The 72,089-nt window shown below is 32.1% G+C and overlaps 1 protein-coding gene across 1 annotated transcript; it reads right to left on the bottom strand.

Moving 5' to 3' along the window:
• Positions 1-26,757: 26,757 nt before the first annotated feature.
• LOC133193229 (receptor-type tyrosine-protein phosphatase alpha-like) lies at positions 26,758-61,520 on the bottom strand. The gene is made up of 25 exons (XM_061329190.1): positions 61,304-61,520; positions 50,286-50,525; positions 50,077-50,211; positions 49,854-49,994; positions 49,201-49,341; positions 48,890-49,030; positions 48,273-48,410; positions 48,071-48,191; positions 47,823-47,914; positions 46,420-46,613; positions 46,179-46,266; positions 46,026-46,099; positions 45,618-45,654; positions 44,170-44,267; positions 43,760-43,885; positions 33,562-33,710; positions 32,837-32,972; positions 31,192-31,350; positions 30,676-30,769; positions 30,401-30,471; positions 29,740-29,874; positions 29,415-29,534; positions 27,726-27,874; positions 27,151-27,286; positions 26,758-26,986 (listed from the first exon to the last, which is right to left on the bottom strand). Exons 1-25 carry the CDS (start codon positions 61,455-61,457, stop codon positions 26,915-26,917), a joined length of 3,141 nt encoding a protein of 1,046 aa, XP_061185174.1. The 5' UTR covers positions 61,458-61,520; the 3' UTR covers positions 26,758-26,914.
• Between the last annotated feature and the right edge of the window lie 10,569 nt (positions 61,521-72,089).

Raw genomic sequence — 72,089 nt, 5'->3', positions numbered from 1 at the left:
TTATAACTTGTTGGAAATACTCGCACTTCGTCTTCGATGTGACGAAACTTTCACACTTGCACAGTGTCGAATGATTTTGATTGACAGGACAAGCACGTGGACTTCGTGTGAACTTGAAGCAGGAAAAATAAAAACGAGTATGACTGTCAAACAAATGGATATGATTTGTTGATAAAAAAAAAAGTTACTTTCACTGTCTGATATATTTAGAAAAAAAAATTCAGAGTTTTTGTTTGATATAGGTACAAACATTTGGTGAAGCCTGAAAGGAGGGGGGGCTAAAACTGAATATTACTCTCTCTCTCTCTCTCTCTCTCTCTCTCTCTCTCTCATTTGTCTGTTTAATAAAAACTATAACACCATATTACTTAAATATCAAGTTTTGAAAATTGAATTTATAACAAATAATATGAATATGTATCTTTGTATCATCTTGTCCGAGTATAATCACGGCCATCTGGAGATACATGTAGACGTCTGCTCAATAAATCATAATGAAAAATAGAAATGACACATAATATATTATTGTATTAAAAATTTAAAATACGAGGGTATAAATGTAATTTTTTTTTTCATTACTTTACTCGAAATCGCCTTGACACGGAGATATATATATATACGAATATAAGTTACAACCGCTTTAATTCATTCTATAAATCATAAGTTTTCTCTGATTTGTTATCAACTAAGAATAAACATTTTTATTTTCCAACTAAAAACAATATCTTTTATACTTCAGCGTTCGGCAACAATTGCAATGTTTTAATGCGATAAAAATCGTGTGATTAAAAACTTAATGTGCATGCATCGTCTTTCTTAGGACAATTTTGGAGAATTTATTTTATTGACTTATTTATTCATTCATTTATTTGTTTACTTATTTATTATTTGGTTTTTTTTTTTTTTTTTTTTGATACCTGACATTATAATACAATAAAATAGTTTCAATGCAAGGAAAAGATCAGAGGCATTCCGAATATATCGTTCATCTTGCGTTCACCGTTCGTTCACCGTTCACTTTGCGTTCGCGTTTGCGCTCCGTTCGCGTTCTGCGTTCGCTCACCGTTCAGCGTTCACACATCGTTCACCAAGTTGCGTTCAGCGTTCACACATCGTTCACTCATCGTTCGCTCTGCGTTCGTTCAGCGTTCGTTCACCGTTCGTTCACCGTTCGCTCACCGTTCAAGTGGGAAAGTAGAACGTTTCAGGGACTGTACGATTCTTTTACATTGGATTTTTAAATACTACAATAGTGAACTCCTCACATGAGTAACCAATCAAATAATAGAATTTACCCATGCATGAATACATGCTTTAAGAGACACCGTGACGGATAAAGGGGAAAATTGACAAAAGAAGAATTTTTGCATGACACATGCAAATTTTGTTCAATTCTTGAAGATATTAGGTTTCAGAAAACTACAGGTTTCAGAACCTAAAAAATCTACTTTTATGGAGAAATATAAATGCAAAAATAATTTTTGTTTGTCCCAGCACAAAAATATTGCTTCACTTCTTTTTCTCTATTGTACGCATGCGCAGAAAAGTTGAAGAATTTACGATGGTTTCAATTCCATGGATATGAATGTCGGATGACGGAGAATTTTGATACAATCTTCAAAAAGAATGATCAGAACTTATTCCTCACTTTTACTTGCTCCAATTCAATGTTGTTTACAAGTTTCACGCTAAGAATAAAAGTCGCGTGACCTTGACATTGTTGACATTGACGGTAACAACTAAGCGATAGATACAACGTTTGTTTTTCCGGCACTTACATTCTGCAGTTCTTTTGTTGCTTTACAGTCAAAATCCGCTTTATTCATATTTCACATTAATCTTTTATTTCATGATACAATTATCTTAAAAGAAACGCATGAATTTGACTCATTATGTAACTTTAATTTAAGGTTTTACCAAAGGTCAACATGCCCAAAAATTTATTTTTACAACAGCTCCAAAACTATGTGAGTTATAAAGTTAAAACTTTTACAGTTTGTAAATATATCATTGATTAACAGATAGAAAGTATCACTTAAAAACAAATATTTAAAAAAATATATTTTTTGAGAAAAAACAATTTCAAAAAATTTGCAAATTTTAAAAAAATGCACCTGCTTAATTATGTACTTTTAGTGAAAACCATCATTGAAGAAATAATATATGTTTATCAATGAAGGGCAAGTTGGACGTGAATGGTCTCTGAGAGGCTGTTATTGAAAGCATGACATGTATAAAGACAAGGCCCCTATAAAATCCGCCATTTGCAATGTACTTTCGGTTTCAAATCTTAACATTTGGACAAAATAAACAGGGAAAACAACTTTCCAGAGGCTATCGAAGTCCAACTTGCCTTTCATTGATTAACATATATTGTTTCTGCAATGATAGCTTTCACTAAAAGTACCGAAATAATTAGGTGTGTTTTTTAAAAATATATGCATTTTTTAAAAAGAATTTTTCTCAATAAATACTTTTTTTAAGTATTTGTTATCAAGTGATACTTTCTATCTGTTAATCAACATTAAAACATTGCTGTGACGTCATGCCTTTGTTCTTGCACTCTAGAAATTTACCTGTAGCCGTCCGATAATAATAATTAGCAGTCCAATAATATATTATCGGACGGCAGTGATAACAAAATCGGACAGTAGTTAAAAAAACAACAACTAGAGTGAAATCAAGGTTTAATATGTCCAGAAACCAAAAAAAAGTTAGGGAGAAAAAATCCAGGGAAAGCGAAAGCGAGGAAATTAAGTTGTTAAAAATAGCAAATCCAAGAAGAAACTGGAGTTTTAACCTTCCTCAAAAGTAACACTTTCCATTCGGTTTTTGCAAAGCGTTTTCGATACAGCACTGTGAATAAGCCAATTTAAATCCATTTCTGATAAAGAACCAGTCTGCGAATCTCTTCATTTAACGAGGTTAGTTCGCCAATGACCGCACCTTTAAAACCCAAGATTTTCATTATATCATCCAATCAAAATTTTAGATAAAAATCCGTTTTTTTACTTTAGATGCATTTTGAGGATATCATCCAACACTGTATCTGTATCAATGTCAAACACACTTAATAAAAAAAAAATTCCGAATATAAAAAAATCCTTCATCACCTGACCACTGTCCATAGTTCCTGCTAAGCCAAAGGACTTCCATTGAATGAATGAACCAAAAGAGTTTACTCACTGATTTTACTTTCTAAAGAAAAAAAAAAACTTTCTCTTTTCTTTTGTCTACTTATTAGATGGTTTCAGGTAGAAAACTATTGATGCCTGAACTCCTATTGTGTAATTATCGGACTCCTCCAGGTAACTTTTAGACATTTAAATAGCAATGTTTTAAGTAAGATATATGCCTCATACAATTCTATATGTAAAATTATCAGACTGTTTTCGGCCCTAACGGGCCTCAAACAGTCTGATAATTTTACATATAGAACAGTATTCGGCATATATCCATTACATATATTTATAAACTGTAAAAGTTTGAACTTTATAAACCATATAGTTTTGGAGCTATTGTAAAAATTAATTTTTGGACTCGTGACCTTTGGCAAAACCTTAATCGTAAAACACTTCGAAAAAGTCTTAGTGTAAAATTATGTACAATCGTTCAATATCAAAACTAAGCATGGGAAAATATTACGGACAAAATAAATTAAAACAAAAAGTCGATTTGTTTTTATAAAATTAATAATAATTTTTTTTAGACACACGTGGTCACATGAACTCCGTCCGAATTAACGTATGCCTCAAACTTTATATCTCATTTTCTAAAATATCAAAATGGTTACACTTAACAAGAGAAATAGCATATTTATAGATTGTACTTTTTGTAATCTTGTAAAAAATGTTCTTCAAAATATTGTGCATCTAGTCTTCTTGTGAACGTTACACTGAATTGTAGATAAATCTAGCAGGAATGACATCTTAAATATCATCAAAGCATCCCCTGTTGACGGGGAACACCCACCATGAGCCCTATTTATTGATCAGGTATACAGAGTACTCCGTACTCAAAAGTAGTATAAAAGCAATAACCTTACAAATGGTATCAAAAATACGATCCAACGCTTGGTTGCTTTTACAAACAAGGTCATAATAACGACCGTAGAATTTGCAAAAGTCTTACTTTAAACGGGATTATTGATATCCTTGTGATCATCAACTTATCTGTTAGTGGCTTGGCTTGGTTTAAAAATCAATCGTACCTAGAGCATGGTTTTGTATCTAATACGTTGGAGACATAAAGACATAAAGATACGTTGAAGTCTAAAACTTAAAAAATTAAAACGTCAAGATAAATTTTTGATAGAGTTAAATTGAATTTCATTAAATTTCTATGAATGATTGTTGTAGTTATAATTCAATCCCCCTATTGAGTAAAATATTTTTTAGCTCATATGACATGTCACTGGTTGTCGGTGAAAGGATTGAAATTTAGACCTTTTCTCTGTATCGCGATCATTTAGCAGTGCAGAGGTTCTATAGCCAACTCCAACGTCCTGCAAGTGAATGAAAATAAATAATCGACAAAATCTGCCCACTCACCTCGACAAAGAATCCAATGGTCGTTTACTTATAAGTAAAATAATTTTCATCTTATTCATTTTTAGACAGAAGTCCTACAGAATGGCATTACGCAGTCAGCATATGGCAACAAAAAATCCTAAAAGAAAACTCGATCCTGGAAATGTCGAAGATTCTGCATCAGGAGGAAATATCAAGTACTGGATGCTTCAATTTTAATGAGTTACCTGAGTCATACATGTGACCTATTCTTATCTGTTTTTGTCTGTGGTCGTGCGTCATTCGTAAACAGGAGCATTTTCAGCTTCTCCTCATAAACCAATTAACAATTTTCAACCAATATTGGCATAAAATATGGAGATAAGAACCAGTAATCAAGGTAAAAAGTCCAAAGAAAAAAATATAAATCAGGAGCATAGCAAACACGAGTTCTAAAACCATCAGAGGAGGGATCAGGTGCCATTGAGGAGTAAGCATCCCCTGCCGACCCGCCTATATGATCAATGGGTAAAGGAGACAAAAATTGTGAATATCATGGTCCCTGTCCCTTTGGTCGTGATGGGAGTGACTAAAACCAAAATAATATTATTGTTTTCTTTAAAAATCTTCTTCTTTGCTACTGGATTCAAGCAATCAAACTGTTGGCATGATTGTAATACGCATTGAGCCAACTAGCCAAATTGTGAAATTCATTGCCTCATTGTCAGGGGCTTTGAAATAAGAACAGGACTCAAATGATCGTATAGTGAACATGCAAATAATCCTCTCCCTCTATTTATTTTGCAGATAAACTAGGTGCTTGGTGAACCTCTTCCAAAATTGTGAAATTTGTACCTGAAGGGTTGTTAGGGGTTTTGCTTATGGGAAGGTGGCTCTGTTGATTAATATCTAGTGAAAATACATTATTTCTTTCAAGATATACTGTACGTGTACATAAATTGGCGTATTCAAAATTTAGCGCAATCACTGGGTATGGAGTTGTTGGCGTAATCATGAATTAGCGCCACACATGTCCGTGCTGTGCATTGTATTTATAAATGATTTCTTAACGGTATTCATAAATTAGAGCATCGGTGTCCGCGCCAAATCCTCTAAAATATAAAGCCCGCTTTTCTAAGTACACATACAGTAGTCTCTTCCCCTGGGTATTAAGCAAACAAACTAAGTGCAATATTAAAATGAGTAAGGGTGTCTCTATCAAATTTGTGTTTTTAACAGATCATGCAGAGGTTCTGCTGTTTTGATGGGGCTCTTTTGATTCCATATGTATATAGAGAAAATACATTAATTCTTTGAAAATCGTATTCTCTGCTCCTCTGTTTTGTATTAAGCGAACTAATTCCATTGCTATGATGAACAAGGGTACATCTTTCAAAATTGTGAGCTTCATGGTCTGTGGGGAGGGGCTTCTGGTGTTAGGATGGTGCATTATTTCATTATAAAGTACTATGTGACAATGTTCCTGTATTTATTTTACTAATCATGGATTTGCTGTTCTTGATCAGAAAAAGATTTTTAAACATTTCCTATAAATTCATATAAAAGAATGAATGCTCATCTTGGATCCACCATACCCCCTGAGGTTATGATATGAACAACCTGAATCTACAAATTTGAATTTACACTATGTAAAGAAACTTTCACGTAAGTTTCATTATTTTTTGGCCAAGTTGTTATTGAGAGATCTTTTAATTAAAACTTGACATTTAATTTTCTCTAATTCTTAATTATCTCCCCTTGAAAGTGGATGTAGTGCTTCATTGAACAAATTGAATCCCCTTCAGCTATTCTTTGTGGTATGTTTGGTTTGGTTGATATTGGCCTAGTGATTCCTGAGAAGAAGATGAAAATTTAAAAGTTGACTACACTGACGCCATCAACGACAATTACAAAACAGACAAATTTTGATCAGGAAAGTTTACTTAAGCCTTCGGCTCAGGTGAGCTAAAACTTTAAAGGTGGGATCAAGTGCCATGGAGGAGTATGCATGCCCTGAGGAATGGTCACCGCCGTATGTTTCTTGACAATCAAAGTGACAAAGCTATTGCTGTTTCTTAATTTCGCCATTTCTGTTTCATTGCACTTGGAAAAGGGTCTTGCGCTTAATTGTTACAATTTAAATACATATACATGTAAAGTAATCCACGCTTGAAACGAACACGCTTATAATGAAATGAATTGACACTTGCAAAGAAATGATTTTCATTCACTGTGGCTTTAAGATATATTGTGAACTAAAGATATAACGAATTACGTTCAAAACGAAACAAAATCATATGCCCCTGTCACTTCATTATAAACGTTTGTTTACTGTAATCTAAAACCTAGAATGTTTTTGATAATTTTGATTGAAACTGACAAAATGGTTCTTGAAAATATGTCTTACAGATGAACTGATATATAGAGAAAGACTAGCGCTTAAGACAGGCGTTAAAAAAATAGAGCTTATAGCATTGATGAGCATATCGTGAAACCTCAACCATTTTTTATTCATTTTTCAGAGAAAGAAAACCAATTGCTTATTTGTGTTTCAAACTACTTCTCGTGTCCTTTGTTTTTGGTCCACCGGAGTTAAACCGACTTTCCTATGTAATAAAACGATTACAGCATTTGTTGACTTTCACAAAGAGCAACAATCCTGGAAGTCTTGATCTCGCAAATAGGATTTTACTTTGTCATCATTCAAGTCTTCAAACTAAGGATGTCTGTCTTCTCATTTTTGATTCCATGCCGTCTGAAGAAGAGAATACAGGTATATAATGGCTCTGCAAGATGGCTGGAAAACTTTTTTCTTTATTCTCTGTGATTGGTTGTATATAGTTCATAGATTAAAAAAATTCCACACTAAACATTCAAGGTCAAAACTCATTTCAAACATTTACCAGTATATAAAAAATAATACAGTGGCGCGACAAGCTGGGTATCTCCGCACGAGACCATTTCATTCACACAATACATTATTTACAATGTATTTCTCAGTTTAAAGATGTATTATAAAATGCCCATAGGTCTTGATCACCTTTCATAAGCTTAATACGACAAAGTTAGCCACATCTTAACTTTCGGGTTACCTGACATCAATTTTAAAGTTTGGTAGGTACTCTGCTGCAATGCCACTTCCTTGTTCATGGTGATTAGGTGATCAATATATTTTTAAAGATGAAGTCAATTTTATTAATTCATTATTCAGATAACTTTGAATTCCCATAAAAAACAACCCTACCCTTTTATGGTCCATTCTACCCTTTGGGTCATTATTTGAACAGCAATTAAATCTTCATTGTAAGTAAACTTTCATGCTTTTGTTTTCTATCATGGAGATTCCTGCAATGATTTTTAAACCTTCGATCCTGGTCAAAATCTATCCATGTGGGTCATGTTTTTTTTTTTTTTTTTTTTTTTTTTTTTTTTTTTTTTTTTTTTTTTTTAATAGAAATGTACACTATGTAAAGAAGCTTTTATTTGTTTCATTTTTAGCCCATTGACTCTTGAAAAATAAAAATAGATTTTTAAATGCCATCTTTTGCCTTTTATTGGATAATTCTTGGAATATGGCCCCTTGTTTTATCAAGTTTGAATTCCTTTACCAAAGGATGCCCAGGTTTGATTTTATTTGGTCCAGTGGATCGATAGAAGTTAAAGTGTATACGTTTTGTAGACAGACGCCAGACAACAGAAGACAAAATATTTATGCAAAGCTTTAAATATCCTGCAGATTTTTCACGTACTGATCATGATACCATGGATATATATCATGTAATGATGCAATCTATTTCTGCAGATAATGGACATAACTATAATTGTAAAATGAAAAAATTGTTTCATCAGCAGCTGCACCAGATTCATAAAAATTCTTACCAATTTTCCTCCTTTGTAATAATCCGGAAACTTTTATCGAGTACTTTAACCATTACACACTCCCACTTTAGGGAGCACTTCTTTTATGATCTTTTTGTAAAATCATATATAAATTTATCTGTTTAAAAATTACCCCGCCCCCCCCCCAAAAAAAAAACAAATAGAAAAAAAGGCATTATCAGTTATTAATACATATCATAAATAAACTGTTGTCCTTTAACGATTGTTTAATGAACTTGGCTGAACTCCCCATTTTAGATATATCTGAAGTTGAAGACACAGTGGTAGTCTGCTATGTTGATGAGAAGCTAGTGAAAGAAAAGGTTAACATTTTTTGAGTGCATTTCCTAATTGTTGGAATTATTTTGTCTAACCGAATGTGCATGTTGTTTTGTATATCGATTATCCAGATAAAAGTAAGCGCTGAGCGTCCGAAACAATCAAAGTGATAGTACTTAAGCACCCTTAAAAATTTGTCTTAACCCTTTAATTTTCGATGTATAGCATATTGTAATACAAAGGAATCTCACATGGACTTGGAAAACACTACAAGGGAGAAATAATACGGTTGATGCGTCCCTAACAAAAAAATACCATAGTTAACTATAGTTTACTATAGTTAACTATAGTGATAACTTTGACACTATGAAAACTTTTATAGTTAACTATAGTGATTATTTGAACATTTGATTTGTTATAGTGATAACTATGAAAACTTCGATTTACCATAGTGTTAACTTTGACACTATGAAAACTTTGATTTACTTAAGTGATCACTATGAAAAGCTTTGATTTAATGTAGTGATCACTATGAAAACTTTTGATTTACTATTGTGATCACTTTGACACTATGAAAACTCTGAAATTCCTATGAAAACTTTGATATATTCAAGTTATCAATCAAATATACTTTATATCATTGTATTTAAGATGGTAACTCTATAGATCTTGTTTATATACTTGATAACATTAAATTGCGTTATTTACTATGCATATTGAAATAAAAGCCAAACAATATTCATTTTAAAAATGTTATCCAGTAGAAGTCTTTGGAAACAATAATTTTTTTTTTCAAAAAGTATTAAATTAAAAAATAACATTGAATGCATAAAAGGAATTGCATGCAACGTGCATTGAATTATTTTAAAAAGAGGACATCAATAGATATCTTTTGTAAATTGAGATAATCGGCAAAACTGGATAATGCCAATGTTGTGAAATTAATCAACTTCTACATGTATCACTGAAAATTAAACTTTAATAATACGTTTTTTACTTTCAAATTTCTAGAGGCTTCATGTCGAAAACCTTTATAAAATATAATGCTGACTTTGAAACTTTGATTTAAAATAGTGTAAACGTTGACACTTTGATTTACCATAGTGATCACTATAAAAACTTTGTTTTACTATAGTGATAACTTTGGAAACTTTGATTTACTATAGTGTTAACTTTGACACTTTGAAAAGTTTGATTTACTATAATGATCGCTATGAAACTTTGATTTAAAAATCAGAATTTCAAAGTTTGATTAACTATAGTTTAATAATTAACTATAGTTTATTTACCATAGTATTTCTTGCTAGGGGTGGTAGGAATTATAGTCTGTTAAGGGGACAAAACGCATTTCTTCATGATGGATAGTTGAAAAGTTGTATAAATAATACATGTTTCTAAACTTGACCTAATCTTAAAATCTTAACTTGTAATTCAAAAAAGCATGCATATTCTGAAAGATTCCATCATTGGCTTTTTTATTTCGAATGATTTTTTTGATTTCAAATAAATGTTTATTCATTTGTAGGGAACAAGAGAATTCATGCAACAATTGATCTCACGCACTTGTAAGCAAAATGTCTTTTTCATTTATAATCTACCTGGATACATGGCTTTGGAAAATGTTCTAAGAAACTGGAAAATCCACGTCGATGCAAACCATCTCATTCCCCACTGTGTGAAGAAATCCAGAATCTTTAAACGAATGTACCATATATTAGACGGAATACTCCATTCTGTGTTGGCAGCTTTGAGAGAGCTACCAGAAGGAACTACGAAGGAAAATGCATTGAGAAAGTTTGCCTGCATTGAAAGAAAATTGAGGGACAGTAACGATTTTACTGTACTTTCTAAAGATTGCAAAGAATGGTTACAAAGGTATTGCCATATACTTATTAGGGTAGAGCAATTCATTACATGTGTCTTCCGTGAAGTTGCATTGTTATAATATACATACAAGCAACTTGGATAATTCCTTCATAAACAAGTAAATCCCCGGGGTTTTCTTAGTTTTCTTTGTGATTTTCATATTCCAATTTATTCTCTGCAATATCAAACTAATAGCTATATATTTGAACTGCTTAAAAAAAAACGACATTTTGTGCAATATCTCATTGATATCAACCTAATTCAAAATTCCTTTTCAGTCTGGTTAAACACGGATATAAATATATATTTGGAGTAAGAAAAGTTGTCAAAAATCGATATAATACAAAAACTTTAAATTTCTGAAAACACATTAAAAAAGTAAAATGCTTTTAAATAAAAAAAAATTGATTTGTACAAATCTTTATTGTAACATTCTGTTTCTGGAATTTGTATACCATGATAAAATAAACACTTCTTTTACAAGAAGCCTTTTGTATTTGTCAAACACCTAAGTTGTTTTCAAATCAAGAGAATTGTCAAAACTGTTCCAACTAAGATTAGACCCTTAGTGATATGAACTTAAGAAATTGATTGTGACTTCATGTTTATGATCAACCTGGATGGATATTGTGCCTTTGATGATTAGGGTTAAAATACAATTATTTGTTAATGTAAATGTGATAACTTAGCCCATGGACGGGATCTCTGTCTTGCGACTAACAATTAAAATATAATATACAGTCCAAAACTTGATGTCATAATGAAAACAGTTTTCTTTCTAAACGCCCAAACATAACGAATATTTCATAAGGGTTCACTGAATTACTGTTTTCATATGTGACTCGGTAGAGACAATAGTCCTCTTGTAGGACAAAAGTTCCTACCGAATGCCTGAGAAATAACTACCTCCCGGAAATAACTCATCATACATAAACAGTCTTGATCTACGTTTATCGAAAATTGGAAGAGGATAATTGTTAACACTTTATGTACTAATCAATAGTAAAAACTACATAGAGAAAAAAGCACCTCTTTGAATTTATATCCATATTAAATTCATAAACAAAATGTTTTTCACAGTAAGAATCATTATTTTGCTTTCAAAACAGAGGTAAAAGATTTCTAGATTCAATCGTTGCATTATTATTCTTTTCGTTATTCATAATTAATTTTACAGAAAAGATGAAATGCAAAAAAACCCTTTTGGAATCAAACGCTCTTGCTTTCAGGGAAAACCAATGTTGTATATTGTGCAGGTCAAGCATTCTTCTATTGCATAACTTCCGGAAAATCATTCTGACCTGAAACCTAATTATCATTACCAAGAACTGTGAACGATAGTATTGTTCTCCCGCTTACCTCGAAGTCAATTTTCAAAAGTTAACACATTTGAATGATTTTTCATAATCATATAGATATTTATATAAATTTTCATAAAACATTACTTATTTAGGAAAACAAAGAGAGATAAGTCTATAATTTTAGTTAAACTTGTTATTTTTCACTATAGAAATCAATGGAAAGCGGAAGAATATTTTTAAAACATCTTTACCCCCCCCCCCCTCAATGAAACAAAAACTCCTTTTTCCAGGTAATATGGATTGTTATTTCACAAATTCATACCAAAGCTTTTGGTGTTTCACTGGGGGGGGGGGGATATGTTTACAGACAAAAATGCTCATTTTATTCACCAATTTCGAAGGGGTTTACAACATAAACAATATATTTCATCAATTACATATGCTTATTTTTATATGCGTAAAACATAAGAAAAGATTTAAGGAACATTTATCCATATCCAATAATATTTTAAAATATGCTGATGCTTTCAAGTCCGATTCCAATGGAAAACATCGTCTACCTCCTTTATAAAAGGAGCTGGAATTAAGAGTATTTAATTATTTTACACTGGTATTAAAATTATTAATCAATTACCATTGAACTCTTCCTTGCATTCAGCAAAGATTTTATGGCCAAATTGCCATACCGGTAAGTATTGAATTAAATGGGTGTAAAATGTAGGCGGGAATCGAGAGTTAGCGTGCGTAGTTCTTTAGTAGCTTTCTTATTTCGGCGATCTTTTTTCGCGATGATATTTTTCCCACAAAATATTTTCTATTCTTTTTATTTTCTATCTATCAGAAACTATTTGATCATTTTGTTCTAAGTAATAAGATGAAAGACTAGAAAAAGAAAAAAAAAAGTATCATAATTTTCAGATTTAATATTTAAATATTTCAGTGGACAAAACTTCGGTATTATTGCCTATAGGACGGACGTCGAAAGTTTAACAGTGTACACAAACCAACCTGAAACAAGAATACTGAATGCAAAATTGAAAGAATTAAAAAAAATATGTTCACCCTTGTCCTTGCGACACTTTAGGGTACAAACACCAATTTACAGAACACATCATTTCGTTGCTGGGTCTAAACTCGAAAACACGAAATCTAACATTTTGGGAACACTTGGTACATTTGCTAAGAAAGTCAAAGAAAATGACGAAAAGGATGTTGCCATTACTTCTCCCCACGTCATCTGGAAAGGATGTACTGCAAAAAGTGAAATAAATGGCAAAGAAATTGAAATAGGAACATGTACATGGCCACCACAACCAATTGATCACTTGGGAGCAAGGATGAAGGATATGGCTCTTGTCGAGTTAAACCCCGAAGTAACGGGAAAAATTTCTACATCAGAAAATATCTGTCTTTACGTTGACTCAAAAGAGGATCTAGACTGTCGACATGTCTATAAATGCGGATGGAAAACTGGCAGAAGTGACGGGGAAATAGAAAACCCACAGTTCAGCCTGTATGGAAATAAAGTGATGATCATCACGCGTGCAAATGAAGAAAAATTTTCCGAACCCGGGGATAGTGGGGCGCTTGTGCTAACCAAACAAGGTACCAAACTGTTTGCTCTTGGTTTAATATTTGGCAGTGACTTAAATCTTAGAGAAAGCGATGACGAGTTTCCGGAAAACGCTTCAATTGCCATATATTTGGATGAAGCCATTCAGAGTTTTGAGGAAGAATCTGAAAATGAAAGGATAAAACTTTACCAATTCTAATTATAGCTGCTCTCTGGAATACAGGGACGAGCTTCAAATCCATCCACTGAAAACAACACGAAATATACGGCAACTTTTTTTGGCAAGCTACCAATTTTTCTTTTGCAGTATAATCACTCTACTGAATTAATCACAGTATACGATGTAATATCATTTCACTTCTATCTTGCAACCACATAAACCTTTCATTCGCGATTGATAAGTAACATAAAGTAAACACCAAGTAGATTTATGCCCCTTTGCTGTAACGGAGATACTGGATGAAATGGGACAATTATTATCCGTTGAAAGATAAATGAAGTAACACGTTAAGTAACAAAGTAATATCAATATTTATTTATATCCCAGAAAGTTATGCTTTTGCAAAACATAAATACATTGATTTCTCAAATTGCATGCGAACTTTGCAACGGGTGACTAGTGTATTGTTTCTGGAAAATGAATAACACGGGCAAAATTAATTCAGTTACCATGTTTAAGACATTTTGAATAAGTTTTTATTGCAAAACCATATGAGAGGACATAAAATAGGATAATTTTCTGATAAAGGAATATCAGCCTTTAACACGTGAGAAGGTTGATATGCAAAAGATTTGAAATAAAATTGGCAATGGATCTGATGCAATACCTTTCAGTACGACTATAGATCCATCTTTGATCTGGACTTTTTAAACCAGTAAAATTCTAAATTACCATGTTGCAAACTGTAATAGCTCGAAGGCAGTAGATAAAACGATTTGTTCGTTTTGAAGTTGCTTGCACAAAAATTCATCATATAATTGATACACTAGAAAAAAGATAAAAAGTGATAGGGAATCATTAGTCAATTGAAAAAATGTAGACATGAATATGTGCTTTCATTTCATTTCCTCAATTAAGGTTGTTGAAAAATTTATCTTTATAAGGTATTGTAACAGCTTGTATATTTATCTATCACGCGAAACTTAAGGGGGAAGAATTTCAAAAAAAGAGTGACATCATGCTAATAATTTTTTTACATTTTCAAAAATTTCGTATGTGTATATCTTACACGAGTCGGAAGTGTCTGTATAAATATAGTGCCGGTGTCATAAAGTAAACTTTCCCCACTTTCCCCCATAGTAAAATATCCCACGGAAGATCTACTACATAGTCAACCATCCCCTATGGTTCAAGATTTACTACAATTCTTCCGCTTAGTAAACCTTCAATCATAACCGTCAGCCGTTCGGATTTTACGTATTCTATGGGAAATATATGCTTTTACAATACATTTCGATCCATATATTTAATTTACATTAAGAATTCCATCTTAATGAAATTCTGATGTGTTACATGTAAAGTCCAAAGAAAAAAAAACGCATGTCTTCTAATTTTTGAGAAACTGTCTTTTCTACAATACTATCCTATTCTTTTCAAGACCACATTTCCTTACTAAAAAAATAATAACGATTTTTTTTTTCTGAATGAACCCAAAGCATTATCGTATTGGCTCCAGATATTTTATGACGATGGCCCATTTCAAGTACCGACCAGATACAACGGGTAATTTAAGATAAGCAGGTCAAAAGTAAACTGAGTCTAGTAATAATTATTATTTTGAGGGGGAAGCTGTGCTATATAGTAAACTTTCCCTGGGAAGGTTTGCTATGCGGAAGGTTTACTGTATGACACGGGTATTTATTTGAAGTGGTGTAATTTTTTTTTTTTATTATTTTAAAAATGTAGAGATGAAATATTTCACACATTTAGTCCATATTTTCTTGTCTTGCCGTGGTTTCTAATGTAGTATTCTCCTGCCCTCCAGTAATGCAGTAAATGTTTGGTAGATTAAAGTAAGCACCTGAGCTTGCCTTCTTCATACAGAGAAAATCACTTGATTTTTTTAGAATACCAAAAGAATGTTGAATCTTTAAAGCTAGACTCTCTCAAACTTTCAGCCAAAGAATTTAGTTTGTCTTTTTTGGGGATATTATTTCTAAAATTCTATTCGTAATATATTCCTTTTTAATTTTTATTTTTTGAATCTATTTATTTCTTTTAATTCTCTGTTCAATTTCACCGTTAAGAAATTACAGAAATTTGGATTTTAATTTTTAAAAATAACATTTTCTAGTTATTAAAGTTTTCAAAAATGGAGAATCACAATAACATACCAAAGTGCCATTTCATAGGAAAAAATAACTGTAGTTTTGCAGGAAAACTGCGCAGTTTTACTTTTCTTTAGTAACATGTTATTTTTAGCATTTTAAAATTTCAGTGGACAACCTTAAAAAGTTGGTCAAGTTATGGGTCTACAAATGTTAATTTCCATGTCTTTATCTTTTCCATGGTCCATAGTTTTATTTAAGCAGAGCGACTAATATCAGGCGGAAAATCGAAAGAGGAGAGATTAGGGATCGCCTAGCCCCCCCCCCCCCCCCCCCAAACACACACAGTTTGAGAAATTATTCATTTTGTCTACTAGTTTAAGGTTTAAGTTTGTAGAAACGGGCAATACAAGCTAGCAAAGCACTATGGCGTTTGTATTATAATAATGGAAAACTGATGTTGGACTGTAATGTCCAACGTTGCAATTTTCGATATTTTCCAATTGTATTGTATAATTTTCCATTTGTATTGTAAAATGTTCCATTTGTTTTCTAAAATTTCTCATTTGCATTGTAATTTTTTTTTATTTGTATTCTATATGTTTTTCATTTGCATTGTAATTTTTTTAAATTTATTTTCAATAATTCTCCATTTGTATTGTATAATTTTTTTATTTGTATCGTATAATTCTTATTTGTATTGGATAATTTTTATTTGAATTTTATAATTTTCCATTTGCATTGTATTGGGCTTTTGTATTGTATAATTTTCCATTTGTACGAGGGGTGATCAAAAAGTTCACGAATTTTCTCTATATTTACAAAACCACAATTCAGATCAGAATGAAATTTGGCAAACTTATAATCATACACATATTCTATAAATAGCAGGTGTTCTATAATGTTTTGTGCCGTGTTTGTGACGTCACAATGTGAAAATGACGTCAATATGTAGGTGATTTGTCACAAAAAATGGTAGACTCAGTCATACGCCAGCGACGAATGGCTGTAAAGGAGATAGGTGAACATGACGAGCGATTAGCCTATAGTGTGACAAACATGAAGATGAAAAATTAAATTTCAATTATATCAAAATTTTCCTTGATATTTCGTCTAACATTGAAATTTAGTTTATGTAAAATTTCTACAATTTGCAAAAATCCCTCAAAGATTGAAATTATTTGTGAAATGTGAAATATTAGACACACACTAAAGCGGGCAAAAAGAGTTATTTTCTCATACTATAACACCATTTTTCGATATGAGTGGGTCTTCGCCCCACCTTTTTGTAAGTTAATCCTCAAACTTTGCATAAAAATATATATTTTTTGGTTAGCAATGACCCACTATACCTTAAAAATATACTTTAATGACATAACATCTTTTCGAGAAATACTTTAAGTCCATTTAGTCAAGGGTCATATCACAAACTTGATTTCAATGCCACTGTTCGTCAGGACTTGTGTAGTCTAATGGTTAGCGTGCTAGTCTCGAAAGAAAATGATACTCAGGATTTTTAATTGCTAGGGTTCGAACCCCACGAATTCCACATTAATTTTTTAAATAAAAGAATAAATTTTGCCCAGAAAATTTTCCTCAGAAAAGTTTTGTTTATCACAATTTCTTAAATTTCAATAATGAGAACTTTACTCTAAATATTAAATTCACAAAATGAACAGGATTTTTATATTTCTGAAGCTATAGGCTTTATGCACGCTATGTTCGCCCATCTCCTTTAACGTATATCTTGGAGATGCCTTTGCAGTAGAATATGATAATTTGTACAAGGTTTATGAAGACAAAAGACTTACCAGAAGTTCAATCATTAATTGGATTGCTTGTTTTAGTGAAGGCAGGGAGATGGAAAAAAATGATGTTTGTTCTGATGCCCAGCGAAAGCAAGCCGGGGAAAAGATGTGTTCTTAGTTGAGCCATTTGTTATGAAAGATCGCCAAGTTACAAACAGAAAAATAGTTGAATATCTTAACAATAATATAATTATTAAATCCCTAAAATATCGTTTACTTTAGACTTTAAACATATGAGATATGATAAAAAGAGTTCGTCCATACTTTATCCACATTGGATAAACGACGTTCCCGAGACAGAGGACTCGGGTTTTGATGATCCCCATGCTAATTCTGGGAAGAGATGTCCTTATCCAACCATCCTATTACCGCGATTTGGCCATTTCTGACAGATGGACTGTTCTTGCAATAAAAAAAAATAGCATGGTAAGATATATAAGACTCGGAAAAATCTTTCAGCTTCTGTAGACAGAACGCAATGGAGCATGTCACGTGACCGCCTGCATCACGTGAATTGCGCATGAGCAGAACAATTGCAGATGTGCATTATATAATCGGAGAGAACCACTTTAAAAAATAATGAGCACTGAAACCTCAGTTTATATCTCTTAAGGAAGTAATTCAATTAGTTCGCGAACTTTTTGATCACCCCTCGTATTGTATTTGTATAATTTTCAATTTGTATTGTATAATTTTCATTTGTATACTTTTCCATTTGTATTGTAAAATTATACAATGCAAAGAAGAAGGTACGGTTTGGGCCTTATTGTGCCCTAAAAATTTAATATTTTCAAAAAGTTATGGAATTAGTTTAAATGTGTGCTGAGTATATGAATGTGATGAAAGAATACGGCATGAAGGTGGGCCATTTTGTTATATGACGTCATTAATTTGGTACATTTCTAAGTTTTTAACAGAAAAAGCCTCAAAATGACTCATTTCAGGGTTATTTTCCTTAAGGAAATAGTGTCCATAGCCGTCGCCCACTGCAAACTTTGGATATGTTGTGTAAAATCCTTAGAGAAATCGTATTTCTGAAAATTGTTGTGGGCGATGCATGTGCTCTTTTTTATCTAAAAGAAAATTCCACTGAAAAATAATGTCTTCTGCAACTTTTAAAGAAAATATTGGAAAATGCACAAATTTATGACGTCCCAGTTAGCCTTTAGGCAGTTATATGAGAAAAAAATAGAGTTTGTATGTTCTTAACTTCTTACTGCATGGAATTTCAACTGGTGATGGGAATTGGTAAGAATTTCTTAATCGATGAACGGGCTACTGTAACTAACTAATTATCAATTATAATCGGACATTTACAAAATCTGTCAATTAAATTTATTAAATGGTAAGAATGGGTGAATAACTACATGTATTTTCTGTGTTGTCCAGCTGAAGTTAGAATAATCTAACTGTGTCTCGGGACAAGCCCTAGTCCTTAGGACAATATCATTTCAACGATAGAACCTTCTATCTAGTCCGGCTGGTTCTTCGTTCATTTTGTAGAATCCAGAGTACGTCCATACCCGGGAATGAGCGTTGTTACTCGGGTATGAATACAAGGTCTGTTCGTCTGCACATTACGATACACAAATAAGTAAATAGATAAGTCGCGGCTGGAATATTCGGCTTAAAAACTATTACGCTTGTAAAATATAATAAATAACCCGATTAATCAGAATAAAAATTTTGTAATCGAGCACTTAGATTATGCCAGCAATCGACTGATTTTCGATTATAATCGATGATTGGAACACCACTAATATCAACCACTCAGAAAGCATGTGTTTTTATTTCTTACATCACTTTTATATTTTTAAAAAAATACTGGGCAAGATTCGAATTGAAACCGTACCTTGTTCTTAAGGAATTATGGAGAATGTTATACATTGTACTGGTATAACCTGGGTCGGAACAGTTAATGCTTTTTTTTTTATAAACGCTTCGCGGTTAATAAAGCGTTAACTGCCCCAATTTGGTTAGCTATTAAATTCATTCCTTATAATTGAATTTTCCATCATTCAGTGTAGAAAAAGAGATAATTTCTCCTTTAAAAAAATGATTCAAATTGCACATATTTTGAATGTAACGTCAAGCGGAATGATATGTTTTTGACGTAAGTCATTGTGACTTATGCAGCACAGGTTATTTGTTTTAAACTAAATTTTTCATCCAATCAAATGACGCGTTACAATCAAAGTTAAATTCATAAAAAATAACTACTGTAAACCAACTATCATCTGCGTCATCTTTTATTCACGATTCGTCAGAATGAAATCAATACACGACGATTAATTTTCGCGACCGATCTGCGAAGAAACAGTCTCTACAAATAAAAAGCAAAATGAATGGGTCGCGGCGATTAATATTCGCGAGCTCAAGTAGGTCGCCAAACTCGCGGATATTTCTCGCACGCGAATTCAAGTTGGTTTATAGTATTATGGACTTCAGTGAACGGTCAATATGTGGTTATAAGGATCAACGTCAGGTTATATTAACCTCAGACAGAGAAAATGAAAGCGACCTCGCAAGCTCGGTAGCTATCACTCTCTGTGTCTTCGGCAAGTATCATTTGCCATGTGTCCTTATAACCACATATCGACCTACTCTGAAGTCCATAAATATATAAAGATGTACACCAAACTCGTAAGGGTTGACAGCTCTGTTAATCAGTGAAAACAAGTGCAATTTTCGAAGAGCCAAATAATATTTGTACTCAACAGAAAATGCGGGTCAAATATAAGTAAAATAAATGCAAATAATGATTGCAAATCGGGGAAAAAATTCATACGTGAAATATAATATACAATTTTTTTTCTATTTTTTTTAATAAGAAAATAGTGATCATATATCTTTATAACCTGTTTCTCTAAAGGTGCGGTCACACGATGCGATTTTTCATTCGATTTTCCATCCTGTTTTTTCCAATTGATTTGCTTTCGACTAAAATCGTACCGTGTGACCACTCAAGTCGAAAGCACATTCTAAAAGTTGATCGGAAATCGGATGGCGTCCGATTTTCTATCGACTTTGCCGTGAGAATGGTGACGTCACAATGACATTTAACGCAACACGAAATGAATAGGTCGCTTTTGTCATCTATAATGAATGTATAAATAAAATTGACAAAATAAAAGGATGCTCAGTAAACAGCAATTATTGTGTACAAATGACTAATTATAAATTAGATAAAGCATACATATGCTGTTCTATTATTTTACCATAGATTGTGAGCAATGCCATTTATGAAATCTTAAAATCAGTTTTAATTGTGTAGAGCTCAAATTTTTAAGTACTGAATGAAGTGGTCGATTAGATTAGGTTTTCTAAAGCTGATATTTTTACTCCTACGATAGCCTCTGTTAACGCCAATACTCTTATTTCTTATAGTTTTTATATGTGGAACTACTAATGTCAACCAAAAACGAACAGAAAAAAGACTGAAAAAAGTATTTATCTGTATTAGGAATAACTATAATGCTGTCCTTTCTCCTTGAATTATCTTCCTTATATGTTTTAACTTCGATAAATTGTAGCATTGTATATGAACCTCTATCTACTGAAAATAATGTATGTATTCACAGGGACCGGTAAAATACTCTATTTGATTTAAGTAATAACTATATATACAAAAAGGAATATACATGTGATCACGTAAAATCAAGCAAAGTATGTTACTGGTTTATGTGTATTTATGTTATTAATTTTGCATGTCATATATCAATACTTTGGATTTAGTAAATAAATTGAAATTAGTGTGGGGTTTTGATGCCTATCTTACATCCTCCTAAAAAGATTAATAATTTAATTATTTAAAAAAAATAAATGATGATTTGTTTACATAACATTCGGAAAGTTTTAAAGTCTAATTAAAATAAAAAATTTTTTTAAGGAAGGTAACATTATTTACTTACCTACCAAAAGTCACCTTTGTTCCAATTTTAATTAACTTTTAAAATTATAGGAGCATCTGATGAAGATATGATTTACTGTGTACCAAGTCACGCAATACACATATACAGAGTTATCAATTTGCTCTTAATAATTCACCTACAGTAATTCTTGAAAATAAAAATGCAATATTTTAAATGTATTCATTAATATTGTTTCGTCAAATGCTGGTCAACTGACAAAGTTTAACTTTTTCGACGTAAGCGAAAGTCTAGAACAGGTTCTTTTTTAAAGTATTTTTATGCCGAATAGAAAAAAAAACACATGCGTTGTCCTGTATTAATTAGTCAGTTAAAAAAAAAAACAGGAAACGTCAGATACTTCGAACAGGACAAGTCCTTTGCATGCTGTATGTTTTCTCATCAAGTAAAATGATCACAGACATAACCTGTAGATTACATCAACACTAACGTCATAATAGGGTAAATGAAGTAATATTAAACTGAATAAATGGGGAAAAAATCATTTACATAATAATGCTTTATTAGGTTTATTAATCAGAACTACTGTAAAAGCAGAAATATTCGTTGTAGATTAAATTTCATTCATTTCGTTGTTACATTGTAACATCAAAGAAATAAAATCCCTCACGAAATTTTTATATGACTATATATTGAGTAGAGTTACTTTTGAAACAAGGAAAATTAATGCCAATGAAATCTTTTTAGATGACAAATCTACGAAATTTTATCCCCACATTAATTTGTGCTTCTACAGTACTTCAAACTGAAAAAAAAACAAGTACCTGTTCATTTCTTGTCAAAATCGTTTGTAAATCAAATGTAAAATCGCATTGTGTTGCTGACCTATCAAGCGACTCCAATCGACTTACCTGAGCAAGTCGAATGAAAATCGAATGAAAAATCGCATCGTGTGATCGCACCTTAAGATGTGCTTAATAACCATTGTTATATATTCATGTACATTGTTCAAAATATTACTATGTTCTATTGCTTCTGTTCTAACGGCACAAGCTATTTGTTTTTTTTTTTTTGTTTTTTTTTTAAGACACTAAAGGATTAGCTTAAAGACAGAAATAAATACTGGTAATTAAATTTAACAATCTCAATACTGAATTTTGATGGTCACTGCTTTAAAGCTTTAAAAGCCTAAATAATTCAAATAGAAACATTACGTAATGATATTTTTATTCAATACTATACAAGGATTCAAAGTTATTAAAAACTCATAATTCGTGTATATTTGAATGTTTTAAAATGTACAAGTGAGGTTTTTGGATCGAAGTTTCCCGGTTGCGTTGTCTTTGACGTGAACTTTCCCCAATTTCAACTTTTTCTTTAAAACCATTTGGCTAATTTCAATCCATCCCGCCACAAAGCATTCTTTGGTAAAGGAAATCAAATTTGTTTAACTGAAGGGCCACATCCTCCTTTAAGCGGAGATAATTAAGGATTTCTGCACCAAAGGCACCTTGTCCTTCGTCCAATTTACAGGCAAAAATTTCTATACTAATCAAAATGGCATAATTACTCATTGATGTTCAAGCATCCTCAGATGGTTATGACTCAAGTTTGCTCAAATCAGAGTCACTTGAATTAGGTTTAGGCGACAAGAGGGGATCAGGATTTTACAATGAACTTTTAAGGAAGAAAATCTTTTTAAATATGATAAGGCCACACAATCTAAATCCCAGGATGCTTCGACATAAATTTCAGCTTTTGTGGACCAGAGGTTTTTTTTAGCATTTTTTTCTATAAATTTCAATGTAAAACTTTGATTCAATAATGTGGCCCCATCCTACCCCCGGGGGTCATAAATTGAACAATTTTGAATTTACATTACGCCAGTATGCATCCAATTAAGTTTCAGCATTTCTTGCCCAGATTTTTACAGATTTTTTTCATATATATTTCAATGTATAAATTGGGTTCCCTATTGTTGCCCCGCCTTACCCCGGGGGTCGTGATTTGAACAATTTTAAATCTACCATACCCCAGGATGCTTCGACATAAGTTTCAGCTTTTCAGGCCCAGTGGTTCTTCAGAAGAATTTTTTTTCTATATATTTCAATGTAAAAAATGGATTCCCTATTGTGGCCCCGCCCTACCCCCGGGAGTCCTGAATTGAACAATTTAGAATGTACAGGATGCTTCTAAATAAGTTTCAGCATTTTCTTGCTCAGTGGTTCTTGAGGAGAATATTTTAAAAGATTTTTTCCTTTATATTTTAATGTAAATATTCGATTCCCTATTGTGGTTCCGTCCTACCTCCGGGGGTCATGATTTGAACAATTTAGAATCTATATTACCCAAGGATGCTTCCGCATGAGTTTCAGCTTTTTTGGCGCAGTGGTTCTTAAGAAGAAGATTTTTAAAGATTTTTTCCTATATATTTCAATGTAAAAATCGATTCTTTATTGTGACCCTCCCTACCCATGGATGTAATGAATTGAACAATATAGAATCTACACTATCCCAGGATGCTTTCATATAAGTTTCAGCATTTCTGGCGCAGTGGTTCTTAAGAAGATTTTAAAATTTAGTTTCTATATATTTCAATGTAAAACTTTGATTACCTATTGTGGCCGCGCCCTATCTACGGGGTCATGATTTGAAAAATTTAGAATCTACACTATCCTAGGATGCATCCATATAAGTTTAAGCTTTTCTGGCCCAGTGGTTCTTGAGGAGACGATTTTTTAATTACCCCACCCTGTTCTTGTCTTTTGTTGATTATCTTCCCTTGTAAGAGGCCTTCATTTTAACAATTTAAACTTCTCTTTACCCGAGGATGCCTTGTACATGTACCAGCTTTGGTTAAAATTGGCTAAGTGGTTCTTGAGAAGAACTTGAAAATGTGAAAAGTTTACAGACAGACGACGGAAAATGGGTGATCAGAAAACTCACTTGAGCTTTCAGCTCAGGTGAGCTAAAAATACGTGTATTGGTATACATACACTATCATTTTGTTTGTTTGTTTGTTTGTTTGTTGTTTAACGTCCCTCTCGAGAATTTTTCACTCATATGGAGACGCCACCACTTGCCGGGCTGCAAATTTTGTCCTATACTCGGCACTTACGGCCATTGAGCAGTGAGAGATCTTTTTCGTGCCAGCACCTACTGCGACACGGGACCTCCATTTATACAGTCTCATCCGAAGGACCGGTTCTCCACGTCCCACAGTGGGATTCGAACCCGCAACGAAAGGATGAACTCCTTACTTCGCGACTCTAGAGCAGACGCTCTAACCACTGCGCCACGCGGGCGACCTATCATTTTGTAGTTGTTAAGATGCATGTTTATATCCAGGATACTTAATATTATAGCAAAATCTGTTCGTAGGGATAAATTTTATATATATATATAAATATCTTCCTACAGAAATTATCTTTATAAAATATCAAAGAATAATGAGGAAAATGACTGTAGTTATAAATGAGGGGTTATTAAGAGAACATAAATTGGGAATTCCACTGAATTTAAACTGCGTTGCATGAAACAAATATACATCTAAGAATAACATTTTTTTCATTTCACTGTTTAAATATTCTATACAGTAAAGAAACTCATGACTCGATCTACATCTTTCAAATATGAATGGAAAATGAACAGATATTATTCATTAAAATTAATATACCTATCATAACCAAATGTTTTTGTAATTCGCAATGACATTGTCAGTAGCTTGATCATTTTATTGACCAGGTTATCCTTATTTCTTACAGTCGACCAGGACTAGGAAGTAAAACATATATTTACTTATAGTGGGTCATTTGGCAATATATATAATAAACAACAAGGTTGTAAACAAATCCGGCCCTGTTTTTTTTTCTCTAAAATATGGAATTAATACAAAAAATTAAAACGCATACTTTCTGAATCATTGAAATTCCATGTAGTAAAAACATACAAATCATTTTTCACATATGACCTCCTAAATGCTAATTGTGACCCCAGGAACTTGTGCATTTTCCCGTATTTTGAAAAAGCAACATATCCGAATACATGTATTGAAGTGAGCGACGGCTCGGGACACAGTATTCTTAAGGGAAATAACCCCTGGAATGAGTCATTTTGAAGCTTTTTCTGTTTAAAATTTTAAAATGTTTCAAATTAATGACGTCATCTTTTCAGAATGGCCCTCGTTCATACCATATTCTTTTATGATTTATCACATTCAAATACTCAACTCATATTTAATCTAATTTCATAACCTCTTGAAACCATCAAATTTTAAAGGTCCATTAAATTCCAAACCGTACCTTCTTGAATTTGATTTTTGTTTTCTTTATAAGTCCTTTCCCTTGTTATCCGATTTCTCTCTAAAGTCGTCTAACGATGACATTTACTCCTCCACTATTCAAACTTCCAGCCATAGATGACACAGAATCTTGAATGTGACGTCCACACAAAGCTTATGACCTACCACGGAATCCCATCTCAGAAAAGACAAGTCATCTTGTTTCAGACGATCCCGTCACCTCATACAGGCAGGTAACAGAAAAAAGAGACACACAGTCTCTCCACATGACCAAGGAGCAATCTGATTACTGCATCTCAGGCCTTCTTGATCATACCTCCCACCCGAGAACACATTTACATGCAGTTATCATCCAGCCCTGATTTCTAGTGCAGTGTGGTAGAGGTTCCTCCTAGAATACTTACTAAGCTACCCAACCTTCTGGAATACTTGTGGGTATCATCTAGAAGAGGTCTGCCAAGAATACCTTCCATTTCCACCAGGGGCATGCAAAAAGAGTTTTGGGGATTTTGTAAAGTTATTTTATTTTAGTTATTTTATTTTTTCATGGTGCATTACAGAGTAATGTAAGCAAATCAATAATATGAATTTTAAATCCCAAACAATTATCAAAATCTTTTCCACTGTTATACAAATAAATCAAAAACTTTTGTACTTTTAAATAAATATAACTAAGCCCTGTATCTTTGCTATAACCCTCCATCATGTAATATATCTAACATATATATCCAATATTGAGAAAAAAAGTAATACATGTCATTCATCGATTATCTAAGTTAAAAGAATTAAAGTTTAATAAAGACAGATTTGTCTTTATACAAAGCATTTTACTTGTATTAAAGTAAAGGGAGTCAGGATTGTGATTGTTTCGATAAGACACATATAATTCAAAGAGTAAATAGAGTGAAGTAGTGTCCACCATATTAAACATTTAAAATATGCAGTAAACTTATATTAAAATCATTAGTACTTGCATGATTAATAACAATAAGATTTAATAAAAATACACTTTAGTCAAGAAAAGCTAATAAATTATTCTGTAAGATGAAGACGTTTGGATGTACTAGTAAAATCAAATAACATTTTATCAAATAAGTGATGCCTGATTGTCTTCGGTATGTGAATCCACTAAATTATTATTGATTTCACAATTTTGTATTTAAAAAATCGAGCTTATCAAAATGTCACAAAGTTTATAATCCATTCTTTTCCTTTAAAGAAAACAAAAGTTAGCTTTGTTGAGAGTTTTCTTTCTTGTTCTAGTTAGCAATTCGCATACACGCAGTCGTTTTGAATGTATTCTACAACAGCATCATAACAAAGCTGGTATTCGTCCTGAAAAATAGAAAATGTATACAACATATTAATTAAATTAGCATAAAAAGTAAATATTTTGTTATCAGCATGAATATTCTGTTCTATGCAATGACGAGATTGTAGATGGTGTTAATTCGCTGCTAGCTTTCATTATGCAGAAGGACAAATAAAGATGTACATACCAAAGTTGACACAAACTCCGGTCTACGGATCTGAAGTTGACGTGTGATGGTGAAGATGTCTACTTCCTGATCCATTGAGAGTTGTTCCAGAGCGTTAAAAACCACACAGAATGCTCCACAACGTGCGGCTCCATCACTATAAAGTAATAGCATTAAAACAATATGATTAAATTTTTGCAAGAAAAAAACCTTTAAGCTCAAAAACATAGTAATAGATGCTTTTTATCATAAAGATTTTGAACTCAATGTTGAAAAGCTCTATAGGAGAGCCTGAGTCAAAAAATTTAGAAGTGGCCTATTGTTGAAAATCCTAAGCTTCACAAAAAGCTCCATACAGTTAGGAGCCATCACTGTAAAGATATTAACATCACAATATTTTTTGTACTTTTGCCGATAATCTTTTATTTCAAAGATATGAAAGTCATGAATTTGTTTGTTAGTTTTTTTTTTTTTTTTTTTTTATTTTGATTATATGTTAAATTCATATTTATTACTTTCATAGAAAAAAGCCTTAATAAATATTCTGAGCACACTGCTGAAGGTCCTGAGTACTTACTAATACAGTATGGTATTACCTTGACAAAATCAGAAGTTTTCCCTCGTGTTTGACCTTTTCTGATTTTGCTTCTTTAACTACATCCAGCAAAGCTCTTTTGTCCATTGTCTTTTTACCCTCTTTCCATGTCTTGCATTCTAGTACACTTATCTTTGTGTCACTGTAACCCTGCAGCAAACAAACTTTTTAAAATGAAAATGACACATGTAAAATATCAACAAAATTGAATAATAGGTAAGAGGCTAAGCTAGGGACCGACCTCAAAGCTAAGCTAAGTCAACCTATGTTTTTTTTCTTGACAAATGAATTTGTACATGTAGAAAAGGGAAAGTCCTTATTTGGGGTCACCATATTTCCCAGCCTTAAGTACATGTAAAGTATATCAAGGCTTAATCCCAACTTCATAAGTCCTTGACTTTTATGTGAATACTATATAATAATAATAATAAATAATATAACAATCTGAAATTCATAGTAGAAATACTTTGAGTTACTATAGTAAACACTTTGATACTATAGAAAACTAGAGTTAACTATAGTATTTTTAGGGTGCTAGTATATTAAAATTAGACCCTCAATTGTGGCCCCAACCTAGCCCTCTGAAATCGCTGAAAGAGGACGACTGCTCATCAATATGACCAAGAATGACTCTGCTTTCTTTAGAAAAAGATATTTTCCTAAACATTGTCATGTAAATCTTTGAACGCCTATTCCGACCCAATCCTACCCAAAGGAGCATCTGATCCTAAACTACTTCATTACAATGCATTAATCTGAAATTGGCTTCCAAAAATTTTTGTCCCTCCGATTTTAAATAAAAAAAAATTAAAAGATTTTTCTCCCTTATTGTAAAAGAATTCATCCCTCAAGTTTGGACTCATCCCAACCCTATAGAAAAAATATTTGTAACACAAACTAATCCATCCTAACGTTAAATGCTTCCACATAGCATGGCTAATTGTGGCGATTTAAATGTAAGAGGATTTTAAAACAGAAAAAAATTATATCGGTTTCCTGTATATCTTTTCATGAAACTACAATCCTCATTTCTTGTCCCACTCATGTTCCCACTATCAGGAAATGATTTGATTAAATTGGTTCTTTATTCAAACAAATCTTATTTATTACAGATGTAGCCCTATTCCTCTTCGACTTATTTTCAAAATATTTCCCCCCAATTATTACTGTTATAAAATTTGAATCTTAGTTGTGACCCGTGCTTTCCACAGGCTAGGGAATTAAAACAAACTTTAGTCAACAATATCTTAGAATTATTCTATATCAATATGTCTGACTGTAATTTTTTGAAGATAGATTCTCATAAAGTCAATTCTATATGTACCCCAGTAATTCTTTGACTCTATTATTGCCCCCTTACTCAAAAGTCATAGTTTGAACAAATTGATATACGCTTTATAAAGCTTTCATTGACATTTTTTCCTTTGGGACCAATGGTTCGAAATGATCCTCGACATACATGTAACTGCTCTTTCGTAATTATTTTCCATTTAAAGACAATTAAGCCCTGCATTTGAACACTCCCGTATTTCCGTTACTTCGTGGGAAATGCAGTTTAGCTTTTTCCAGAAACTCTTGAAAAGACATGAACAATTTTAAAAGTTTACAGACAATATACAATTTTAGGTTAGAAAAGCTCTCCTGATGAGTTAAAACGGATGTGTGTATGAACTTTTCAAATATACATTACCTGTGGCTGAAGGGCGATGCTTCTGGTAGACAAATTTGCTGAATTTGTTGACGACGATAGTTTTATTGTAAAGTTTCCAACAGTCTTATGATCATTTTTTGACGGTACCCAAAGAGTAGACTTAAAATATGCAATAAAAATATTTCAGAAAATTAAAATTAATGTAAAATGTGATGATTGATTTGGTATGGAACATGTTGAAACTCCAATAAATAATCATTTATTTATATTTTTCTATTAACTCATATCTGTCAAATTATTAAACACCAAACTGAACTTGAACAGAGACACTATTATCGTAGTCTTAAATAGCATCATCTCTTACAGATTTCAATTCTTTCAACGGACACAGAAAAACAACCACACCGACATCAAAATCCCTGATGAGTCTGAGGAAGTCCTCAGTGTAGTCAGGAAGTGGATATTGAGCGCTGATGAGACAGTCGTTTTCCGTGAAAGACTGGAAGAAAAATTAATTTTATATGTATAAATTATTATTAGAAGTATCAGTGATCAATCTCTTAAGCCAAGACTGGATAAGTGCCAAACGACGGGTATCATCAGGCACAGATTGAAACTGTCCACAAGCAGAAGCAGAGATTACTTGTTCATGTTTGACGTTTACAATGAAAATGTGAAGAAAAGGAACTGTGATCATTATCATAATCAATGTTGAATAAATTAAAAAAAAAAAAATATTATAATGTTTTTCTGTTGTACACATTTTATCACTTATATGAACATCACACACGTATAAATATATAATGTTAAATATAATACTATAGCACTAAATACACATTTATAATTGCGTAGTGTTAAGTCTGTTATAATTTTTCAATTGAGCATTACCTTGTACTTTTCATGTTCAACTGCATTTAAGATATATATCTCATCAACATCTTTTAGCTTTCTGGTTACTAATAAGGAAATGATTTAAAGTTTCTAAGATTAATACGCATAATACGATTTGTGAAGAAAAAAGGAACCTGAAGAAGAACAGCATTATAGTAGGTGTTTCTTCCCTTTGAATATGACAAGCGACACAGATATTCGTCAACTGGAAAAATAGAGTGTGAAATGAGATTTAAATTGATCTTTGTAATTTAAAAAAAAACATGAAGAATAAGATGAATAAAAAAATATATTACAAAAAATAAATATTGTTTTATGTGATTGTATTGATGACAAATATTTAATTTATTCTCTGAGTAGGGTTTTGATAAGCAGGAGAAAAATTGGATAAGAAGAATTTGAGATGTACGTGGCAATACGCTTGATGAATAGTTTGCAGATTTATTGCTACGTCCAGCTTCATAATCTTTCTGTTCATATTCTTTCCGAAGAGACAGCAACTCCTACAAAGGAGAAACATCAAGCGAAAGTTTCATGAAAGAAGAAATTAAAAAAAAAAAAAAAAAAAAAAAAAAAAGCATGGCCTTTACAAACTTTGTCGACGTTTGGAGCGGTTGGAACAAATTTCTCATTTTTTTATAGCAATCCACACTTTTTTTTAAAACTATATCTTAGATAAGTGTCTACAATGATTCTGAATACGATCAGAAGTATTTTGAAATCTCAGAATATTTGGTTTTTTCTTCGTTCAATGTAAGACTACATTAACGGAGGATGCAAATTTTCGAATGAAATATAAACAAGATCAGCAAAGTATTTATTTTCTTGCAAATGCTGAACTTAATCATTATTTTATTTTATTTTTCTTTGAAATAATGAACATTAAAATTTAAAAATTAATTGGTTGTCAGTATCATAAGATCACCTGGAGTTCGGAAGACAAGGACGATTTTGTTGCTACTTCCCCACAGTTGGTATAACAAGATTGTTCTTGTTGTTGTCGTATAAAAGACTCTGTTGTTAAACAACGTGATTTTCCATTGAAGGATTCACAAAGGGCAAGGTAAACTGTTTTATATTGATCCTGAAAAAAAGATCCGGAATTAATTGATAACACACAAATTGAAAACAAAAATCAAAAATGGAGAATACCACACTCATTACAAATGAAGAGAATACTGCACCAATAATCTTATTTCATGCAATTGCTCTTCATTCATGGAATGGTTTGCATTTATTTGAAAATTTTAATTTCTGTATGGTTAGTAATGTTACAAAAAATTGTAAAGTAATGAAAAGCACGTTAACATTAATTATTATTTCTTCTGGTCGGTTGGTATTGTTGTCTTACATCACATTTATCATACATTTTTGGTAGTTATTTCCAAAGAATACACATATACACTAAATTTTTGGGAGTGTTTTGTCTGGCTATACCTTGTAAATTGTCTCTAAGAATGATATCTTAGTGTAATTAAAATTCAAGACACAGATATACATCAGATTAGGAAAGATACAAGGAAAAATAACATCATGGTATTTGAGTACTGTGCAAAATTCATTATGACCTTTGGTATTCCATTGCACAAACCATTCCTGTTGAATAACTAAGTTTGCCCTCCACGCAGTAAATTTATCACACAGATTTGTTTCCTTTTCTCATCTTTTTAAATCTGTATAATTCACATATTGAGATAAAAGTTTATCCAATGTCATTATAAGGAAATTATGTGAAGGGTTTTCTTTTATAATACATAAGTACCTTATTCTCAAGGATATCATTTGCTACAAATTTGTCCTTATCAAAAACAAAAAAATTACATAATTCGTACAATACACAAAAGCATGTTTGTTGTTGGACAAAATTAAACTATTGGGAAAGAATTAAACAAAAATATGTTTGTTTTCTTAAATTGAGGAAAGATTTTTTAAGGAAATATTCACTCAGGGAAATTTCTTTAGATTGGACTATCAAATTTATTTTGAAAGACTTGACAAACATCTCCATGCAGTCAATTTAACACAGAAAGTATTATGTCCATAAAATAGCCTATTTGTTAGCTTAAGGGTGTTGAATTATTTAAGGAAAAAATTTAAAAAAATGTAACCATTGGGATTTTTGATTTGTCATAGTGGTCATTTTCTTTTCAATTCTAGAGATGTTAAATTGTCATTGCAATTAGTTAGTTAGAGCTCTTCTAGAAAAACAAATAGACATATGCTTATTAATTATATCAATGTGGCAACACTGTTTTTATTCCTTTTTTCCTTTGTAAACTTATTGGGGGGATTATTTGTCTGCAGTGTCTTATGGCTTGTTTGTGGGCAGAGATATATCGTGAGAATCATCCACCATGGTTGCATTAGGTTTGAAATTAATTTGCTGTTTCTTAATTTCATCGAACATTATGATGAAATGTATATTGAGACCGCTAGATACGTTTACTTCTGTGTAAATTGGCTACGAATCTTAGAAGGATAAATAAATGTGATCAGGAAAGTGCTTTCAAATGACTAAATATTAAATAAAAATTAATTTCCTGGACAAAGGTTCTGATAAGCATATTTACATCGCCTTGTATCATGTTCATTCTGTCTTTTCTCATGGTCCTGACGTACATCGGTACATTAACTTTACCATTTCTCTCCCCTTCCCGATAGAGGGCGTCTAATGCAATGTATGTTCCGGTTCTACCAATACCAGCACTGGAAATATCAGCAAATCAAAACCAACCTCAACAACAAATTGTATTCTTTAATAAAGATATCTCAATTTGAGGTTTATATAATTGTAGTTTTCAATATTCATTTGAGTCATCGGCATGTGTATTTTAAAAAAATACATGTAAGTGTACCAAATACTGCGATTCATTTCAAAAGTAAAGTATTTCTTAGCACACCTCCAAAAAGAATGTTTACGCTAGATCAAGAACTCATAAATCTAAAAGGAGACTGCATATATTTGAACACTTTAAAACATATTTCTTTTGTTTTCAAATAATCAGAATGTATCAGAATAATCATTACTCTAACCAGATATTGAAAATGTTAATCACTAAAGACATATAAGACATATATCCTTAGCCGCCCATGCTCAATAAATCATATAACATTAGTTAGTGATACTGGTCTCTAATTTGAAACTACACAGAATTTATTCACAACTGCATTAAAAATTCTTTTTCCAAATATTAAGACAGGATTCAAATAATTTTGATTTGCTTGTGTTAAGAATGGTCATTCAACCAGAGAGAAATAGAGTAATTTTTGTAAAGAGGAAATATTTTGATACAACCTGCAGTGCACAACAGTGTATTTGCCATGGTACTGTGATGACACTCTCGTCACGTGACGGTGGAACACAACAAGACTTAGTGGATCAGGGACCCCATGATCTGGCCATCTTGTGTAGTGAAACATCAACACTTCCCTTGTTGCTTTTTCCTATAATGACATAATACAATACTTAAATACATGTAAGCTTTTTGTTAAGAGATGGAATAAAGAACATGAGTAATGTTTAATATATGGCTTGTCTAATACAAGCGAAAGAAGTAAATTTGATTTAAAGAAATTTATGTTTCTATCGTTGATATAATTCTTGGAATTTGCTTACGCAATAACATCGAGAAAGTGTTTAGAACGTGGTCATTGGACCAACGCTAAAAAATTGTTTGGTTACCCTCTCCCGACCGACTGGATAAAAATGGCCCGCTCAAAACTTTTTTTAATCTCCAGGAAGCAATATTTTTATGCATTCCGGAAAATAAATTTTGAAAATTCAGCTTGAAATTGAAATTTTCTGGAAAACATTTTCACACCTACCTACTGACCCATTTTTTTCATCTCAAGTCGAGAGAGAGGGCAAGCAAACATTATTTTTAAGTTGGCCTTAATTTTTTGTTATTTAATAAACTATGTTTTCATTTTAACTTTTAACAATCCAAACGTATTATATTTTGAACTACTGAATAGAAATCGGAGGTCCCGAGCATAGGTTGTTCATTTTTTGTAATATATATATATATATATATATATATATATATATATATATATATATATATATATATATATATATATATATATATATATATATATATATGATCTCCCATGATTTGTAGTTGGATATGATTTTTATCCAACGAGTTGTGTGTTTTTTTTATAAAAGTCATATCCAACTACAAATCATGGGATTCTTTTTATCCCATGTGTAATACTTCACAACTAATGTTTTACACTGTTTTATACAGGACTCCACTTTATTATACTTCATCACTCTAGCGCAAAAACCATTGTGACGTCACAACTGCACTTAACTGTTTAATATGAAAAAAAATTATCCAATGAGTCATATCCACGGGGTAAACATGGTAAACATGGGATATATATATATATATATATATATATATATATATATATATATATATATATATATATATATATATATATATATATATATATATATATATATATATATATATATATATATATACAAGGGTAGTTGGATATGTAATGTGCATCGTATGGTATCTCAAAAGCATTTGACTCAAATAGTGGTATGAACATTACATCCCTTCAAAATGTTCTTCTCGGTTTGAAATATATTATTTTGATCTCTGAAAACGTTTCTGAAATGCGTCACGGTACGCTGATTTAGGTAGACCTCTGAGGCACTGACTGATGGCTGAGCCAAGGGCTTTTCGGGACTTGTAACTACGCCCAGATAAGACCTTATTAGGTTTTGGAAAAAAGGAATACGTCGTACGGGGCTGGATATTATGATGGGTTTGACAAGACTGTAACCTTCTCCGACTTCATAAATTGCTTCACAAGCTCAGATGTATGGGATGGAGTTTTATTATGAAGTAGATGAACATACCTAGATCCTGACATAGGGTGTCGTTTATGATAATATTTCTTGAGCTTTTTTAGTATAACATCTCGGTAATAACGACCCGTAACATTTTTGCCCTTCGGCAGCGGAATTTGTACGTCTATACAATTACATGAGAAGAATTTGCAATAAAGATTCTTTTTTGCGCTAATGGTTCTTTTGGCAACTGTAGGCCTTCTACTGTGTTTAGTTAGCTATATTTTCTTTCCAATTTTTCTTACTGGTTCGAAATATTGAATCCATGTTTGGTCACCAGTAACAATGTTTGCAAATTGTTTTTGATTGAATTTGGGAAACATTTTGGGCAATTGCTTCTCAGTTTGTACTCGTATTCGTTTTTGGTCATCTGTCAATATAAGCAGTATCCATTTGGCAGAAATCTCTGGTGATTTCAAAATACCCTTCAAAATGAAACGTACCCGCGATAGCGATATGTCAATAGCTTTGGCAATATCGCGAATCGTTTATCTCACAGCCAGGTTAAGAATTCCCATATCTACGTCAGCCTATGCAGAGGTTCGGGAAAGCTATGATGACGTCACATTAAAACAATTCAAATGAATCTCGATGAATAAATACTATATGTACTTTTTAAAACACAATAAAATACTTTCGTTTCTCATAAATATTACAAAGATAAATTGATGTGAAACTTATCTTGCCAAAATAGCACTTTGAGTTTGTAGAATGAAAGCCAGTTTGATCTCGCTGTACTTACTGGGATGACGTCATTTCCAAGTTTGACACGCAATTTCTCTGTACTTAGGGCGTGGATCAAGCTATTATCGTAGCTTGTAAAAATGAAAATAAATACGAAACAAGCTTAATTGGACCAAATTAAATACATATTCTAAAATATATTAATTCACATTTTATTGTCAAACTAAAGTGATAATGTGTAGACCTAATATATAGCCGTAGGGAGCACATTTGTACAGTAATGTATCGGAATGAGGGGTCCAGCCTCTCGAAAATATCAAAACTTCCAAGATATCCGCTTCACTATAAATTCTGAATTTTTAAACACGTGTAGCTATTATTCCTAATACTCTGAAACGTGTTGGGAGTTGGCTGTGCATTGTTTATTTTCCGTAATGTAACATTATTCCAGTGCGTATTACATCTATTTCTGGAGTTTATAGAAAGACGGCTAAATTTTACACAATTTCGAAGCATGAGGAAGTTGCTCCCAGCACTTTTCATGTTAAGAAATTTGTCTTAAACAAAAAAGAATAAACTTAATAGCGGAAAGATACCCTTATATCGTTGAACTTTTACGATATTTGTAGTAGTAGTACACATGTTTTAATTTTAAACCTGTCACTTGACAAACAACTGATGTAAGCAATGTCGCTTTGGCCGAACTCAGCAGAGACCAGATATATAGTCCAAACACCACAATGCACATTCATCAAAACTAATGCTGTTAAAAAAAATAAAATTGTATTCATTTTCTCTGAATATATTAAGGCGTATATTTCGTGGGCGTCCTTAACATAGCTGCGCTGCCATCACTTTCAATTATTTCCCTGAATTTGAGACATTTGCCTCGCATGTTACAATCACAGTTCTGCCAGATTTCGCTGCATCTTTGACAGACTCTGTACCAGTCAGAGATTTCTTTCTCCACCTTCAAACTGTCTCATAAGATCCATATCAGACCCATAAACCCAATTCAATAAAAATCTGCATTACCAAATGACCGAGTTTTGAGCTAACTTTTATACATGTGTATAAGCTCTTATTTCTTCAATATTCTCAACCCCTTTCCCAACCATTTTTACAACAGTGGTCAAGAACTGGCTCTATTAAAATGACTATAAATTTAAAACTGCAGTGGAGCTAAAGGCTCTTGTTTTTACCGTTGGAAATGTATTAAAACAGAGTCATAAAAGAGCATCAACCGCGAAATCGTGCAAAGCGTTATCGCCCTACGATACTATCGAATACTCTCGTATCTTAGTCTTGAATGACAAGTTTTATGTGTAGAGGTATGTTAGGTCTGCTAAGTAGATGTTTTGGAAATGAATCATCATAAGCTAACCAGAAATAAATTTTTAATGATATGTATACTTTTTTTGCATATTATGGGTAGGAGTTTTTTTTTTTTTTGGGGGGGGGGGGGAATCTACAATTTTTATCTAACAAAATAACCAATAAACAATCTTTGTATTATCTAGTTAATTACGAGAGCAGCAGCAAAATTGATAACGCAGCACAGTTAAGGCTGCAGTAAGGAGGCGGGGCCTAATTTATACTTGAAATGCTTACTATAACATCACACAAAAATACAAGTTCTTCAAATTATCACAAAATGAAATGATTTGCTACTTTAAACTGTTGAATAGCTTTAAACTACATCAATACTAACTAGTGCATGCATTATTGTCGTTGGTTAAATCCCACACAGCAATATAAAAACAATTCACTGATCGCAATGCACTTGTCAATGTGACGTCATATCGTAAAATTTGACGCAGTTTTTATGCAGTGAGAGGCGGATCAAGTTATATTTATACAATGAAAAATGTATTTTGTAATTAAATAAATATGAATTGTAGATATATAAGAGGCCATTTACTTGGATGTGATGTCTATTTTATTATTTTATTCATATACTTCTCGTACATTTCCTAGACAAGCGATACTGTCTTATATTTGCATGCAGTTTCATTGAAGGGTAATAGAAGGGTTGTAATAAATCGACATATTGCAAGGGCATACCCTCAATGAATTATGACAAGCTTTTACACATAAACCCAAGAAGTATGAAGATATTTGAAAAGTGCTGCGAACCTGTTGAAATCTTGCAATTGAATTAATTATATCTATATTTAATGTATTTGACCAGCAAAATATTCAACATACGCTCTAACAAATGTAATTTTAGCAATTAGATAGTAGAATCTATATAGGTTCGCAGAACTTTTCACAAACTACAAAGAGTGTTGAAAATGATTGTATGTTAAACTTAGATTTTTAACTTGGTTATGCACTTGCAATATTAGAATTTATAGATGACCTCAATACTTCAGTTATATTTGCTAAAATCACGTGACAGCTACATCACGTGACAAGTCTAAATAAGAAATCTAATCGTCCCTAACATGTTGTTTTCATCCACATTGCTTTTGTCCGATAATAGTAAAGTCCTAAAAAGAAACGCTCATCCTTGTAAAGTATGTATTTTCTATCTAAAAAATTCGCTGATATTTCCATTTGGCACCTTAACTGTACTGCGAATTAATAAAGTATTAAGGAATAGTAACAAAGGCCACAAACCATTTGACATCAAAGGTTTTTTTTTAATAATACGTAAATACTAATTTATTGAGTGCAAGTACACGTTTTATGCAATAAAGCTTAAGTCTGAAAGTCACACTTTGATTTCAAACGATTATTATGAATATTATCCATGCTTATTTTTAGAGATCTTAAATCATTTTAGAAAGACCATTTTATGAGCCTTTAACATACCACTATGTAAGTTGCGAATTATTCATTACTTTTAAAGTGTTGCCATTACCGCTGATGACGTCACTAGTACTTCTCTTTTTATGGAAAGACTGTAGTGACATATTCTTTACTTGTATGGAAAAGAAATAATCATGACTTTAAACATGATTTGCGCATTTATATTAGTATTAATTTATATTAATTTTGTTTTATTTCATAAATGGACATATTTGGACAAATGCCCTTTTTCATCAAATAAGGACTACATATTTTACCTAAAACTCACATCTATGTGTAAATATTCAAAAAATTGTTTTGAAGGAAGAGGACTTAAATAAATTTATAGGTATTTGAAAGTATATAAATATGCGGGTATGTTATGGCTGCCCGGAGATATTCTTTGATAAAAAATGACGTCACAGAATCTCCATGGCGTAAACTTAGAAGTACTGATTCTAGCAGACTTATATATTGATACTTTAAACTAACAGAAATTGAGAGAAACATGCTGAAACAAACAAAACAAAATATTCTCAATTTCTTACGTTTTATCTTTCTAACCCTTGTTGGGGCGCCTAAACCTCCATTTTACGTTCATTTTCGGCTTAATTCTCTTTACATTTCATTTTCACTCAGCAAATAGTTGTAAAAAAGGCAATGTCATTCATTATTTTTCACTTACTTTTTTCGGGTGATTGAGATGAAATTATAAGAGTAATTTTGAAAAGCTGTCAAAGTTATTTTTTTTTTACTATAATTTAAAAAAATATACTGTTTTCTGCATCTCATGCGTAATGTTTTGATATGGATGGAATGTATTACATATGATTATGTTCTGAAACCAAGACATCGTATACACGTTTGTGGAAGAAACAGTTTCAGTTAAATTCTAATTCAAAACATCAGCGAATACGCATGTAACGGAAATTCGAAGTATTTTAACACCTCCTATAATCGGAGAGTATAAAACGGGTGCGCACGCCGGATTCTCAGCTGGGACTTACCGTTGCGTATCCGTTATCAATAAATATCAATATTCGTTATAAATTTTCGGATCGCTTAAACTATAATCCTCAAAAAGCAATTTCTCTAGTCAAAAACAAAGGGAAAAAAAAAAAAGAAATGACCATGGGGATATTATGAGATGAGGTGTGTTGCAGACCTTCAAATGGCAGCCATCGCAAAGGCCATTGGAATACCTGAGAGAAATAAATAGGTAAGCTTCTACAAATTCATTTATTTACATAGTAGCCAGAATGAATAATTTCGATTTTGTTGTGTTCTCTAACTGGAACGTTTACAGGGCGTGTTATGGATTTGTTACTTTTTTCTTGTATGCTTGCAAGAATTCGAACTAATATCAAAGATGTTGAAGCATGGCTTCTGTTACTTGACAAAAAACATATGATGTAATCAGATTTTATTTTTTTTTTAAAGTAAGATAAGAGCAATAAGCATAAATAATTGCTTGCATTTATCGATTAATCCTACAAATAAAATATGGGTCTCTGAAGTGTAAATGGTTTTCATCAAAAAATCCTTTCAGTTTTACACAATATGTTTACATATAAAGTGTCGGCTTTATTTATACCAAGACAATGGTTAATCATTTGCTTATATTAAGATATGTTGTAGCGACTGTCCGTTTTGAAACCCATATGTACTTAAATTTGAATGTTTTCTGAGGAAGATATAGTTTGAATGCATACCACATACTGTGGTTAGAGGACCCTATGTGCCTTTATGTACAATAGAATAATTTTGCTATTTCGTCAATAAATCCATTGCAACAAAGATACAAAAGTTATGCATCTTTAAAAAATCTGACTTTAAATAATTTCAATCTTTTCAATTTGTTTGAAAATCCAAAGAAAAAGAAGTGAGATGGCTTGCCTTCTTTTATCACATACAGGTCATGGTAGCCTAGTAATAGGGCATTTGCTTTGTGTTTGGGATGCCAGGGTTCGATTCTCGTTCCCCGCGTTGCGTCAAAGCTATAAGGCGCTAACAAAGGTAGTGACTGTTCCTTCGCCAAGCACCCGAGACGAGATTTGAAACTAACAGGCCTTTCAAATAAGACCTTTGAAATCGAGGTCCTGTGTCACGGTAGGCCTTGCCACGATAATGAACCATCAATGCTCAAAGGCCATGAATGAGTGCCGATTATAGACCTTAATTTGAAGCCCTTCACTGTTAATGGTTACCTCTCTAGTGAATGAAAAATTCTCGACTGGGATGTAAACCAAAAAACAATCAATCAATCTTTAATGACATTAAAAATTCATTAAATTACCACGAAAAAATATATAAATAATCATATTTTATCAGGACTTATTTTACACTGTTGAATTTGGTTTCCATACTTTGGAGAGAGACGGACAAAATCAAGTTTAAATTTCCTTAATGTCGATGTGTTGTATTAAAGTGTGCCAAAAAAAACAAACTTTCAGTAACCATTGGTTTCTGTGAAATCATATTTACCTTACATATGTAATAATGCTTTTATTTAACTATTTTAATCCTCTTTATCTTTACTTTTTATGGTTCGCTTCCTGATGGGGAGGGGCGTGTGCGATTCACGTTCGACCCGCCGAGTCAAACCTTAACATAGACATAGTAGAGACTGTTCCTTCGTCAAGCGCCCTGCATAAGAAGTAAAGTTCAAGATTCTTTCGAATGAGACCTGAAATGCTGAGGTCCCGTACCACAGTAGGTGTTACATGTAGCACGATAAGGAACCCTTACTGCCCAAATGCTTTGAGTACCGAGCATGTCTAAATTTAAAGCCCTTCACCGGCACACGGTGACGTTTCTTTATGAGTGAAATATTCTTAAATGGTGCCTTAAACAACATAGAATCAATGAAAAAAATTCTTTTCTTTTCAAAATTAAAATGTGGTAATTCCAATCTTGAATTTATTTATTGATTTCCTGTGTTTTGATTGGACGAGATCAAATTCAAGAACTACTTTCTTGACCTAGCTTTTATTGTAAAAAAAAATTAAACAAATCCTTATTTTTAGTCTGTTTAAGCTAAATGATTACATAATTTCATAAACTTGAAATTAAATAAAAACAAAACTGACGACATACAGAATTGACAGACGGGAATATTTTATTTATGTCGCTGTCAGATCACGAGTGTGAATTTTTAAATCTATGAATCTGATGTCATATTCTCGACGTTCATAATATACTACTAAATCAGCACTGTTCTCTGTAGCCTATAGGAAAGAGAAACGTACCTCAAACTCTTTCCTTATTAGCATCAAATTCATATTTCTACATCCTATGGTATGTCCCGTCTCTAAATAAACCAGAGCAAATCAAGGGTGTCGTCGATCTGCTACTTTCATTTTAGAGCGTTTCAACATGGGCAAGGATGAATTCTTCTGAAGTCTACTTGTAATTGCAATAGTTATTGACTTAAACAATATTCGAAGAGTTTTTATAAGTTTATTTTATTGAATGTCTTGACAATTAAAGTTAAACTTTATCGATGTTCATCTCGATTACGTTTCATTTCCACATCGCGACATAAAGTATTCCTTCGCCGTACAAAAATAACGGATTGTATGGAGGCATCAAAGAGAAATAATTTTAAAACTTTGTAATTGGAATTATAAGAATTAACCGTTCTTTTAAAAAAATTATCGATGTGTAAACTCTTGACATTTTACTCTCAAACTTAACATAAAAGTCCTTTTTTTTAGTTTGTGAGTAAAATGTCAAGAGTTTACACATTGATAAATTTTTCAAAAAGAACGTTTAATCCTATAATACCATTGAGAAGTAACTATGGACTGACTTGCTGCTTCATATTTATCTCATATTTAATAGAATTTGACATTTTCAGAATGACTTTTTATCTTCTTTCAGATTCTTTTCAAGAAAGCTCTGTAAAAGGATATTTATTGCAAGTATCTTCTTCTGCAAAATTTAGTAATCCGAATAACAAATCAGGTTTTGTACCTTGCAAAAGCAATATAGTGTGTATTTTAATCAGGGGTTTTAATACGGGATGATTTTTACAATTCAGGCAACTGAATGGTGACTGAAAGGACCGGAAAAGTCACTGAATGGCTGAGCTCTGCCATTAAGTCACCTTTCAGTTAACTAAATGCTTTTTTAAAAAAGACTAAACAAGTTGATATTTACCTTTGTCTTAATTTTATATTTTATTGTAGTTACAATGTCAATTGCTGCAAGATCCTCAAAGAGGCACTCCAGCAAATGGTCTGAGAAAAAGTGCTGCAACACCCTTGATGTCCTCACAGAGAAATTCATCCTGTGCAAATTGTTTTTTATACTCAAATATGAATACAAATTTGGCTACTGCAAACACTAATGCTGTCCGAATATTAGCCCTGTGCATGTGTATTTTATTTTTTCGAAGGTTTTCATATTAGATCTTGCTTTAACAAGGATCCTAATTTGAAGATATCCAAATTTAAGCAAGATTGGAAAGCTTGCATATTCATTTGACTAGTTGGCTTTTATGAGTTTGCATATCAATAAAAATGCCGTCCTTATACCCCCTTGTCACAGTGTTAATATATCAATCTACGTACTGACACCCAACCTTTTTTAATATGTGGATATCAAAGGTTTAAAAAAAAAATCAGTGGCAAAATCATTTATTTCATTTTTATCAATGTTTTATTGCTCATACTCAGATCGACAGTTACTTACATGTAACAAGGTCTTTAAAATGGTGTAAATAAGTTTACCAACAATAAATTACAGCGAGATAACTTCCTTCTCTATAGTAAAGTACTTAATGTATTTCTTTTTTAATCTGTTGATGTACTCGATAAAATATATGCTTTAAAATATGCCCGTGACAGTTTTTTAAGGTTACTTTTTGTTTTACAAACTTAGGACTAACCGTGGTAATGTGAGTTAATTCCACACAGCCAAACCATGAAACATAGTGATGTATGTTGTTTCATAAAACTATACATATATCAATGTCCGTTTCCATATTATTGGAACAAGAATGTAATAACTTTTTTAAAAAATTCTTTGAATTATTTCATGAACGTTGGGGATGAAAGTAAACAAAAGAGTCTTTATTATTGGAACTTAATTTCAACCAAATAAAATCAATTCAAAAATGATGAAATAAGATGTGTGAGCTTACAGTACGTTTGTTGATTTTGAATAGCCTTATTGTATAGTTAGCGTGACATTTTTCTTGTAGGTTGTTGACATAAACATCACCAATCAGTTTATCGTTAATGTCTGGCCAATATTGAGCACATTTGGTCTAGAAAGAAAAAGAAACTCTAACTGACATACATCAAAGATTAATCAGCGAAATACAACTCGAAAGGAAAAACAATTTAAAAAAAGTCAAAAACATTCACAGCAAACATTCCAAACAATAGTCAAATCGTATATGTAATGTTTCAAAAAATTCATAAAAAGTGACTTAAAAATAAACAAAGGCCCCAATATATTTTACATTTATGGATTTATGAAGTCAGATTAAAATGGATGAACATTGGTTTTACTATATCATTCAGTGATTAAATATAATTTGTAACAAACCTTTTCGCCTTCCTTTAGGTTGGTCAAACAGACAATGACGGACACATCCTCCTGCCATATCATTTTCCAGAAATCAGAAATCGTCTTTGGTTTTGGACCTTACAACAGAAAGGATATATTTCTTTAACACACAAATATTCTCTTCAGTAATATAGTTATGTATACTTACAATAAAGCTAACATAAGCTTAACAAACCTTATCAAATATCTATTTCTCATATAAAAAAGGTGTTTTTTTCCCTAATGCGCCACTAATATATCCTTTCATTTTTAATATTGTTATTAAAAGTTGTTTTGAAAAACTTATCATTTCGAATACGGGTTTTATAGATCTTCTATTGATATATAAGAAAAGGAAATTACTCGGAAGGCCATGCTTTTCTTGAACAGTTTGTTTAATAATGTACGTATAACTTATTGACTAGAGTAGATAACAGTCCTCTTGTCAGATGTTTCTTTAATTACATTTTTGTAGTGTTTAGCACTGCTCAAACTCTCTCTCTCTCTCTTTCTTTCTCGTCCCCGAATAATAACGTCAAAACTTCGCCGCTAAAAGTAGTGCACAATATATTAAAATGTGTGGGTTTCTTTTTTAAAAAGAATGTCTAATTAAACGGTGGGTCGTTTAGTTACAAATCGGTCGAGAGTAGAAATCTAATAAGTTTAGGCTTTACAGAACGGACGGACAGGTAAGCAATTACATGTAGTCAGACTGGCACAAGACAGGGCCCATTTAAGCTTAAAGCTCAAGTAAGATTTAAAAAAATGGTCACATGACAATTACTTCATGAACGAAATGTCTAGCAGCGTTTCAACGATGTTCTCGCGTTTGAAAGTTCAAATAATAAAGAGTACTTAAATTCAAGTGAATGGTTATATTTCTATTGTACAAAAAGATCAAAAAAGAAAATGCTGAAGATAACGAACAGTAACCAATTTCAAAAATCCTCTAAACAATGCATTTATGAACAAGGCATAAAACATAGACCCACTGGAAATATCAGGGTTCGATAAGGTGCCTAGGAGGAATAAACATCCCCTGTTAGCCAGTCACACCCGTGGTGAGCCTTATGTGTTAACGTACTTTGCCAAGGTGAAGGTAGGAAGGTTAATAAACGTGAACCTTATAAATATGCAACATGGCGACACAGAAATATTGACATCTGTGAAAATTTGACATTCAAATTAGGGGTGCAAAAGGGGAAGGAAAATCAGTGTTGCAATTAAGCATTGTCTAAAGATTGTAGATAACTAAATGATATTAAGCAGAGTATAATTTGTTTTAATTTTAAGATGAAAAAAGTAAAATATTTATTTTTTATGAAGGCCAAACTCATGGAATTGTCACAAATTATGACTATTTACCTATATAATACAGAACCAAAAATAAAAACACTAGACATCAATAGAAAAGTATTGAAAATGTTCAATTAATAATTTTTACATACCTTGCGTTGCAATGTAGGATCGTTTCCCAGTTAAATCCTGATGTCAAAAGTATAATTGTCACAATGTTAATTTACATTTTATATCTGGAAATTCGTTTTGATTATAGTCTGATAGCATATAAATACATGTAATCTCATTTTAGAATTGTGTTTTCCATACATATCATGAGAAAAAATATTCTGTGAATTTCACAAATAACATTCTTTCATTACATAAAACGATACATATAAACATGTAATTTCTGTTTCTCTTTTTTTTTTGTAGCAGAAAAACCTAATTCATCCAAAAAAATTGAATTAGAAATATATGTTCAGAAATTAATAATTTTATACTTTACTTTCGTATGTGAATAAAAAGGAATTAGGACACGATCAGCAACATGTACCATTAATCATATAGTTACTTACCTCAATATAGTTAGCATTGATATAATTTCCATCCCCTGGTTTTGACGTCTTTAATACAACCCGAGAGTGGTCATCTAATAAATAATTAAAATATGATTAAATAACAAGGTACCCGTATAAATAAATATGGATATATGTTATATACACACTAACAAGGGAATGTGGTTGTGTATCTATTCTTCACTTTGTTTTCCGGTTTTTTGCCTTCTTCACAAGGATGAAATTCGCCTTTTGGCATATCCTGCGTTAAGTAAAGAAAGAAATACGGTTAAGTAACTAGTAATAATTAACAGTTTAATTCCAATTTTTACTAAAGAGGATCATTAATGTAAAAACTTATACATGAGAATTGAGATAGTACCTTTCTAAAATAAAAAAAGGAAATGCAACGTACACGATATTCCTGCTTAAAGCCTAGATTTTCAGCTCCTGACATTTTGGATATGATAGAATGTAAATTCGCCACAGATATGGTCTTATTAGTTGGTCGTCCTCTTTTAGCTGTTTCGTGAATTTCATATGGATTCCTTCCGATCTCAGGAATTTCGCTTGTATTCATAATGCTTGAATTTTCATTGATTTTCCTATCTTTAATACAACAGTAAAAATAACTGATATAATTTAAAATTATTTAACATTATATGATTTCTACGAACGATGCCCAATTTCATAAATTTTTTTGTCCCTCGCTTTCACTGAAATAGGGGGATATTAAATAGGGTCTTTCTGTCCGTCCGTCCATCTGTTTTCCTGTCTGTCTGTAACACTTTCCTTTCTGCGCGATATCTCAAGAAGCCTTTGAGCTTTTGCAATGAAATTTTACATAGCAACTCCCCGTGGCCTGCAAAGGACTCCTATTGATTTTGATGTCAAAAGGTCAAGGTCGTAAATTAATACATTCTGTCTTTATGTAACACTATTGTTTCCAGGAGATATCTCAAGAAACTTTTGAGTTTTTGCAATGAAATTTTATACCATAACTCCTTTTTGCCCAGTACAACCCTCTCAAAGTGTTCCGCCACGTTTTTTTTTCTTTCTAATTTTGGTCTTTTTTTCAATTGCAAATTCAATTGGAAATTTGTTGGCATCGATCACACTCAAAGTTTAAGAACTACTCTCCGTTTGTATTAAAAGTCGCGTGACACTATTTTTTAATTTTAGCACAGGAGCATGTGGAGAGTTATTACATATAATACATATTGTCGGCGGACTTTATGTTCTACTTGCATCTATTAGAACTGTTTAGTAAAGGCTAAATTAGACACCATATGTTGCGTGAATTTTCGACGATATCAAACGTGAATATATACATGTATATGAGAGATACTGTTTGCATTTGTTTTCTATCAATGTCAAGCGGCTCATTGGTCTAGGGATATGATTCTCTCCCCGGACGAGAGAAGTCCCGGGTTCCCGGACGATCCCGTATAAACATATCTATATCTATCTATCTATCTATCTATCTATCTATATATATATATTGGAAATGTATTTTCTGTTTACGAAATGAGTAAATTTACATATGAAATGAATAAGTTATGACGTTGGGCGTGTACAAACCTTATCATAGTACAGTGTAATAATGATTTTATAACAAAAACTCCCCTGTACATATTTCAAAGAATAAGCAATCAAATTTTTATATCCATATTGGCATTTTTTATTTGCTTTGGTATATTTATTTAATAACTCTGCAAATACATGGCAATGATCAGGTATCAATACAAATAATAATTATAACAAATGAACGTATTGCTTGTAAAGACATGTATGCTAAACAAGACGAAAATTATTTACTTTCTCTTGGTTGTGATTTGTTCTCTAATTCCATCATAGACCTTCTTTCTGGCAAGGCAAGACTAGTATTCTTATATGTTTTATTTTTCAGTCTACAGGAAATATACAAAAAGGAAAATGACACAAAATTGTTGGTGCATCGACCACTTTGCAATTTAAGCTAAAATAGTGTTTCCGCTAATTTGTAAATCAAATGCAAGTATCACTTTATTTTACATCAAGAGTACTGCAGAAAAATATGAAAATACCGCATGGCTAAAGCAACCAATACAAAGAGGATGGTAACAACGGTAATAGCACCCAGAACTCCTCCAACTGTGAGGGCCTCAACAGAACTGCTTTCTTTACTGAGGAAAGAAGTTTCTTCACCTAAGAAAAAACGTATTATATGTATGAATAATCCAATAGAAACAGAAGGAAGTGTAAAAATTCGAAGGAAAATACACTTACTTTGATCACACATTTCTCCAAAAAATGGTTCCTTGCATCCTGCAGTACAGCTACCGTTCAATCTATCACAAATGTCATTTGCACAATTTTGACTGCATTCATGAGCACAATTTTTGCCAAATTTATTAAGAGGACAACCTAAAACAATGACGTTTTAGGAAGTCTTAGTATTTTACATTAATTTTATTTCTAAAAATGTATTTACAATTACATTGAAGGGTATTCAAAAAGATTTTTATACATATATGTAAACATAGATAAATATTCACTTTTGTTGCAATGTGGAGAACCCATCCAACCAGAACTGCACTCACAAGAACCATCAGTATGTGCACACGTACTAGTGCACTTTGAGGAACAGACACCGGAGCAATTTTTACCATAGCGGTTGACTGTACAAACTTAATTATGGTTTAAAATGTTTAAAAAATGTCTTTTTTATGATTCAATATTTGATTATATGAAAAGAAAAAATAAAAGTAAACATATCTCCAAAAATAAGGCGATTATGAAAGATTATATATATATATATATATATATATATATATATATATATATATATATATATATATATATATATATATATATATATATATATATATATATATATATATTACGTGTGGTGCAGTTTTGTCCAATATAACCGTCTTTACATCCACGAGAACAAATCCCGTCCACGTGATTACAACTTTCATCATCAGCACACTGTCCACTACAGCGGTATTTGCATTCTTCTCCAAACCACCCAGGTGTACATTCTGTTAAAGTGGTTCGCTGATGTATCAAAACGAAGGCATTTTACATGGTCAATTATTATTTGCAATCTTCTTTAACTCAACCACTGCAGTTGTTAAGTTATAACAAAATATGATTTTTTGTAAGTACCTCACAAACAAGCATTTACATATTGTAAGTTATTAAAACTTACCTATGTTACACAAATCCCCAATATATCCACCGCTACATCCCAAGTCACAGTGCCCAGTTTCCTTGTTACATGATTCGTCCTTAAAACAATGTCCACTGCAGTAGGAAGTACAATTAACGCCGAAACGTCCAGCATCACAAGCTGTAATTTGTTAACTTCATGTTCTTACGGTAAATGGGTGTTTGTTTAAAACGGATAAAAAATTCTTCTCTTACATTACGTATCTTACGTGCGTCTTACTCTGATTATCAGGGGAAATACATTAAACATATAGATCATATAGTTCATACCTTGTAGATTTCTTATGCCTAACAAAACACGTAAATTGAACATGCTACTTAGATTTAATTGACAGAATAAAATAAAACTCTTACACAGTTTTATCTATGCAATTTTTCGATTTGCTCAGAATGATTTATATATATATATATATATATATATATATATATATATATATATATATATATATATATATATATATATATATATATATATATATATATATATATATATATATATATATATAAATGAACATTTTAGTTAGTAAAATTGCAATTAAAGGTGTTTCGTGTATGCAAAAAACTTAAATCAATTGGATTAAAGGTAACCGTTCTTTAGAAAGACATTTCTTTATTTAAATATTGAAGTCTTACGTTTATTGCATAAAGACCCAGTCCATCCCACAACACAGCCTCTGACACATTCACCCGTCACGTGGTTACATGGAATTCGATCTTTGCAATGTCCTGAACATTTGGATTTACATTCCTGACCGTATGATCCATTCGGGCAAGCTATTTTTACAACAATAATTTAAAAACCATTTACAAATATCCGAAATACGCTTAATATGTATAGAATGAAGGTTCACCTTACATGTTTGACATTTTTCTCCCTCCCAGCCCGCCTTGCATTTCATACATGTTCCACGGACAATATCACATTCTCTTCCAAAACAATTAGTGGGGCAATTCATATCACAATTTATCCCATACTTTCCTCTAGAGCATCCTGTTAAAAATATTTCATAACTTAGAAACCGGAATAATAACAAGAATTATAAAAAGTGACTTCTGTAAACTTACCTTCCACTACCACTTCACACAACTGGGTGTAGGAAGTAGATTCATACCCCTCTGGATACGTTACTCCACTCAGTCTTTCATTGTAGTAGATGACAAATCGACCATATCCGATACAGTTTGTCGTGAAATTTAATAGAGGTAACTCTGGTCCGTCTTTGTAGCACATATATCCGTCTTCTTTTGTAGTTGAATTTGAGAGATAGAGAGAAAATCCAGCAAATCTTCCCCTTTGCCTCAGGACTAAAAACGAGAGAAGATGGTATGTGGAAATTAATTTTATTCATAGAGGACAATTATCCACTTAATTTTCATGTGATGAATCTATGCATTTTTTACATGTAAAACTAATTAATGCACAGTATTAACAATATTAACAATACAAGCTATTTTGTTTAACAGGATGAAACTCAACCATTCAGTGAATTTAGCGGTGACTAAAAGGTGAGTGAATGACAGATCTTTGTCATTCAGTCATCTTTACATATCTTTCAGTAATCATTCAGTTGACAGAAAGGTGCAGTTTAATCTTTTTTTTTCTAAGCAGGGATGAGTTGGGGGGGGGGGGGGCTTGTCTGTTTAGCAGAGATCAAAACTAACAAGATCTGTTGATAAAGACAAAAGCCTTGGCATTTGCTATTTTAAATAACAGTAGCAGTGGATAAACATACTGCATAGATTGTTAGGCAGTTTTCCTTATACAGGTACCTAACAAAAACATGCCACATTTGGTTTAAATGCATGTGCCCACCTTGTATTAGCGTTGCAAGAATTTTCGGACCCCTCACCTTGAAAGAAATCCTCAAGTTGTGTATGCTACGACACTTAACAGTGAAATATATGACTACCAATCAGGCACATAGTATGGGGGTAGCTTGATTTTTTTTTCCCTGGTTGCCCCCCCCCCTTTTAAAAAACGATATATGACCTCGATCTGCATAATTTGGCACAATATTTTAATTGATCACGGGCATTACAGTTATACGATATTATCATAAAGTTACTTAAAAATAAATTACAATTGAACTTCGTTATCTCGAACACCATGGATATGTCGAAGTGATTTGGAAGTCCCAAGCACTTTATCTTTAAGTATTTTACCCTCAATATCTCGAATCCTCGGATACCCCGAAGTTTTTTCTCGGTCCCATCGAAGAAATTTTAATCAAAGTTTTCAAAGTTATTGATAGATGAATTTTTTCTATCCACTTTTACCCGTGTCACGGAAGCATTTTCACCCTAAAGGACTTCCCTGCTGAATAGTTCTGAGTGCCCAGTGAAGAGTAAACAAAGAAGATTATGAATAAGGATCAATCACATAAACCAAATAATAATGAATAGTGAACGGGTCAAAAACTTACACCGTAGAAACAAAGGTATGATCAGGTGTCTTGAGGAGAAAGTATCACCCAGGGTTTTCCATAGACTGTTTAACTCCGCCACAGTTAAATTCAATTCTATAACGCAACAGTTACAAAATCAGAGCCATAGGTTTGCAACATTCAAATATTAGCGCCACAGTAAGAGTGCCGTCGATCAGAAAGGTAAAAAATCTCAAAATCAACCTCCAAACTTTGTACATTTATTTCCAGTTTTTTATAATAATCTGTTAAGCCTTTAACCCCCAGAGTAGCATTTCGACGCATTTCCAGTATCACAGATATTTAACTGTTGGCGTTTTCTAAATATTCGGGTTACAACAAAACAATTGATCTTTTCTGAAACTAAAGAAGAAACTAAGCATTTTTTCAACTCAAAATTTTTTGTGCAATGTTGAAAAATTATCATAAACATGAATTGAATATGCATATCATTGCAGGAAGTTGATAAAACTACGCATAAATGACTGATTTTGTGCTATCTTCTGTTGGCTTTATCTAAATTACAAACACAATAAAATAAAAAAAAATGAATGCCATAGCCTGAAAGCTGGGAATATGCCCAACATTTTTTTATTCCGGACATTATAAGGTACCTGCATCCATTACAGAGATATTTGTTGTGGAATATTTTAACTTTTACGAGTAAAACACACAAAATGCACTAAGACGTCATTTGACGTTTTACATGCACAATGAAATCGTTCATGAGCTCAGTGTAAAACAACTAGCTCTTTTTGATATATGGAAAAGATTATTTTTTTTTAAATGAATTATTTATAAAGAAGAGTTAATGTACGACACGTTTTGAGCCATAAACATGTAATAAAAGGAATTTTCCGTAGCTTTTGGGAGATATATTTTATACATGGAGTAACAGTCTTTCACCTAACGCCCAGATTGCGTGCACCCATTGTATCAGAAATCCCTGTCGAATTTTGTGTCAGTCCTACATGTAGTAGTAATAACTAATTAAAAAATTGAATATTATCCTTACCATTTTCCTAATCTCCAGATTTATTATTGAAAAATAAAAAAAATATAAATCTTTTTTTATTACCTGGTGTACTTTGAAAGGAACAGTGCATTTGTATTAAAGAGACAGGTTAGATAACGCAGTTATCCCTTTTTAATGATTAAAAGATGAAAAAAAAACTGTCACAATGAAAAAATATATCATAAGTAGTACATCGTACGTCGTAAACGTAGCCAAACAAACAACTGATTTTAATCAGATTGCTATATTTATAGAAATAATTTCTGAATAAACACACAGGAAACTCAGGTTTCTTTGTTCGTGTTCAATTCATATTTCAGTCTTCACAGAGTTAAGAACGTGTCTATATTAAACTGGATAAAAATGGAAAAATTGCGATAAACTAACAAATTCTCCCTCATTGCCTAATCCTTTACAGATTAGCCGGGATTATAAGTGCGTGTAATGAAGAAACTGAAAAGTTGAATCTACTGCTACAACAGAAATAAAACGGAGCAAGTATGTAAAATATTTGCCAGAACATTGCGCGAAAATAACAAAATGCTCTTTTGAATATAAAAACCGCCATTTTACAATATTCTAAAAGCTGTTGAGAAATGTTAATGAAAGTACAATCAGAAGTATTCGGAAACTATGCCTACGCTCTATAATTTTGGAAAAACTTGTGTTTTTCACCATAAAAATCAACGGAAAATATTTTTAAAACATCCTCCTTTCCTTTTTACAGCAATTTTGCATTATTATTTGACAAATTCATACGAAAGCTCTTGTTGTTCCTGAGGGTGAGGGTGGGGGTATGATTACAGATAAATTACATGAGTTAAACATATGGAAAAAAATGAAGGATCATTTATCCATGTCTATGAGTATTTTAAAATCTGAGTACTATTTTAAATGATGTTTTTGATGTTAAAGCCTGATTTCAATGGATATACATCTTCTAGACCCCTCATAAAAAGAGTTGTGATTAAGAGCAAAAGTAATTTGACACTGGTATAAATAATGTCATATTGTAATTTTTGAATTTATCGGGTGGTAGTTAATACAAAAAGAGGCTGGGCCGTATCGCTCACCTGAGCTCACTGGCTAGGAAGAAGTAGTAATCAATTCAGTATTAAAGGAAAGGGGGCAAACTTTAACTTAAACTACCACAGGATGCTTGCATATCAGTATCACTAATCATGGCTTTGCTGTTCTTAAACAGAAGAATTTTAAAGATTTTTTTTCCATATGTTTTCCACCGTCATGATAGCTCATTCTGAAGAGGTCTCGCTCCGTGATCGGAAGGAAAGGGGTCCGAGCCCCGGCCGCGACTGACCTAATTCGATAAAAAATAGGTAGCAACTGTTCCTTCGCCATGTGCTCAGCACTTTGAAGTGAAAGTTGCGGGTCTTCAGATACGACCTTGATGACCGAGGTCCATGTCACATCAGGCGTAAGCACGATAAAGATCCCCCATTGCTCAATGGCCCTGGGTGCCGAGTAAAGGTAAATTTGAAGCCCCTCACCGGTATATGGTGAAGTCTCTATATGATTTTAAAATTCTTGTACGGAACGTAAAACAACATACAATCAATCATATCCTATGTTTTCCTATGTAAAACTCTGATCTCTCATTGTGGTCCCACACTACCCACCCTAAATTTGTACAAATTTGAATCTACACCACCAAAGGATGCTTCTATAATAATATATGACTAATCATGCCTTTGCTGTTCTTGAGCAGATTTTTTCAAGATGATTCCTATATTTTTTCTTTTGGAAAACTTAATTGACCCTCTGTTGTGTCCCCATGATTTGAACAAACTTGGTTCTACAACACCTAAGGTTTCTTCTGTATAAATATGACTAATAATGGCTCAGTGGTTCTTGAGACGAAGATTTTAAAGATATTTCCTATGTAAAAGCATTTTATAGCAGAAAGTGTTTTATCAAGAGGAAGTTTTAAAAATGTAATTAACTAAGCAGAAATTAATTAACAAATATTGCATTGAAGTCTAAGGGGACAAGCGATTTCTTTTTTAAAAATAAATATTCAAATAAAAAGAATGTTAATAAATACTGTGGTGAGAGGATGCATACAACATTATAAATAGAATTTTTTTACCAGGTAAGTTTTTTTTTATAATTCAATTTTTCAAATAACAAGAGGCCCAAGGGCCTTAGCGATCACCTGAGTACAATACAACAATTTAGAGGATCCATAAACTGATAAATGAAGCTTTGTTGTCCAAAAGCAAGAAAAATAGTATGATTAGCATCAACAAAATAATTGGTTTAGTAACTATCTGCCCACAATTTATCACTATTACCATGCAGACTATTGACAAATGTCTACTTTTAAACCCCATATTATTACTTCTCACATTGGCCTCTCTTGGCCTTTGAAGAACATTTAAAAAGATTAGTTATTTTTGTCTCATTTTTATTTATCTCTTATTTCCAATTCTACCTGATCATTAAAACTATGAAAGTACTTTTTGTATTATACAATAAATATTCTTGCATAATGCTCGTATTTTATTGATTTTTCAAATACATTGTTTACAGTGATTAATCATCAAAGGTGAATAGCAAAGGGGAATAACTTTGCTCAGCAGAATACAAGTTAATAGAGCCCTGGCAAGGACCAGAACACTTGACTAAATGGTCCAGGTGTTCAAAATTCTGGAAAAATACCTTTACATATTAAAACTTTTACTCTTTTTGCCTCGAATATGCCCAGAAGCATAGAAGATTTTCAAAGAAATGCATTTGCACTATATTATTAAATAAATAAAGCCCCACCCTTACACCAGAACATCCGACCCAGGGGGCCATGAACTCACAATTCTGGAAGAAGAACCCTTGCTTCATAAATATACACTTGTATTTTTTGCTTTGTAACCAGTAGTACAAAAAGACATTTTGAAAGAAATGATGCATTTTCACTATATAATCAAAAGTCACCCCCCCCCCTCTTCGCCAGAACCCCTGACCCAGGAGCCATGACTTTCACAATTTTGGAAGAGGCACTCTTCCTTATCATAACCATGCACTTCCTTTGTTTGAATAATATCCAGGAGCAGAGAAGAATATTTTGAAAGAATTTATGCATTTTCCCTATATAATCAATAGAGCCCCGCCCTATCACCAGAACCCCTGACCCAGGGGTCATGATATTCACAATTTTGGAAGAGGCACTCTTGCTCATCATAACTATGTACTTAGTTATTTTATTTAATACCCAGTAGCAGAGAAGAAGATTTTAAAAGAATTAATGCACTTTCACTATATGATCTATATAGCCCCACCCTAGCACAAGAACCCCTGACCCTGGGGCCATGAATTTCACAATTTTGGCAAAGGGCTCAATGCTTATTACAATTATGGCAACAGTTTGACTGCTTGATGTCCAGGAGTAAAGAAGATGATTTTTAAAGATTGCAATTTTGGTGGTTATAGACCCACCCCTCTGGTCCCAGGGGGGCAGGGACCATGAAATTCACAATTCTTGTTCCCCTTCACCGATAGATGCTAGATGTCAAATTTGGTTGAAATTGGTTAAGCGGTTTCAGAGAAGAAGCAAAAAATATGTAAATGTTAACGCACGACGCATTGCGCACGACGCACGCCGACGGACGAAAACGGATAGCAATAGGTCACCTGAGTGACTCAGGTGACTTAAAAAAGATGGAGATAACCCTTACCAAAATTCAAGGTCATAAATTAGGACACATCCCACCCTTAATGCAAACAGTAATAAATGAGTATTATGTCTAAATATACTGATTATAAAACACCTACATATTTGTCTTGTATTCAATTTCATTTAATCTGTTGATATAGGGATGGAATACCTTAACTTCTTTATTGCTGATTCAGCATCCCACTTCTGCTAGCTTCTGAATGCCTGACTTTCCCAAAGCCTTGGCTTATATACCCTTTGGTGGCTAGTCCATTCCAAGGGTTGCCAGGTCATTCCATTATTTCAGGTCTTCAATGCATTTTACTCGAATGCCCCTTAACGATTACACCTATATATTCTATGTAAAACTCTGACCCACTGTTGTGGCCCTGTCCTATCCGTGGGGGTCTTGATTTTAACAAACTTGAATCTACTCTACTTGAGGATACTTCTTTATTAATATGGCTTAGCTGTTCTTGAGTAGAAGATTTTTAAAGGTATTTCCAATATATTCTTATGGTAAACTTTGACCCCATGTTGTGGCCCTGCCCTACTCCAAGGGGTCATGATTGGAACAAACTTGAATCTACACTACCTGAGTATATTTCTATTATAATATGAGTAATCATGGTTTTGCTGTTCTACAGAAGATTTTTAAAAACATTTCCTATTATTCGTACGACCCCCTCTTTCGGCCCTGCCCTACCCCCGGGTGTCATGATATGAACACATCTGCATCTACAGTATATCATGATACTTTCACATAAGTTTCATCTTTTCTTGCCCAGTCGTTCTTGAGAAGATATTTAAAAGAATCCACAAAATTTTCATGAATACTTTATTATCTCCCCTTGAAAGAGGGCGCGGTACTTCCTGTGAACAAACTTAAATTCACCCAAGGATGCTTTGTGGCAAGTTTGGTTGAAATTGGCCCGGTTGTTCTTGAGAAGAAGTCGAAAATGTGAAAAGTTTAAGGACTACAGACGACAGACGGACACCGGACACTCTTTGATCAGAAAAACTTACTTGAGCCTTCGGTTCAGTTAAGCTAAAAATTACAATATGACAAGTTGTAATATTGGAATTTTGTATTTACTTCAATCCGGTAATTTCAAAAATTACAATATGACAGTAATATAATTCAATCTCTAGTGAACTCTTGTTTGCAATATAAAAAAAAATGATGGCAAAATTGTTATTTTTATTAAATAAAGGGGTGTAAAATATAGGTTGGAATCGAGAGTTAGTGTGCGTAGTCCTTTGCCATACTCTCCCCATGGCCTTCGTATAAAACCTACTGATGAACTAGTGATATTGTATGTTGGAGTACATTTCAGGGTGTTGTGAATTCTCAGATGCAGGTCCCTGGAACAAGGCAAGTAATTTAATTCAGTGATAAAACTCTACTGAAAGTAAATGGGTGACAATTTGATGTCAAAAACGACTGGGCATTAATATTGTTTCTTCTAGAACACATGGTTTTCCAAAAAGAAAAAGAATCGGGTATTTAAGGCGAGATATTTTCTCGCATGATTCTCGGACATCAAGTCAACATTTAACAAACGAATTAGAGACAATGTTCAGCAATATCCCACCTCCTCTCCCTTCGACCAAAATTTAATATATGTCAATTTTTGTAAAGTTGATATTTGTAATTTTAATGTGTACCAGGGCGTTGAATATAGTATATCCATGTTTTGATAGAAATTTCCCTTCTCAAAATTGCTATTTTGTAACCATGGCAACACTGTTCATTGAAATAAAAAAAAAAACTAAGATAAAGAATTGTCTTTCTTAGTACACTCTAAAAGTGTACCAAAGAGCTAGGTTCACTTTATGCATAAAATGGCCCTGTCCTTATGTCAATTAATTGACTATCACCCTCTGTCCCATTTCATGTATCAAAATAAAGTAGAGACTTGGTGCTTTTATTTCTTGTAACAAAATTTCTTTTTGAGAATCCAGGTATTGAAAATCATGCTTTGAGAAAATGCAATGTTTTTGAATTTTGCAGAAAACATGCGTATTTGACTACCTTCAGCAAAGAAATAAAATATGAGCACAGCCCACCATCCAAAAATTAAAACATGTTTTGTGATCTTCAGCAAAGAAATGAAATATGAGCACAGCCCACCATCCAAAATTTAAAACATGTTTTGTGATCTTCAGAAACAGATCTTTCATTATGTAATTGCATATTTTGGATCAGAGGTTGTGCTCTATATGAAATATCGAAAACATACCTCAACTTTTGGCCATTTTTAAGGGAATTTACAGACTATGGGTAAAATGACGCATTTTATGACGTCATAATGCATTGACTAAAGAGAAAATTACGTCATGTTTAATAGATACACGGTCAGTAAGGGTCCAAGTTATAGATACTGCATTTTCAACCAAAAATGAGCAGTTTCGATTTTTCAGAAATTCTCAGGGCCAAAAATGGCCCAAAGTGACTCTTGCTCTTTTATTGAGTCAGGTAAAAACTGTAGGAGGGAAAGCGATTTGTAAATTGCTTATACTTACGACAATCAGACAGCTGTAAAGCCATTGTGTAATTGTATAAACTCTTTCTATCAAATAAAATTGACCGGTATAACTGAAAACTAATTGTTTGCATATTTTGTTTCAATAGTATCAGTAAATCCTCTGTTATGGAAACATTATTTGTAAATTGGTTTGTATTTCTGTGATGTAAAATGGATGAAAACACATATTTTGGCAATTATGGATCTCATTCGTTGCCATGGCAACCACGAAGTCATTTTATTCTGCATAATTAAATACTTTAATATTTTACCTTTCAGAAAATGTATAGGTTGCTTCATGTAAAAGTGACTAGAAAATGTTAAAATTTCAATTTGAAATTTTTATGCAGTTTTGCAGAAAAAATGCAAAATCTCTGGTAGTTAAAGGGTTAATATACTTAAATTAGGGTCAATGGTTTAGCTTGGTAAATCAATAAACCTAGCTGATATGGGTAGTGATTTCGATGATATTACACAAAATACCCTTAAACGAAATGTTTAAAAATTTCAAGCTGTGAGGAGCATTAAACTACCTCAAGAAACTTGCAATACATTCTGTCATTAGTTACTCCGTCGCAACTACATTGAACAAGCAACTGATCGCGATGCACCTATCAATTGACAATATATAGTAAAATTTGATGCAGTTTTTATACAGTGTGAGGAGGATCGAGCCAAATTTCCATAACGAAAAATGTATTTCATAATAAAATTAAAATATTATAATAAATTATGCTGAATATAAAGAAGCCATTAACTTAAGTGATGCTTTTTCATGTTTGAAGGTAATCGAGGGACATAAACTCAAAGGAACTTATTAGGCTATTACACATAAACTCTATAAAGTATGAAGAAGTGCTAACATATTTGAAAAGGTTTATGATCCAGATGAAATTGAAATTTAATGGAGTTGTCCAGCAATAAATCAAGCACGCGATCATACAAATATAGTTTGAACAATGAAATAGAACAATATGTATGGGATTGTCACAAACTACAAAGGGTGCTTAAAATTCTTATACAGTAAAACTCGGGTATAGCGAAGTACTGTGGACCTGTGAATTTACTTCGTTATATCCGTAATTCGTTCTATCCGAATAACGAACTCGTGTAAGTATTTATAGCGAATTCGCAATATACCCCTTTTCTTTCAAGTATTACTACCGAATAAGTAAGGGAAGCAATTATCATAAAACATACATTGGATAACTACGGTTTTATTATGAAATTTATTTAAAAATACTTAATGAAAATAAAGTCATTTCAATATATCAGATTTTTAGATCTTTGAAAATCCGTTATAAAAGATGTAAATTACATTATTTTTAACCTCTACGCGACTCATAATCATTTCGCTATATCCATAAATTCGTTATATCAGAGTTCGTTATAACCGTAAAATTTTATACAGGAATTTGTTGAGAATTTTGCCTGGGATCCCGAAAAACTTCGCTATGTCAATAAATTCGCTATATCCGTGTTCGTACCAAACGAATTTTACTGTAATTGGAACTAGAATTATAACTTAATTAATTCCTTGAAAAAATGGAATTTATAGTTGACCTCAATATTAATTAAAAGCATATTTGCTAAAGTCTGGTGACTGCTGCAACAAATGACTAGTCTATATGAAGAAAACATACTTTCACCCTGTCTGATATTCGTAAACTAAAAAGAATCGCCAGTTCTCATAAAGTATTTCTTTTCAGTAACAATTTATCGCCAATATTTTCATTATGCATGCTAACTGTACTGAGATTTATAGATGCACACTACAAGATCTAGTGTTAGAATATGCATTGGACGATATAATTTACTTTCTTCTTGAAACTATTCGTCCGGTAGAGTTTGTATTCTATGATTATTTAGGCTTGAAACATACAAATGCATGCTTTCATAAATCAACGACTGAATTTGTTTTCAATAATACTGAAAGCTTCATCGAAAATAAAGTTGTTTATATTTATTTTAGAATTTAAGTATCAACTCGACAAATCCAAATATCCCATAAATATTCCATAATTTGCATATTATTATCAAAAAGTCCTAACAGTTTTTCCTGAAAGATTGCAATTTAGCATCTTTGCTATATTCAATCTGACCAGTGCATAATCTTACCTTGATTTATGCAACGAACTAATTTAAAATAACTTGTTAAATTGCAACAAATATTTAGCATACAATGAATTTTCAAAGATAGTAGATTTTTTCACAGTACTCTTTGTGTTATTGTACTTAAATTCGTATGCAAGTGAACATCTCAAAGAAGTAAACATTATCAAAATAGATAAATTTCAGCAAAATAAGATGCTTTTAGATGTGATAAGATGTTATAAATGAAGATATTTTTTCTTCTTTTTTTTCAACTAGATGAAAAATCGCTTGGTAATAAACAGGATGACACACGAATATAAAGAAAGGTGATTACTTTACTGAATACTTAAACTTGCCATATTCTTTCCCCATGTCATTAAACTGTATCCTTATGTTGTATACACTGTAAATGTCACCAAGATCCACGTACCACCAAGCCCTATCATGTTGACTACTAGAACCAATCGTATCAGTCATTGCACAAGTAGCAGGATTCCCATCCACAGCCATATTTGCTTCAGAACCAATCCGACTTAAAGTTGTACTTTGAAATGCCGGTTGATCGTGAGATAAAACATCTAGATTAATCAACTTGTGAATGAGGTAAAAGTATAATTAAACATGCTTGATCAACCTGAAATTCTAGATTTCAAGTTTATGCCTAGATATTTTTAAAAGTCTTTGAATATAGCCATACGGCACATTTTTGAAATATTTCAGCAAGTATTACAGTTTTAATAAAATGATTTAAAACAGATTATTCTAAACTTCTTTTCCTTCATTTGATTTAAAATATACGATTTTTTACGCTACATACGAAAACATTGCCCTTTTATCAATCTGGTTGCAAAAAATATGCATGTGAACACAGAATAGAGAATGTTTTGATAAAATGTAAAACAATGAATGTAATTATTTTCGTAATCGATGAGAAACACAATTCCATGTCCTCGACGAAATTTTGATATTTCAAATTAATGTATCATGATCACTACTACAACCTCTCTCGGGCATGTGTGCGCTCTATATCTAATTTTTCATTCTTTGATGTGTAGAAATAAATTTTCATTTACCCTATGGAGTACACGGCGTTTTGAGGTTAAACGTATCTAGTTATGCACTTGATCAAGAACTAAATTTCAATGATATCTGAAGAATTATTTCCTACCATATATGTAACTTGAAAGACCGCAGAAAAACTTAAGGGGTAAAGATTGACATCTACAAAGAGTGTATGAAGTCTAGACCGTGATTCTCAGATTAAAATTAGGCACATCTAAGTTTCAGGTTTAGGACAGATAATACAAACAAACATTTATCAAAATCTTGAAAATAGCAAATTAAATCATGTTTATTTAAGTAAAATGTTTAAGTTTAACTGCAAAGATTTTCATTTTTCATTCAAAGTTTCACAATAATTTGATTTAAGGATGGATTCTTGTCGGCATTTTACGTCGTCAATGAGTCGCCATACATTATGCAGATCTCACAATGCAAAACTCGTATTTAATCGCACATAAGGAAATACTATTGATTAATTTATTAGTTTAAGTCATGTTCAATCTAACTCTATTTGAATGAATATTTCTTTTCCATCAATATTTCTTTGTTTTGCAACAATCACCATGAAATTTGCAGTTCGGTAGCAAGAACAAAAACAGTTGTTGCAATTTGAATCATATTTCTTTTAACCCGAACAAATACAAACACACTTCGTAAATGCAGAACCTATGTTGCCTCTTTTGATGTCATGTCGTGCGCAGTAAATTTTGAAATTGAATAACATGCTGGTTTTCATTGATTTCTAGATCTGTTTAAAGATCTGTTTATATAATAAAATTTGTCTGCTTATACCCAAGACTAGTCAAAATTTGAAGAGGGTATATTATCATTATGTTAAAATCAGTTTTATGAATCAACAAAATAGTATTTTTTTTTTAAATACGATTACAATTTTTATTTCTAACTAATTTGTTCAAGACTACACCAATCAAAGTTTTTGAAAAGTAAGGTGTCCCGTATAGGTACACATTAATCAGAATGCTGAAAATTAACTTAAGATGTGAAAATATCAGTATTGATACACACATATACATATTATAGTCTATAGACTATAGTCTAATAAATAGATTGAGCAAAATGAAACATTATATGTTATAAAACATACATGTTTTTCCTTATTTTTGTCTTTTTCTGTATTTTTAGGATTAAAAGATATTTATGTATGTATGTATTTTACACCATAATAAAAGAAATAATACATATATGAGTCTACTATGATTTCTTCATTCATTTACAATAGATGAGATTTGTTGTTTAATCTTTTAATCAATTTTCATTAATTTAAAAAAAAAATAGTCTAAGGAATGTTCATGTTTAAAATTGGAGGTGAGAATGCAAGATGATTGTGCCAGGGACTGGCAGATGGACTTCTGAGGTACATTTAAAAGAATTGTGGACATAACTTTATATATACATTGTATACATATACAATAATAAGTAACAACATTAATTTGCTGGTGAAGGATTTTTTTTTCAGTCATCAAAATATTCATAAATGTCAAAACTCCCCTGTGTAAAAGTATTATTTTAAGACTTATTTTCAAATGACCTTGACTGAGAATCACGCCGATGACACAGAAGGTTTTGGATGTTAAAATAGTATACACAGTCGGAATAGTGAGTATGCAGAAAATGAAGTATCTAGCAATATATGAAAAGAATCCATCCTTTAATAATATGAGAAAATGCTGTATAGATTCATAAGGATGGTTTGCAGAAAGGTGGAATTTTGAACATCGTAGACTAGAATGCTTATATTTCTTAATATTTTAGAAATAAATTATTTATTATTTACAACAAAAATAGGTCAAAAAGTATATACAAATCCAGGCATCCATTTTTTGTTTGTATCACCTGTCCTTTAATACAGGTAATAATCGTCATAAATATTTTCGGCAAGAACAACAGTTGTCACATGATACATGAACGTATTTAAAAAAAAATAATATCGTAGACGTCTATAGTTTTGTATGCTTGTGATTAAAAAAAAATGTATTATTAGCCAAAATTTGTGGAAATATCATGTAGCAAAATTAGATTTAGAATTGTCTTTTAATCTGGTCTTTTCCCATCAATGACGTTATTATCAGTTTTCCACGTATGTCTCTAATGCTTATTAATTTTATGAATGCGAAATGTTTGTCTCAAGTCTAAGACTTTTTCATAATCCTTGGACCTGATCTCATAGGAGGGATTTTTTTTTTAAATTTATGCATATGTTTATTTAATACAAGTGTTCTGCATGATAAAGGGAATGATATGTAATTTTTGTTTAAATATAAGCAATTATTTCAATGGCATCTTTTTTTCACAACGTTTACATTTTAAGTTTTCCAGAAAATTAAGTTTACATTGTTCTTTTCGACTCTTAGTTTTCATTATTAGGAACTTAAAAGGGAGATGGCGAAAGCAGAGGTATCTGATTTTCACCGCTTCTTTAACGATATAAATATGTAATCTTTATTATTTCTTAGTAATAATACAAATAGAACTGTATTTATTCTGTAATAAATAGTTTATTTCAGAATTAAAAGAACGTGTTTACTTTTTCATCTTGTGTTAAAGCACGCCATACATGTACAAAATTTTACATGTCTCAATTTCCATCATACCATATAACAGCATTTATATGTCATATTATTCATATGAATAACTCATATGCCATAAGATTGAGGTAAAAAGAAAAGATTTGAAAGAATACGATAATTTATGCATAAAAATTTTGAATTGTGATTTATTCCCAATTTTCTCAGTGTAGGAGTGTAGAACTGATGAAATGTTGTAGAACAAAACAAAAAACCCAAAAAAAAACCCCAAAAACAAAACAAAACAAGAGAGAGAGAGAGAGAGAGAGAGAGAGAGAAAGAGAGAAAGAGAGACATACCGTATCCAGATGATAGAGTAATTCCACTAAAGACAAATAGTGTCCAAAAAGTGACCATGATGGATAGACTCACACTGATATCATTTCACGCCCAAATGCAACAATAGGAAAAAAAGGGCAAAATCACATACGGAAAAATTATATCTATGGAGGACAATATTGGAAACAATTACATAAGGAGGTTTAAAGAAGAAAAATGAACAATATGACAAGGTTAATTAAAATTTTGTTAAAGCTATCGACTGGATAAGGTAGCGGATTGTTGCATGTGTTCATGTGTTTAATACCCTTTTATTACTTTTCGTTTTACAAGATCTATGTTGTCTCTGGAAACCAGGTCTTCCAAAAATCTGTTAGAATTCAAAAAAGGAACTTACTGTTCTCATTTATTAGAGGATCTGATTTTACATTCCTACTAAGCAGATTTTTTTTCGAATACTTCTACTTGAGAATTGCTATGAGCTTCAAATTGACAGATATCGTCTGAAAGTCGTTTTATCAAGAAACATACCTTACTTTCATTGAATGGTAACTAATTGTGTATTTATTAGAGGACCTCTTATTACTTTCCTCGGAAGTAGAATTTACTCATATAATTACATGCACTACATTGCCTAGAAATTTAACTTCTGAAACATAATCCTCCTAAGTGTTCATAGCTTTCTTCACCTTAGAACTATAGTCCTGCGGGACACCTCATTACTGATGACGAAAATATAAATAATAATGAGGACCTTAAATAACTGAATTTAAAGGGCAAAATTTACGGAATCCTAATCTTTCAACTGGCTTCAACATTTTAAAAAAAAATTAAAAATTATATGATAGATCACACCAGGCGATTAGTTACACATCAGAAAAGACAATGACACTTTGGAAGAATGGATTAAAAATTTCAGATGGATGTTGAAATATCGCAGTAAGCGATTTATCTTTCCTTCTGACTTAAATAAATCAGACGCAAAGAAAAAAAAATAAGATAGATTTCACAGTCAGTATGTTCTAGTCCAAGTTGACAAAGCACATAACATTATTGTCTTTATTTGTAAGGCTCATTATTTATATTGTTATTGTAGAGAAACTGTTATTTAATTCTACTAGAAGTAATCAAACTTATACCTATCTCCCTTTCTGAGAAACAAATTCTTCAAACTTATATGTCACTTCAAAATATGTTTAATCAATCCCAACAATAAACATGAATTTAAATTACTATACCTATACTGGATTCTTAACATTTATAGTAAAAATCTTACAAACAAAGATACATAGCGGGTTTTAGTAAATGTTCTACCAGGATTTTACCGTTAAGGAAGTTCAGTCGGTAGAGCGCTCGATCTGTGATCGGCTGTGTATTCTCTATTCTCGTGGAAAGCAGCTTTCTCTAATTTAAGTACGACAGTACCTCTCTTGCATATTAACACAAAAAAGAACATTAGGGAATGCGCTAAACATAACTCGTGCTAACTTGTTCAAACATCAATCTGCAAAACATCGTACACGCTAAATATGATTCATTTAAAGTTTCCCAGTGAACTCGAAAAAGGAACCAATAGAGTTTGCCACATCTCTTTCATATTTGGGTGCTACCCTAACAAAAAAGTACTATAGTTAACTATAGTATCAAAGTTCTTTCACTATAGTAAATCACAGTATTTTTACTATGGATTTCAGATCGTTATATTTTTTGTTCTTCAATTTATACATGCACAATTTTTTATATTACATTGAAATATTATTTGTATATTCACACATTATTTCCAAATTTTACATTACTGCTATCGAATTCTAGAGATTTTAAGCTTTGAAATCTCAAAAACAGTTCCAGAGTAAAGTTTCATAGTAAATCAAAGTATCAAAGTTTTCACTATAGTTAACTATAGTAAACTATAGTTAACTACAGTAAATTTTTGTTAGGGTACTTCTGAAGATGGTGGCCCACTGAAATCGAAACTATATGAAAAAGGAGATAACATAAACTTTTCAAACATCAAATTTCCTTATTTATGTAGTAATATCCTATCACCTGCATGAAATATATGGAGATAACGCACAGCATTCAAGCTCAAAAGTCCATTAAACATTACAAAATAGGTGCAGAGCAAACACGGACCTCCAAAACATCAGAGTTGGGATCAAGTGCCATGGAGGAGTGAGCATCCCCTGCCGACCGGTCACACCTGCCGTGTGCTCTTTGTCATGATCGGGAAATAACGGAAAAACCCGTCGACAATTCAGTGTGTAAATAATGGTCTAACAATTAGAATGAAAAACGTCAGTCAGCATTTGACTCAGTGATAAATTGTATTTGCTGTCAAGGTCATTGTATCGACCATAGAACTTACGAAATGATGACTTTAAAGGAGACTGCTGATATTCTTGTTTCATCAACTTATTTGTCAATAATTTACCTCGTTTTAGAAATTGTAGATACGTAGAGAATGCTCTTGCGTATCGAATCAGCTGAGAGATATAAACCCCGTTTACAGGTGATGAAGGTATATTGCTGCATAAGTATGGGAAGTTGACGATTGAAAAGTTAAAGTCATCTAGGATACTACATGTATCCGAGGGGCACCGAAGGAACTCCTTGAGTCAGTGTCCCTTATAGACTCAAAAGAGTGACGCCTTTTTATTTTTTTTTAAATTTCCTTATTTATGTAGTAAAATCATATCATCTGCATATGGTGTTAATTCTCCATACTTTTTTCGATAAAAGAACATGCTCTGAGTACAATCAATTTTAAAATTGTGACACTTTACTAAGAAGTAATGTTAGAGGGAATTCATCAACCTCGTTATAACTTAAACAAATCAGATAACATTTTGAATCCTTGGTTCAATGGATAATAATCGTAGCACACCTCACTTTTTCTCAAAAGAAATGTAACTACATGTAAGAGAAACGAACCATTTGAAACTGGTATTAAATATTTTATCAACTACTGTTGATATCAAGTTATATCTAGCTATTTTATTTAAATATGTAGTGATGATACTTAGAGTGTACATGTACAATATTCAGCAAAAATTTGTTTGATAATGATAATGGTACTAATGCCTTACTGCATTCCCAAAAAAGTTTAAGTGACCGAATTGCTATTAAAATTGAATTACATGGGCGTGAAACATAGGCGGGGATGGAAAGTAAGCGTGTCTTTTTCTTTCCAGTCTCTGATTAAAGCTTGTTTTCTCCTGACATCGCCTCTTTAACAATATACATATGTCGTGCATTTTATTTAAGAGGAGAAGGTGTTTATTTAATGATTTTAATGAATTCTGTCACTATGGGAAGGGGGAAGTTACTTAGTATATTTTAATATTTTTGATTTTAAAAATGAGATTGTTGAGTGATCATGACTTATTAAAAAAAAAAAAAACAAGACCTGAAAAATCATAAACAAAACTGTTTCACTTTTTTCCCTCGTTACATGTATTTTGCAATTTGTCCGGTCCCATGAAATTCGAGATAACGAAATTTGACGGTATGTCCATTACTCTGTTTTCATGATATAAAATAACATTGCTAATTTTGTATACAATAGTAGAAAAAAATATAACAAGGGCAGCGCAAAGCGAGCATCCCCTCGCAAAGAGCATATCTATAAATCAAGGCAGCATTCGACATCGATTCTGATGCAAATTACGTTACTTTTTGCACAAAGGACTATCCCCCCAACCCCTTCCCCACATACACACTCCTTTGCAAGGGGATAATGATTACGTTAGCGTTTACTACTGTCTTGGCTAACTGAATTTTGTGTAAAGTAATTTTTAACAGAAATTTAAAATTAAAAAAAATTAAAATTAATACTCTTTTGATATTTCTGCATTGTTTTTCAAGCATTTAATTTTGCAGTGACATCTGTTAATGAGCATGTTAGCTGTTTCTCTGCAACTGCAGAGGTTACATTTTGTGTACCAGTATCTCTTCTGAAGTTGTGGTCTGATTTCAATATAACTTTGCACACAAGTAGACTACACTAAGACACATAATTTTGTATATCGGCTTTTGATTTCGATGAACGGTGTTTCCATAATAACTATAAATAGAAATTTCTGTGAAATACTTTCAGAACGCTACCTCTCTTACAGTTTTGGTTTGATTTCAATATAACATGGCACAAAAAGACTATACTAAGATACATAATTCTCTGTATCGTATACGATTTCGATGAACGGTGTTGCCTTGGTTACTAAAAATAGAACTTTCTGTGAAATAATTTCAAAACGCTACTTCTACAGTTTTGGTCTGATTTCACTTTAACTTAATACACAAGTAGACTATACTAAGATATATAATTCTCTGTATCAGTATATTATTTCGATCAACGGTGTTGCCGTGATTACTAAAAATATAAATTTTTGTGAAATACGTCCAAAACGCTACTTCTCCCACAGTTTTGGTCTGATTTCACTGTAACTTGGCACAAAAGTAAACTATACTATGATAAATAATTCTTTATATCGGTTTTTGATTTTGATGAACGGTGTTGCCATGGTTACTAAAAACATAAATTCTGTGGAATACTTGCAAAACGCTATTCCTCCTACAGCCATGGTATGATTTCAATATAACGTAGCACACAAGTAGACTATACTAAGATATATAATTCTACTTACTGCTGCTGCAATGTTTCCAATCCAAGTTCTACTTTTTTCTTCCTTTGTTACATGTATTAGTGCAAACCAGTAGAGCCATAGTCTCATCAGAGACTTCTAGTTTATAAATGTGTTTATTATTTCTATTATTTCTTGACCTGTATATATGAATGAAATGTTGATTGTTTTCGATATACTTTTAGCAGCTATGAAGTACATGTAACAACACAGGTTAAATATACTTTTCAGAATTGTGTTGTATAGGAGCTACAAGGTTCCAAATCGATTCACACTTCTGAAGGAGAATTGGTAAATAATTTTGTACAGAAGATGTAAAGTTGACAAAATGAGTTTGATAAACTTTTTCAAGGGATTGATTGATAAAAATTTTGTAAATTAGCTGCTACACTTCAAATTGTTTGTGTAACTCTAAGGGGCTTTAGAATGAGTTTAATATACTTTTTAAGAGTTAATGTTGTTTTGTATAGTAGCATTAAGGCTTCAAAATCGAGTTTGATGAACACTTTTTGTGAATTTAACACAGACCACGGTGCAGGAAACTAATTTTATTATAAAACCAATGCTGCTTTCTTTTCAAATTCCTTGCTTGCTAATTTTATTGCTTCCTTTGCTTGCTGATTTGATGTTAGTTATCCTTATTTTGATGCTACCTTTGCTGTTTTATAATTAGGTTAGTGCTACTGAAGTAGCATAATGCTACCGAAAGTAGATGACTTAATTTCAACATTGCAGTTACGAGCAATAAATATACATCTTATAATCATTTTTTCAATTTATTTTATTGATATAAATATTTTTAATTATTTTTTTTTAAATAGCTGTTTTTCCTGGTCTTAATTTTTACTGAAAAAGCAATCAATGTTTCTTTGATACTGATTTTAAGTAGGTGAAGGCTACATGTAATTATGCAATTTGTGGATGAATAATATAAGGAAATGCTATGTTGTTTTTTTAGGAAATAGATTTGACTAGTAAGCAAATAAGTAAATATTTTATTATAGTGACATGTGTATATATTCCAATACAATAATAGATACAATAGAAACATATAAGCATTACACCCGGGCAATTGGACCTATATGTCACTTTAGTAAATGTGCAATATTTTTTTTTATTTTCAAAATTAAATTGATTTGTACAACTATTCTTGTTTTACTGAAAAGCATAAATTTAAGAAATTGGCAGTTATTTATTTATTTATTTATTATTATTTTTTTTTAATCTTTTTTTTCATTTTAAAAGTGTTTCAATTATCAGCTGGATCTGCACTTCTATTTAAATTAACATCATAAAAAAAGTTTCTCTAATTTTCTCAAAAACTTTACAATAAAAATATGAAAATAACGAACATTATTCAATCTCGAAAGTCCAATGAAACAGTGCAAATTTGGAGCAGAGCAAACAAGGACCTCAAAATTTAGAGGTGGGATCAGGTCCCCTGCCGACCGTTCACACCCGCCGTGTGCTCCTTGTGATGATCGGGAAAAACCGGAAAAAATCCGTAGACAATCCATGCCAGTGCACAAGTAATGGTCTACCAATCAGTTTGAAAAACATCAGTCAGCATTTGACTTAATGACAGGTTGTACATGTATGTGCTGACAAGGTCATTGTATGGACCGTAAAACTTGCGAAATGATGACTTCAAACGAGACTGTTGATATCCTTGATTCATCAACTTTTTTGTCAATAATTTGCCTCGAGCTCATTTTAAAAATTGTTCATATGCAGAGCATGCTCTTGCGTATCGAGTCAACTAAGAGACATAAACCCCATATGCAGGTGATAAGGGTACATTGCTACATAAGTAGGGGAAGTTGACGATTGAAAAGTTGAAGTCATCATGTTTAACATAAAGCTTTGTTGTTAGGTTACCATTAACGTCTTTTTCTAGTAAATTATCTAAATATGAAACAGATGTGTCAGAATCTTTGGTATCTTTTATTTCAAGCTCATTGGATATATCGAGTCTACATATGAATGAAAGTAACTATTATAAATTGATAATACGTCGTCGATATAAGGGAATGTCGGGCTGAAGGCCACAGCAAGTGTTTCCTTCGTCTCATGTAGAAGTTTTTGAAAAAATTCTGCTTCATATGGATATGCTAATAAGGGGGCATAAAATGAAATAAGAAATATTTTTCATCTTCTACCGATCCTTCTTTCCATAAAAGACAATAAAAGACGGGTTCACCTCTAGATTGGCCTCTTTCTATCCGAAGGAGAAGGAAACACCATCTAAACTTTGTCATTATAGAGCGTTCTTTCTTGTTACTATGTACATGTTCCAATAGGAATCGTAACCAGTATTCAATGAATACCGGTTAAGATGTCTTCTGCATTCCTTATTGTATAAATTTATTTATGTTTGTTTTCAACATCAAAACTTCTAAAAGATGTTGTTTTGTCCTTTAGAAACGTTCATGTATAATTGTCGATTAAGTGACAAAATTTCTTCGAATCCTAAACATATATGAATTTAAACCTGAGGGTTTTGTCATCTTTAAAACTATTTGAGAACATACATGTACGCCTTATGGCGAGAAAAAGTAAACAAAAGTATTGAGATC

Source organism: Saccostrea echinata, unplaced genomic scaffold (genome assembly GCF_033153115.1).
Source record: "Saccostrea echinata isolate AGI-Se365-2 ecotype Australia unplaced genomic scaffold, CSIRO_AGI_Sech_v1 ptg000027l, whole genome shotgun sequence".
Classification (NCBI taxonomy): Eukaryota; Metazoa; Mollusca; class Bivalvia; order Ostreida; family Ostreidae; genus Saccostrea; species Saccostrea echinata.
Note: the sequence above shows the minus strand (reverse complement) of the source record. Positions and strands in the feature narration are given on the sequence as shown.

What these genes read in the sequence shown, in the direction of transcription:
- LOC133193229 (XM_061329190.1), bottom strand. Translation starts at nt 61,457, where the DNA reads ATGGCTGTGGATGGGAATCCTGCTACTTGTGCAATGACTGATACGATT. An exon ending in ACCTAAAGGAAGGCGAAAAG is followed by an intron (nt 43,886 to 44,169) that starts GTTTGTTACAAA and finishes TTTTCTTTCTAG; the next exon opens with ACCAAATGTGCTCAATATTG. An exon ending in TGAACATGATACAAGGCGAT is followed by an intron (nt 31,351 to 32,836) that starts GTAAATATGCTT and finishes TCTTTTTTTCAG; the next exon opens with GATCAATATAAAACAGTTTA.